The sequence below is a fragment of the Notolepis coatsorum genome, assembly GCF_963971535.1.
Source record: "Notolepis coatsorum genome assembly, chromosome: 7".
NCBI classification, from domain to species: Eukaryota; Metazoa; Chordata; class Actinopteri; order Aulopiformes; family Paralepididae; genus Notolepis; species Notolepis coatsorum.
In genome coordinates, this window is record NC_140171.1 from 107,793,084 (window position 1) to 107,865,172 (window position 72,089).

Consider the following 72,089-nt stretch of genomic DNA (forward strand, 5'->3'; position numbering starts at 1 on the left):
GCACTTTATTTGAAGTTTTCTAGCTCCTGTTGAGCAGTGAACAGTAAGTTCATATACTGTAATTTTTTGATATCTTGAAGCACCTTATTTTACATTCTTTTTTTGTGATCAAAAGGGGGGAGCAGAGCGAGCGAGTGCCATTGTCCACTTGTTTTTTTTCTTGTAATTTTAATGATGTATATTTTCTGGGCCCGCTGTGGGTCTGGTGGCCGTGGGCTCTGACTGGGGGGGGGGGGGGGCGTGTTTCGGGGTCTCTGTGGGTCGAGGCATTAAAGAGGCGTGATGCTTTGGCCCGCGGGGGCGCCGGACACCTGGTCCTCCGGGGTTGGGGTTCGCGGCTGCCGGGCTCAGGAAGCCCTTTTTTTTTATAGTAACCATTTTATTTTCCTTATACTTTGCACTTTATTTGAAGTTTTCTAGCTCCTGTTGAGCAGTGAACAGTAAGTTCATATACTGTAATTTTTTGATATCTTGAAGCACCTTATTTTACATTATTTTTTTGTGATCAAAAGGGGGGAGCAGAGCGAGCGAGTGCCATTGTCCACTGGTTTTTTTTCTTGTAATTTTAATGATGTATATTTTCTGGGCCCGCTGTGGGTCTGGTGGCCGTGGGCTCTGACTGGGGGGGGGGGGGGCGTGGTTCGGGGTGTCTGCGGGTCGAGGCATTAAAGAGGCGTGATGCCTTGGCCCGCGGGGGCGCCGGACACCGGGTCCTCCGGGGCGGCCGGGCTCAGGAAGCCTTTTTTTTTTAGTAACCGTTTTATTTTCCTTATACTTTGCACTTTATTTGAAGTTTTCTAGCCCCTGTTGAGCAGTGAACAGTAAGTTCATATACTGTCAGCTCATTTCTGTTTTTGGTATTTCAGGGTTGTGGCCAGCACTGTTCTTATAGATATTGCAGTGTTGTGGCTTGTTTACACTTGTCTGATATTCAAAAATAAAGATTACTTTGATAAACCATTCCAGTTTCATTTATTTACATTTCTCAGACAAACAAGGAAATAGAATGACATTAATAATAAAGCAGTTATAATAAAGACAAAGAAAATGATTAATTGGGAGACACCATTACTGTTATGCCAGAGCAGAGTATTTCACGTACCAATCAGGGGCTGCGTTCCACTGCAGGACAAACAGCAGTTTTGGCTTTGGGAGAGTAACTCATGTTGAACTTTCCTAGACCATGGAAATAATATAGCACGGAATGGTACTGGTACAAGCAGGATGGTAGCTATAGGCAATATGTAAATAATAAAATAATTGCAGTTTATAGTCTTGAGAAGGCGTCTGCCAAATCTACTGCTGGTAACTTGTATCGGGATTATCAATGACCCGTGTTAGATGTGTTAGATTGATATTTCAATTTTGTAGAACTTCAGATTCAAGGTCCAGCAGTCTTACTTCCATCCAAGAACATCTACAAGTAAGCTAGTGACCACTGTCCCTGTTGTCCATTCCTCCCAGGAATCAGGGTCCTCCTCATTAATTTTAATTAATTGTGGGGACCTAGTCTATTAACATTATATCATATCATCAACCTTTATTTATACTCTGACAATTGAAGTCATTTTCAATGTCATTGAGACTTTACAGACATTTCAATGCACACATTTCTACAATATAACAAAAAATATTAATAACTATATAGTATAAAATAAACAGGCATAAAATCAGCACGCATATGTCTGAAGTATAAACAAACTACTGATGTGCAAATTTCAATAAAACAGACACTTCTGAGTGGAAGGTAGGCTACAGGTTTGTTTCGGCATTTGATGAGTCTTCAGATAATTATGTAGACTGTCTCCTGTATGACAACTGAATGTTGGCAAGTTATACTAAAGTGAAATATCCCTTTAACGTCAAACTAGGCTATACAACTTGGTATTTCACACAGATGGGCATGGTTTTGCAGGAAGTAGCAGTGCTAGCTTCAGTGAGCTCTGTGACCATCTCAGCCCATGCTCTCATGTTTTCCACATGTTACTTTTGACAAGCACTAATATATATCCAAGGATTTGCAACATGCGCCGTCTCTGGTAATTGCACCAACTGAAGAAACAAGTAACATAAGCATCGCAATTGTATCACTACCAATTAAAAATACATCCACAAATTCCAAAAATCTATTGAAAATTTTTTAACGTTTTTAATCTTTTTATGATGTAGGCACCATAGATTATTATGCATCTCCCCCGGGTGAAATACCAAGTTTTTAGGGAGTCATGTACCGCAACTACGCTTTGCTCGCTTCATATCACGATCATTAACTTCAATAATTTCAAAATGCTTCTGAGCGACCAGAAAACTGACGACTCTCCGACATTTTAAGAAGTTGGAGCATTTCAATGCAGGAGATGCGGGAGATCTAAAGTTCATCTCAGTCTGTGTTAATTTGCCCGGCTGTGGTATGAAGCCTGGGCAAATAATCACAGAGACGGCAGTGCGGCTCTGCAGAACCCACCTCACCCCTGCCCACTTTGACTACCTATGGCTTAGAGTAGACGACAGTACAGCAACTTGCAATGGGCCTGGTCTACAAGATACACTACACAGGTACCCATGTACATGTCAAAATGTGAATACCACACCCACAACACCAGAGGGAGTTCCACAAATCATGTGCAACCCAGATTCGGCACAAACAAGGGACTAAACAAATTTCGCAATTATGCCATAACAATGTGGAACGCCCTACCCACAGCCTTAAAAAGATGTGAATCCCTACCCACATTCAAAACCGCTCTTAAAGACCACCTACGGGAGGCTGCAATTCGAACCCCCCCCCCAAAAAGGACATTACAACATGTCTTCCTGCCAATGCACAGAACCTGATGGTGAGACAAAGTATTGTTTCAGTGTGTCGCGCTGCTCCTTTGCAGTTCTGTTGGCATTCCGATCCCTGCTAGCAGGCACTGATGCCAGGGCGGCATCACTGCGCCAGCTTCCAGGGATGATGTGGTGGTCCTCATCCTCCATGTCGACCAGAGCAGGGGGGATGTAGGTGTCTGTGGCCTGGGCTCGTAGGTAGTTGTGCAGGGATAGAGCAGCCAGGGTTACCTGGGACACTGTATCTGGGTCTAGGGGAATGATGGTGAGAAAGACTCGCCATTTGTTGGCAAGTATGCCAAACGCATTCTCTACAACACGACTCGCTCTTGACAGTCTGTAGTTGTAGACACGCTGGTCATGGTCAAGCTGTCTGAAGGGGTATGGCTTCATCAGGTGTGTGTGGAGCGGAAAAGCCTCGTCTGCAATGGACATGAAAGGGGTGACTACATCTGTACCTGGCAGACTTTGGGCTGGCGGGACATTTAACTGGTTGCTGTCCAATGCCTTTTTCAGGTCACAGTGGGCATAAACACCTCCATCATCCACTCTGCCCTGGGTTCCAATATTCGCATAGAGGAAACGATAATTGGCGTCTACAACAGCCATCAGGACCACAGAGAAACGAGACTTGTAGTTCCTGAAGGTGCTCCCACTGTTGCCTGGTGGGTGGATGGTGATGTGTTTTCCATCTATGGCTCCGAGACAGTGAGGGAATTGCCAATTCTCCTGGAAGCCACTGGCCACTGCTCTCCACTCAGCCTCTGTAGTCGGTGTCTACACAAACAGACAGACAGACTGCATCAGAACAGTGACATGAATCTATCAATATTTATCTGATCTAGGTATGATTGTCCCATATGTTACATTCTAGCTGCTACTAAATGGATCTTACCGTCGGGTGATCCTTCTTCAGGACCTGGTGCAACACCTTGCATGTCTCCTTGACAATCACACCAACAGTGCTCTGTCCAATACGGTACTGGAAGCTCAGGGAAGTGAACGACTCTCCTGTCAGCATGGAGAATGATTGTAGAATATCATTTATGTATGCACGTCGACAAATAAATGTGCCAAACTGCAGCATATCAGAACTATTAGACTGACACATTCTATAGTTACATTCTGGTCACCGCAGATACACTGTAGCCTAATAGCCTGCCTGCCTAACCTAGGCTACTTTGTAGGCTAATCCGATTTAGTGTATGAAATAAGTAAAAAGATTCTTTATCACCAATACATCGAAGTAGGCCTAGGCCTATGTGCGTGGTCAAATTGGTGGTTAAAAAATGGGATATGGCGAGAATAACTATCCTGAAGGTAGGTCTATAACAAACTAAACAATAGGCCTATTTATTAAATATTATGGATATTAAATAATTCCACAACATTAGGCCTATATAGATAATTAGGCCTATTTTGAGCACAGCAGCACACTGATGTTTCCCACCGTGTTCCCCTCACTCATTAATACAGTTATTCAGAAAATAGGTGAGTAAACTGAGTTCACTTGGGTTTACCCTCCACTACAACCCCTGATTATTACCTGTTGCTAAGTATCGCAGTGTGATGGACAGTCTCTCTCTGGCAGTGATTGCTCTCCTCATCTGGGTGTCTGCTTTGGAGATATAAGGAGCCACCAGCTGTAGCAGATGATCGAACTGTTCCACATCCATGCGGAGTAGACTTCTGAATCCACTTCGATCATCTATCTAGAAGTACAACAGGCAGACTTTAATGAGTGCATTGGGAACAACACAAGCTAGCAGTGATAATAGCTCAACATTCATTAGGAGGCTACGACACATGTAGCGTTAGCATGCTGACGTTAATAACGTTACTTACCTCAAGTTCCATTTGCAGGACTGGCATTCCCAGTTGGCCTCTTTTCCCTAGCCACGACTTTGTTCTCTTTCTCTTTTTTTTAAATATAGCCGGCCTCTCTAGGCACATAAAAGCCACTATGGCAAGTGTTCGCTTCCTGGACATTGGCATGTTCAGTCTTCTCTTCTTCGTATCACGACCGTCTTGTTTACAACTCGTCAGGTTGACGCACACTGATGACGCACAGGATAACGCTTTATGATGATGCTACGCTTTATTATGACGCTACGTAGTCTGCGTCGTAGCCTATGATTCTCATCGCACAGTGTACATGCATCAGATTGATGGTCGTACCCAAGATTATTCAATTTGTGTCGCACAGTGTGGCTTGCAAGGAACTTATAAGTTGCAAAATATCTCACAGTTAAGAGCGGGCATAAATCCAATCAATATTAAACATTCGAAATAATAATAATAATAATAATAATCAAAACACTCAGATGGCCGTTACACCATCCCCTAATTGGGTCTACGCAATTACAAAACAAGTAACCGGGTCAGTTGAGTGGTGCCAGAGGTCACTAGTACGTGGCACACCGAAGGAGGACAGTCTTTACCACCGCCTCATGCCGCCTCTTGGAGAAGACATACCTTGGTGCTGGGTCTATCTAAAAATGGTCGTCTTCCTCGTAGGCCGCTTGGTTATTAATATGTAGAACCGTAGGATGGGTGAGCTGGCAGACTCTGCAGCGACTCTTCGGGGGCAGTTCTTGCTTAGGTGACCCTGTTGCAGACAGCTGAAACATAGGCCTTTACTCTGGAGAAACTCTATCTTCTCCTTGTGAAGAGCCTTCTTCAGCTTGGTGCATTGCTCCATGGCATGCTGTTCTCCTTGGCAGAAGAGGCAAGGGTTGGAGAAGGCGCGGAGGGTCTCACCCTCGGGGCGCGCATTAGCCTCTGCCGGGTGCTGAACTGCTGCCGCGGCGGTGGTGAAGCTTCCCCGCGCGTCGCCATTTCTGGAGGTCCTTTCGTCCTTGTGAGCCCTAGTTTGGCTCCGGTTTCCCTCTGTGAGGTTGCCAAAGAGCGGGTGTAGGGCTTCCTGGGCTTCTAGGTTGACAAATTCGACGAGGTCGCTGAAATTGGCGCTGCGCCTTTCTTTCCTCCGAAGCGCCTGCTGGACATGGCTTCTCCACCGCTTTCTCTGCTCTAACGGAAGCTTGGCTGTGATGGCCCGCATATTTGATATGCTGTCAAGCTCCTGTACGTGCTCCACGTCTGTCATGGCGTGGAGGCATCCAGTGAGATAGAGGCCGAAGGAGCGGAGCGCCCCTCCGTCCTCGGGCTTGATAATAGGCCAGTCCAGCGCCTTGTCTATATACGCCATGGATATGATGTACCCATTTCCGAAGTGCTCTTGCAAGAGCCGCCTTGCCTCGGGGTAGCCCTGCTCCGAGTCCATTGGTATACAAGTTCGTATCAGCTCTCTTGGCTCCCCAGCCGTGTACTGCTCCAAGAAGTACAGCCGGTCCCTGCTGCTATTTGTCTGGTCCTCCACTCCGTGTTCAAAGGCCCGGATGAAGGGCCTGTACTCCATAGGTTCTCCCCTGAAGGTTGGAATCTGTTGAGGGGGCAGCCTCCCTGGGAATTCCGCCCCGGCCCGTCGGTACTCTAGTGGCGGAGCCTCTTGCTCTTTCTGGGTAGCGCCGCCTGCTGCCCTGGAGTTGTGACGGCCAACCAGTTCCCTTTTTATCAGGGCGGTCAGTGAAGCGGGCCGAGCCTGCTGGCGGGCTTGGGCTTCGTCGGTCTTCCCTTTCTCTATGTAAGAGCTCCTTCCACTAATACGGGACCACCCGTCGTCGGGGGTTCGTTGGCCCCCACGCTCTCCCAGGGCTTGGAGCTTAGCCTCTACCTCAGCTAACGCAGCCTGGCTCTGTAGCTCCTCTCTCCTTTCTTTCATCTTAGCTAGATTCCGAGCATCCTGTGCCGCCCTCTCGGCATCCTGTGCCGCCCTCTCTGCATCCTGTGCCGCCCTCTTAGCTAGATTCCGAGCATCCTGTGCCACCCTCTCTGCATCCTGTGCCGCCCTTAGCTTAGATGAGTCCGCTAAGAGCTGAGCCTCCTCTTCATCGAGTTGTCGGGCTAGCCTTTGCGCGGCAAGCTGGGCCATCAGCTCGACCCTTTCTAATTCCACTTGCCGATGAGCGGTTGCAGATGCTGTTCTGGAAAGCGTAGTGGATGGTGCTTTCGACCCTTTCCCTCTCCCTTTCCCTCCGCGGCCGGATACGCTGTCTTCCGGCTCGCTCTCATCTTGGGGCTCCGCAGCCTCCTCCCTACGCCTACGCGCCTCGTCCTTCCATCTGATAGCCCTTTCGGCGAAGTGAGACAAGGTGTCCGCTTCCGGCTTGAACTCCTCCTGATCTTTCTGCTTCTTATCTTCTGAGGTCAGTGCCGCCTGGACCTTGGTATGCAGCGACTCCAACTCCTCGCACCGACAGTGGAATTCTACCAATCCTTGCTGTACGCCCTCCAAATTACCGTCGTCGTCCGCGTCCATCAATCGAGTCATCATCGCCATGTGCTCAGTTAGCTCACCTAACTTAGTCTTCCTTTCCTTCTTGAGTTTTGACATTTTGTGCTTCTCGGAGCTCTTGGGGTTATCCTTCCTTCCTTCCTTCCTTCCTTCCTTCCTTCCTTCCTTCCTTCCTTCCTTCCTTCCTTCCTTCCTTCCTTCCTTCCTTCCTTCCTTCCTTCCTTCCTTCCTTCCTTCCTTCCTTCCTTCCTTCCTTCCTTCCTTCCTTCCTTCCTTCCTTCCTTCCTTCCTTCCTTTCTTTTTCCTCTTGGAACAAAGTGACGGCCGGGGATCTCTTCCACTGGTCAAAATACTTACTCGTGAGTAGTACGCCCGTTGATAAAGAAAAGCAATGTCCACAGTGTAAAGTAAAGTTATCCAAATGGTTTATTTGCAAAGTCTCTCTTTACAGAAGTGATCCTAATCTACTTTCCTAAATATTCCGGTCAATACCACTACATTAGTAAGAAAACGTTGTTCCAAGAGGAAAAAGGAAGGAAGGTAGGAAGGAAGGAAGGAAGGAAGGAAGGAAGGAAGGAAGGAAGGAAGGAAGGAAGGAAGGAAGGAAGGAAGGAAGGAAGGAAGGAAGGAAGGAAGGAAGGAAGGAAGGAAGGAAGGAAGGAAGGAAGGAAGGAAGGAAGGAAGGAAGGAAGGAAGGAAGGAAGGAAGGAAGGAAGGAAGGAAGGAAGGAAGGAAGGAAGGAAGGAAGGAAGGAAGGAAGGAAGGAAGGAAGGAAGGAAGGAAGGAAGGAAGGAAGGAAGGAAGGAAGGAAGGAAGGAAGGAAGGAAGGAAAGAAGGAAGGAAGGAAGGAAGGAAGGATAACCCCAAGAGCTCCGAGAAGCACAAAATGTCAAAACTCAAGAAGGAAAGGAAGACTAAGCTAACTGAGCACATGGGGATGATGACTCGATTGATGGACGCGGACGACGACGGTAATTTGGAGGGCGTACAGCAAGGATTGGTAGAATTCCACCGTCGGTGCGAGGAGTTGGAGTCGCTGCATACCAAGGTCCAGGCGGCACTGACCTCAGAAGATAAGAAGCAGAAAGATCAGGAGGAGTTCAGGCTGGAAGAGGACACCTTGTCCCACTTCGCCGAAAGGGCTGTCAGATGGAAGGACGAGGCGCGTAGGCGTAGGGAGGAGGCTGCGGAGCCCCAAGATGAGAGCGAGCCGGAAGACAGCGCATCCGGCCGCAGAGGGAAAGGGAGAGGGAAAGGGTCGAAAGCACCATCCACTATGCTTTCCAGAACAGCATCTGCAACCGCTCGTCGGCAAGTGGAATTAGAAAGGGTCGAGCTGATGGCCCAGCTTGCCGCGCAAAGGCTAGCCCGACAACTCGATGAAGAGGAGGCTCAGCTCTTAGCGGACTCATCTAAGCTAAGGGCGGCACAGGATGCAGAGAGGGTGGCACAAGATGCTCGGAATCTAGCTAAGAGGGCGGCACAGGATGCAGAGAGGGCGGCACAGGATGCCGAGAGGGCGGCACAGGATGCTCGGAATCTAGCTAAGATGAAAGAAAGGAGAGAGGAGCTACAGAGCCAGGCTGCGTTAGCTGAGGTAGAGGCTAAGCTCCAAGCCCTGGGAGAGCGTGGGGGCCAACGAACCCCGACGACGGGTGGTCCCGTATTAGTGGAAGGAGCTCTTACATAGAGAAAGGGAAGACTGACGAAGCCCAAGCCTGCCAGCAGGTACGGCCCGCTTCACTGACCGCCCTGATAAAAAGGGAACCGGTTGGCCGTCTCAACTCCAGGGCACCAGGCGGCGCTACCCAGAAAGAGCAAGAGGCTCCGCCACTAGAGTACCGACGGGCCGGGGAGGAATTCCCAGGGAGGCTGCCCCCTCAACAGATTCCAACCTTCAGGGGAGAACCTATGGAGTACAGGCCCTTCATCCGGGCCTTTGAACACGGAGTGGAGGACCAGACAAATAGCAGCAGGGACCGGCTGTACTTCTTGGAGCAGTACACGGCTGGGGAGCCAAGAGAGCTGATACGAACTTGTATTCCAATGGACTCGGAGCAGGGCTACCCCGAGGCAAGGCGGCTCTTGCAAGAGCACTTCGGAAATGGGTACATCATATCCATGGCGTATATAGACAAGGCGCTGGACTGGCCTATTATCAAGCCCGAGGACGGAGGGGCGCTCCGCTCCTTCGGCCTCTATCTCACTGGATGCCTCCACGCCATGACAGACGTGGAGCACGTACAGGAGCTTGACAGCATATCAAATATGCGGGCCATCACAGCCAAGCTTCCGTTAGAGCAGAGAAAGCGGTGGAGAAGCCATGTCCAGCAGGCGCTTCGGAGGAAAGAGAGGCGCAGCGCCAAGTTCCGCGACCTTTTTTTGTTGATTTTGAGATTTTGTTATATTTTGCTTCCTAAAAATGTCTTCTATGAAACTAGTGACAATAAAACGTCAATAACACACATTTAGTTGTTTATTTTACTTCATTTTGCCTTATTGCATCCCTAAATGTGCACATATTTAATGGGGAAGTGCCTCATTTGCATATATAAACATACATTTCAGAAAACTTGCAATATATTTTTTCTTAGTTTATATGTACATAACAAACTGGGAATGTTTCATAGTGATATCTATTTAAATATTTTTTGCCTATTAGGGGGTACTATACTGTACTACACTGTTTGTAGCCTGTGTGTAGTGCTGTTCAGTTCAATAACATCATTATTATTATTATTATTATTATTATTATTATTATTATTATTATTATTATTATTATTATTATTATTATTCAGTTATCAGGCATGTGTTTAGGTTGTCTATTACTAATGGTTTGATTAGATATTGTGTTTGTAAATATCTGTTTAAAAAAAAATATGGCATTTTAGTACAATACAGAACTTTGAAGGCGTTTTCCCAAAAATGAGTTTTAAGAGTTTTTCCTCATACTCTGAGCCAGAAATCTCCACTTCAGTAGCACTCACATACACCAAACCTTCCAGTTCTATTCATATCTATGTTCTGAAGGTATTTACAGAATGGTTTGTTGATATCGCATTCATACCCTGATTTATATCACATTTTATTCCTAAAAACATGGCGAAATATGGAATTTTACCATAAAAATCGACTGAATGGAGTATTTTCTGATTTATGGAGTGATAAAAAGAGATATCCAAAATCCCCTCTGTAATAACCTTTGGCTCTAATATGTCAACAAAATGAAACTATAATTTTGAAAATGGCTTTATCCAATGTTCAGATTTCTGTCCTGGAATTATATGCAAATTAGTGCATATTTAAGTAAATAATGCCTCATTTGCATATTTAAACATACAATTTCAGAAAACTTGTAATACAAAAAAGTCTTGTCTTAATATAAGTAATCAACTGGGGAAGTTTCATTGTGATATCTATTAGTACATTGTTTTACCCTATTCACCTGTAGTGTCTCCCCTTAATAACCAAGCGGCCTACGAGGAAGACAACCATTTTTAGATAGACCCAGCACCAAGGTCTGTCTTCTCCAAGAGGAGGCATGCGGCGGTGGTAAAGACCGTCCTCCTTCGGTGTGCCACGTACTAGTGACCTCTGGCACCACTCAACTGACCCGGTTACTTGTTTTGTAATTGCGTAGACCCAATTAGGGGCCGGTGTAACGTTTTGATTATTATTATTATTATTATTATTATTATTATTATTATTATTATTATTATTATTATTATTATTATTATTATTATTATTATTATTATTATTATTATTATTATTATTATTATTATTATTATTATTATTATTATTATTATTATTATTATTATTATTATTATTATTATTATTATTATTATTATTTCGAATGTTTAATATTGATTGGATTCAGATAAAGTCATTGAATCGTCGTATTTGTCATGATAGAGCCTACTGGCACCTAGAATCTTCTAGAACGTTGGGGGGCGATGTCATGGTAGAATAGAATATGCTAGAGCGTAAAACATTCCGGACTTACCGTATGACATCATGATAGAAGGTTCTGGAACATTCGTGAAGGCTCCGAATGATGTCATAAACCGAACATTCTAGATCCTTTGGTTGACTATATAAATCGAGCACGATGGGGGTGAGAGTAGCCAGGGCAAGGGTAAGGGGTCGGGTGGTGACATGGAGAGTAGGGGGGAGGAGAGTGGGGAAGAAGGGGGGAAGAGGAAGAAAGCAAGGGACGATAGCTCAAGTGGGCCGGGAGGAGACTCATTGCAGAGCAATTAGGTGAGGTAAAGTATGCGAGAGTTTTGTGGGATGGGAATCTGGCCGTAGGGTGTGGTAGTGAGGGGCAGGTGGAGAGGGCTAGGAAGATGGGGAGCATTGGTGGGGTGGGTATAAGTAGGGTGGCGAGAGTAGGGGAGGGGGGATGTAAGGGGGTGATAGCTGGGGTACCGGTCGAGGTTAGCGTAGAGCAGCTGGTGGAAAAGCTAAAGGAGGACGGGCGTAATGGCATAGTTAAGAGTGCAGAAAGGATGAGGAGGGGAGCAGAGAGGGCAGTGACGGAGACGGTAGTGATTAAGTTTGAGGGTGGGGTTGTTCCTAGTGAGGTGTTTGTAGGGCGTAGGATGTATAGGGTTAGGGAATTTGTTCAGAATCCTCTTAGGTGCTATAGGTGCCAGGAGTTTGGCCATATAGCTACCACATGTAGGAAGGGGCGGAGGTGCGCTAGGTGTGGCGGGGAACATGAATATGGGAAGTGTGGAGAGGGAGTGAAGCCGATGTGCTGTAGTTGTGGTGGGGAGCATAGTGTAGTGTTTAGGGGGTGTGAGGTGATGAAGAAGGAGGTCGCGGATCGGAGAGTGAGAAGGGAGGGTAAGTTGTCGTATGCTGAGGCGGTGAGCAGGGTAGGACAGGGCAACCAAGAAAGGGTGCAGGGGGTTGAAGGAGGGCAGTTGGCAGAGAGGGTAGAGCAGGTGGAAAGAGAGAGGGGAAGGGAGGAGAAATTAGGTATAGCCGAGGCTAAGGGTAAAACAGCGATGGTGAAGATGATTGTTAGGATAGCGGTTCAACATCTGGGATTGGAAGGTCTGGACTGGGGGGTGGTGTGTAGCGAATTGGCTGAGGGGGCTGAGAGGGACAAAGCAGCCCAGAATAAGATCGCAGGGGGCAAGGAGGGTCCCGCGGAGGGGGGCTCAGACAGGAAGTAGCAGCATTAGCTGCACTCCAATGGACAATGTAGTTGATGACGGGGTCCAGTTGAAGAAGAAGAAAAAGGTGAAGAAGAAGAAGAAGAAGAAGAAGAAGAAGAAGAAGAAGAAGAAGAAGAAGAAGAAGAAGAAGAAGAAGAAGAAGAAGAAGAAGAAGAAGAAGAAGAAGAAGAAGAGCCCATAAAAAGAATTGCGGAGGGCAGTAATACGCCACGATGCGTCTACACTGCCGGAAATTCAAATAAGAAGAAGAAGAAGAAAGGGTCTTTTGAATCTTCGACCAGACTGGAGAGGACCGAACAGAGGATTGAAGCCAGGAGCCCACCAGTGGATTTGCGGTTCCCACATTGCGAAGGAGTCTTCATGTGTCGAGTCGGCGGTGAATTTGGAGACTGGGAAAATACAGTTTTCTTACCTTGTAGTAGTATTGACCGGAATACTCACTTCTGTAAAAGAGACTTATCAAATAAACCATTTGGATAACTTTACTTTACACTGTGGACCTTGCTTTTCTTTACCCAAGGGCGTACTACTCACGAGTAAGTCATTTGACCAGTGGAAGGGAGCCCCGGCTCAACGTAAGCACGACGCAGTCGTATTTTTTTAAATGTGTATGTAATTTCGCTGCAGTAATTTACGTATACAAGCTAAGGTAACGGCAACAGTGGCGTTGGCTATTAATGTAAATCGTGTGGTCACTCGCTCCAGTTTGTCTCTATTAATTTCGAATTAGCCACGTAGACAGCCATGCCGCCTGGGCCTGTTCAAATTGTTCAGCCGGAGTCCAACAACAAACCCTGATGAACCAAAAAAGGAGGAAGCGCCAGCAACCAAACCTATTGTTGGTATCATCTATCCACCTCCTGAGGTCCGAAATATTGTTGACAAGACAGCCAGCTTCGTTGCCAGGAACGGGCCTGAGTTTGAGGCAAGGATCCGTCAGAATGAGATCAACAATCCCAAGTTTAATTTCCTCAACCCCAACGATCCTTACCATGCCTACTACCGTCACAAGGTCACTGAATTCAAGGGGGGCAAGGCACAGGAGCCCTCTTCAGCTGTGCCTAAGGTTATGCAGCAGCAAGCCTTGCAACAGTCCCAGCAACAACCAAAGTCCCAGGTGATCCACGAGGCCGTGGTTCCCAAGGAGCCGCCACCTGAGTTTGAGTTCATCGTTGATCCTCCATCAATCTCTGCGTTTGATCTCGACGTCGTCAAGCTCACTGCCCAGTTTGTTGCCCGTAACGGCCGTCAGTTTCTCACTCAGCTCATGCAGAAGGAACAGAGGAACTACCAGTTTGATTTCCTGCGGCCACAGCACAGCCTCTTCAACTACTTCACTAAGCTGGTGGATCAGTACACTAAGATTCTCATCCCTCCCAAAGGCCTGCTGTTGAAGCTTAAGCTAGAATCTGAAAATCCCAGAGAGGTGATGGACCAGGTGAAACACAGCGTAGAGTGGGCAAAGTTCCAGGAGCGCGAGAGGAAGAAGGAGGAAGAGGAGCGGGAGAAAGAACGCGTGGCCTACGCCCAGATCGACTGGCACGACTTTGTGGTGGTGGAGACGGTGGACTTCCAGCCCAATGAGCAAGGTCACTTCCCCCCGCCCACCACACCAGAGGAGCTCGGCGCTCGCATCCTGATCCAGGAGCGCTACGAGAAGTTTGGAGAGAGTGAAGAGGTGGAGATGGAGGTGGAAAGTGAGGATGAGGAGGATGATCGGGAGGACCGTGACGATGGACAACCCACGCAGCCCGATCAGGACACACAAGTCCAGGACATGGATGAGGGCTCTGATGACGAGGATGAGGGAGGAAAGGCACCATTGCCGCCAGACAACCCCATGCCACCCCCACTGCCGCCTACCCCAGACCAGGTTATCATTCGCAAGGACTACGACCCCAAAGCCTCCAAGCCCCAGGTTTCAGCCGTGACTCCGGATGAGTACCTCATCTCACCCATCACCGGGGAGAAGATCCAAGCCAGTAAAATGCAGGAGCACATGCGAATTGGTCTGCTGGACCCTCGCTGGCTGGAGCAGAGGGACCGGAGAGGCAGATCGAGGATGAAGTTTACGCTCCTGGGCCCTCATTCATCAACGTGTTCTACGCACAGATCTGTGCTTACCCTGTGCGTACGATCATTTCTAAGCAAAGAGTGGGATTCATCAATTTCGATTTGAACTTGACTCCGTGCTTACATCTACGCACAGGTCAGACCACACTTACCTGACGCCCAGTGGTAGAATATATTATTACAACAAGGAAATGAGCTTCTGTGCATAATAACACTGGCATGTTCTGTACGAACCGTAGTTCATTATAGTTCATTGTAAAATAGCAACAGTAGTGTAATTATGGTCAAAACCCTATAAATAGCATTTGGAATAATAGATCTTTCTCTCAGAATGAATGCAGCATGGTTTATATAGCGTTATCGGAATATACAGGGTGTAGGCTACTGACTGACTGCGCTCCGCGTAGCTTGATTGATTGATTGATTGAAAAGTTTATTAACAGATTGCAGAATGGGTACAGTACAGTACAGCTCAGTACATACAATTGTTAATTGGGGATGCAGACCAACTTTTGTCTTGTTTACATCAGGGTGCCCCATTTTCAATTCATCATAAATCATAAAGCTCAACTCGTTATTATTTTGCGCACAGACCGCCGAAACACGGGAACGTTTTGATTATATTTAAAAGGCTTTACGTTAAACGAAACAAGTGGAATTTCGAAGCTGTAAGCAGAATAAGTCATATGAATATAGTGTTCTTCCCCCTTTTTACTGTATAAGAAAGAATAGAAAACGCATTGCAATGACACCATGCAGATAGTGGACAGACTATGTATATGATGGGATTCAAGTTCGCGTTTTTGTTGCTCATAGGCATGCTGTCAGAGTATGATATCATAATCAAACATTCTAGAACATTTGTCGTCACAGATCATGTCCTAATAGAACATAGGCTATGGCATGGATCGTGATATTGTGTGGACTGTAATTATTACTGTACCGGTACCACCCATTGTGACAACAGCCTTGTGAGTCCCGCACACAAACATGATGGAATTCAAGTTCATGTATTGAAAGGCATGCCTACATCATACATGCAGTGAGATTCATTGTTCTTGTATATGCTCTCTATTATTGTTTATATAGGCTACCCAATACTGACATCAAAATAGATTGTAGTATGCCTCTAGAAATCATATGCAGCAGGTAGAAAATTGACGGGAGATCCATCGCGATTTGGAATAGAATTGAGGAGAACTTTAATCCCTGGGTATCAATCAAACAACACGGGAAAAGGCAGTCATATTCCAGCGCTGTCTTTATTAGCCGACAACAAAATAGATGTCTCTAAAAATCATATAGCCAATCGAACACAACTTGTAACTGAGGGGTACAATTCCCTGACTGTATTGTTAGATATGATACTTACTACCACTACCTCTTGTACTTTAGACTCTGGCCACCCAGTACTAGGTATAAATAATTATGATAAACACTCCCACCTGATGAAACGGATCCAACACAAATGTACCAAGTCGAAAGTCTGCGTTTAATAATAATACATAGCAAAAGGTATGTACAACGATCACTTAATTACATTTATGATTTGAAATAGTATGCACTTTTATGGCAAATTAGTATTCGTAGGTAGATCAATATCGAATGTCCAATCTCTGATTGCGCAGGAAGCAAATATACAACCTGGAATATTTAGGGAACAATAGCAATGATACTTGAATGATTATATAGCTGGATACACTAGGGGAAGGTTCCGACTGCTTGTAGGACAGCTGGAGGGGGGGGGGGGTAGAGTCTGGCTGTATCCCGTCTGGCCGAGGGTATCCTGGGAGAGCCCACAGTCGTGCGACCCGGTGCCCAGCGATCCTCGATCCACAGATGAAAGCAGTTGGACTCTCTGTGGCCGGCGTCCTCCGGTCCACGATGGAGAGACGTGAGGCGACCTCGTCGTGTAGAGCGTCTTCTCACCTGTCGTCCTCTCCGGGGGGGGTATTTCCAACACACCGCAGTGTTGGGCTTTATCCATAGAATAATCAAAGTACTCAAAGCATAATCCAAGCCGGGGAAGGCTAGCCGTCGTCGGTAGAATAATCCAATATACAGGTCCACTCGCTATTTGGCCTGGAGCTCCTCGGGTGCAGCTTCACGTGGGGTCAACCACCCTGGATAAGCGTCCAGCTGATGCCCGAAACGATGGGGGTGCTGATTACTATAGAACTCTTACCGCACGAGGCACTACATATGAATAGACTATTATTAGCTTAATAGAATACGTCCAACTCGACGATATAGTGCCAAATATGACTATTCAAATATTAATATACACGATGTCTCAATGCCGATACTGGGCCGAATTGGCCTTACTGCCCACACGTGGTTCGCGGGGAGGCTTTTGCGTCTGTCACTCTGTTGGAGGGTAAGGAACTGGACTAAAAGAAAGCTCTACTTTAATAGCGCAGAATATATACGCACTATGAACAAATAGTACCATTAGTGGTGCGGTAGACATATTCCTACGCGGAACTAGGACTTGTCCATACATGTTGAGCGGTACGATTGAACCTGGTCTGAGGGGTATGGCGACCTGGCACCAAGGTCTCGTCCAATGGTAGAATGGAGACTATTATGGGATGTTCAGTAGACTAGAAGGGATATTCAATGCATATTGTACAAGGAATATACAAGGGATATCAGGGGATATACAAATACAATTAAATATATATATATAAATAAATATATATATTCGGTTTAATCTGATCCTTCAGAACAGCCGCCCCCTAATTGGTCCCAACCCAATTAGTTAAGCAGAGACAGATTAACCGCACTGTCCACCACTCAAGGGTTCGCTGTAAGGGTCAGTCAACTCACAAAGTCATAGGGTCATGGTCATCATCGATTGTGTCTGGGAGTCGGGGCAGTTCTATGAGCCTCGCCACAGGACGGGTGTAAATGCGCCCCTGGACGAGTACTTCAGCTGCTCGGACCTTGCCATCGGCACCGGTGATCACTTTGCTTACGCGGCCAGCCGGCCACATAGCTCTGGGTAGTGACTGGTCAATAATCATGACGACTGTTCCTTCCGTCAAATTGTCTCTCTTTTTTACCCACTTCTGGCGGGTCTGTAGAGACGGTAGGTAGTGCAGTAGGAAACTGCTCCAAAACTTGTCGGCTAATACTTGGCTGTACCTCCACATTCGTCGGCCGTTCGCTTCTTCAGGCCGGTACATTGTCTGGGGTAACGCGGGATCTAGCCGCCCCATCAGGAGGGTGTTGGGGGTGACTGGGTCGACATCTGCTACATCACTGGAGACGTAACCGAGGGGCTTGGAGTTCAATACTCCCTCAATCTCCGTGAGGACTGTCATTAGGACTTCTTCCGCCACAGTCTGGGCCCCAAGTACTGCGTACAGGGCTGTCTTTATAGAACGTACTTCTCGTTCCCAAGTTCCACCGAAGTGGGGTGCGTTTGGGGGGTTGAATTGGAAGTCAATCTGGGCTGGAGCGAGGTGGGTCTTAAGTTCTGGGCCCATAGCTTGGAAGCTCTCCCTCAGCTCTCTTTCTCCGCCTTTGAAGTTTGTCCCGTGATCGGACAATAATGTAGACGGTTTTCCTTTCCGTGATGTGAATCTTCGGAAGGCCATAAGGAATGAGTCTGCGCTCATGGTCGGGAGGAGCTCGATATGTATCGCTCTAGTGGTCATGCATTTGAATACAATACCCCACCGCTTCTCGGTGCCTCTTCCTTTCTTTATGTGCAGCGGGCCAAAACAGTCCATGCCTGTTGAGTGGAATGGCTTGTCGCCGAGTCGGAGGCGACATGGAGGTAGGTCAGCCATCCGTGGTATGCTGGGCTGCGCGCGCCACTTTCGGCAGTCTAGACAGGTTCGCTGGAAGCGTCGCACCGCCTCTCTTCCTTGTAGTATCCAGTAACGGCGTCTGATTTCCGCGAAGACTCTCTCTGCTCCTGCGTGGTGTACATCCTCGTCGTATTTCTTTATCATCAGCTCTGTGACCTTGTGTCGGCTGTTCAATACGATCGGGTACTTAATGTCATCCGGTAAATTGGGGGCTCTCCGCAGGCGACCACCCACTCTGATGAGGGTATGTGTGTCACTCTCGGGGGCCAGATGAATCAATCTGCTGTCTGATGGGACGGGCTTTCCTCCCTGTAGACAGTCTAGTTCATCGGGGAACGAGTCTCTCTGGGCTCGTTGCAGTAGAAGCAGTTCTGCTTCCTCGTAGTCAGCTGCTGACATATCAGCGGGGGACTTAATTTCTGGGTGGTGCCGCAAGAATGTCCGTTGCTGCGCACTCTCTATGGTAATGCAATCGTCTATGTTGGGGTCTGCGGAGACAACAGTGCTCAATCCACAGAACATGGGTTTCTTATTCTCAGCCTCCTCGTCACTTGCTTCCCTCGGGGTGGGCGTGGGCCAATCTCCATCCGGGAGCTTGAGGAATGCTGGTCCGTCACTGTAGATGTTATGACGGGTTAAGTCATCTAGGGACATTCCCCGGGTGATGACGTCAGCTGGGTTGTGTTTTGTATCAACATAGCGCCAGTTTGCTTCTCCGGTTAACTCTCCGGTTAACTCTTGAATCTCAGTGACTCTGACTCCCATGAAGACTTTGTATTTGCATGAATCCGATTTGATCCAGGCGAGTACTGTCGTGGAATCTGACCACAGGATTGTTCTATGCACCGGAATGGTGAGCTCACGTTGGATGAGCGTGGCTAGATGCGCTCCTGCGAGGGCTGCGCAGAGCTCTAGACGTGGGATAGACTGTTGCTTGCGTGGGGCTATTCTCGAGCGGGCGAGGATGAATGCTGTGTAGATCTCTCCCCCCTCTTCTTGGGCCCGCAAGTAGGCTACTGATCCGTAGGCGACCTCGGAGGCGTCACTGAAGACGTGTAAATCCATTTTACATGTCTCTGGCCTCACCGTGGGTGGGAAGTAGCTTCGGCGTATATTAACGCCTGGGAGTGAGTGGAGTTCCATCTCCCACTCTCTCCAGGTGGATGCAAGGTGTGCGGGAATGGGGTCGTCCCAGCCCTGGTCCTTGTCCCACAATGCTCGTACAATCATCTTTGCCCTGGTGGTGTACGGTAGTATACATCCTAACGGGTCATATTGTCGGGCGAGTGTTCTGTACACACTCCGTCTGGTGGTCGGTATTGCCGTCGACCTTCCCTGCTCCGTGGTCAGGGGTTTGTGTCTATAGTGGAGCGAATCTGTTTTGAAGCGCCACACTAGTCCTAGTGTCATCTCTTGGGCTTCTCCTGGGATTGTGGCCATCCAGGTCTCGCTGCTCGCTGCCTTGTCCGCGGAGGAGAGGCTGCGCAGTACGTGCGGATCGCTGCTGGCCCACTGCCTGAGATCAAAGCCGCCTTTGATCAGAGAGGCGCGGAGTTTATGTAGGAGAGCCTCGGCTTCTTCCTGGGTCGAAACACTTTGTAGACAGTTATCTACGTAGAAGCTGTTCTTCACACTGTGTCGGACCTCTTCGTCCGCTGCTGGGTCCTCTGCGACATGTCTCTGTAGTGCAAATGTAGCACAGCATGGGCTGCATGTAGTTCCGAAAGGGAGGACTTCCCATTGGTAGATGGCTGGGTGCTCATCTCCTGGCCTCTCTCTCCATAGGAACCGCAACAGGGGCTTGTCCTCCTCTACTAATCTCACCTGCAGGAACATCCCTTTGATATCCCCGCTGATAGCCACCTTGTCCTGGCAGAAGCGGAGTAGTACGCCTAGTAGGGAGGGGCCGAGTGTAGGACCGGGCAATAGCTCTTTATTCAGATTTTGGGATCCGATCTGGTAGCTGCAGTTAAACACGATGCGGTCTTTGCCGTTGTGATGAACCTTGTGGTGGGGCACGTACCACGATTCAGTCGTCTGGTCGGCCTCTTTAATGTCAATCTTTGTGACGTGTCCCGCTGTGATGAGCTTCTCAATCTCAGCGCGGTATACACTTTCTTGGGCGGGGTCCTTGGCTAAGCGCCGCTCTGTGTTTAGTAGGTACCGCTCTGTGGCGTCTTTCTTTGCGTGAAAGGTAGGCATCCCTTCCCGCCGCAGGAGTGGCGTGGCGTATCTCAACACGCCGCTGACTGGGACTCTCTTTGTTCCCGTCTCGAGGAGGTTAATGGCGTAGATGTCGTCTTTAGAGCGAATGTCTTTCTTTTCGTTCTTAAAGGGCATTTGTTCTAAGGTCCATAGCCTCTCTACATGCTGCAGGAGTGCGGTGTCTCCCTCTGTGACTCGGGAGTGGAGACAGCTAGTGGCTGTGGTTCGGTTGAGAGATTTGGCGAGTGGGCCTTGGAGAGTCCATCCTAGGCGGGTCTCGACTGCTGCAGGACAGCCTCTGGGTCCGGTATGAACCCGGTCTATCGGGACAATGAGGTCTGCATGGTCGGAGCCTATCAACAGTGTCGGGGTAGCACCGTCTATGAGTGGGATCGGTAGCTTGCGTAGATGTACATATTTCTCCATCAGCTTGGCTACGGGGTATGTGTACCGCGAGAGTCCTATTTCTTGGCTGGTGAAAGCGTCTGTAATCCTGTACCGTCGCTCGGGCTGGCCGCTTGCTGCGATAGAGAATGAGACATTCTCGCCCTTTATCGTTTTCAAATCTCTTCTTATTGTCCGAATTGTCATTTGGTTTTCGCTCCCCCGCAGCCCTAGCTGGGCCGCAGCGGACGCGAGCAGAAGGGTCTTCTCTGACCCGTCATCAAGGACGGCGTAAGTGTCCATGACTTTATTCTGGTAGCTCAATGTCACACGGACTACCTTTAAGAGCACTCTGGCTCCGCTGCTGCTGGCGGGGTCGATGTACATGACGCTTGCTTTGCTGCTTGATGGTGCGGGTGGAGGCCGCCGTCTGTTACTGTCGTGGAGTATGTCCAGATGGGCTCCATCGCACCGACTGCACTTTTTCTTTAAGCGGCATTCGGCTGCCATGTGTGATCGCGCACAGCGAAAACAGCGTCTGTTGGACTTTATCCATTGACTCGCTTCCTCCGCATTCATCTTGGGGAATGAGTCACATTGTGACAGCCAGTGTTCTTTCTCACAGTAGGGGCACACTATCTTCCACTTCTCCTTTCTTGAGGGGGTACTGTGGCTCCTACTGCTTGGCACTGACTCCGATTAGTGCATGACAGTCACCGATCTTCTTCCATCATTTAGTCTCCTGGTTCCTTCTCTGGAGCCAGGGGTGCTCCGTCCGAATGTATCTAGCCGTAAGCTGCTGACTTCTCTCGCCAGGAAGTCGGCTAGATCGAGGAGGTTCGGTTCGGGGCCATTAGGGTCTCGGTGGTCTCTCTGCCGCCTAAAGCGCTCCTGTCGGGCGGGCGGTAGCTTCTCCAAGATCCTCTCTACATTTGAGTTGGCGTATAGTTCATGCCTACCCTTTTCCCTCTGCGCTCCCAGCATCCCTACTAGGGACTGCACTCTGATGGACAGGTCGTCCAGTGCTCGATTGTCTGTTGCTGGGGGTAGGCGGTCGATGTGCCTGATCTCCTGGATCACGTAATCCCATATACGTCCATATCTCTGGTCCAACGCTACCAGCGCTGCGGTGTATGGGGTCGTGGAAGTGGCGTAGGCGAGCGCTATGTTGTGCGCGCGGGGTACCTTTAAATGCTTCAGTAGTATCGCGTATTTATGGCGTTCATCAATGACATCCACCAACATTGTCTCCAGACACATGCGGAGCTCCGTATACTGGGCCCGGTTCTCCTGGGTGAAGTCTGGTACCATAGGTGTGCCAATGTATGACGCGGATTGTTGATACATCGGCGAGCGTTGGGGGAGAGGCCTCCTAGGCGAGTCTCCTCCTGCTCCTTGGCGTGGGCTGGTACCGGCTGTGTACCATGGCCCGCTGGTCCAGGTGCTGTTCCTCGGTGCGGGTCGTGCGTCGTGCTCACCCGTGAATAGCGTCGGGGGTCTGTAGCGCAGCTCCGCGGGGGTATAGCCTGGGCTGTACTGGACCTCCTGGTCCGGTAGAGTACTGTGCTGTCGTCGGGCGTGGTTCTCCTCCTCTTCCTCTTCGTCTTCCGTTAGGTCATCCAGGGCTTGTAGTCTCTGATTTAGCCTCTCCGCAGTGTATGCTGCTCCTTCCCGGTGGCTGGGTCTCGCTTGGACCGGTTGGGGAAGGGGGTCTGCGGGGGGTATAAACCTTGTCTGTTGGTCAAGTTCAGGGTCGCTTACTCGGCTAGGGGATGCCGCCCTGGAGTGATGTCTAGACGAGTTCCTGGAGCCTCTGGTGGAGGGAGGGGGTGTTGTCCTTCTGATCAGCTGTTCTATTAGTTGCGCTTGTGCTCTGTCGCGCTCGGCTTCGCGCTTGGTGAGATCCGATTCTCTCTGGGCACCGGTGGCGGCGCGCTGGGCGTCGGCCCGGTCTCTTGCCATATTCTCTTCCATCTGAATGCGTCTTATTTCCAGGCGTATGTGCTCTTCTTCGCTCCGTTGCTGTATCTGCAATCGATCGCGTTCACCCTGGAGTCTATCGCGTTCAGTAGAGGCTTTCAGGCTGACGAGGAATGCCTGCTGTAGTGTCCTCTCTGCCTCGCTGGGAGAAGACGGTTGTATAGGGGAGCCGTCCCTTGGGGTACTCCGTGCGGAGTCTTGGAGCTCTATCTCCACGGTGCTCTCCTCATCTTCTTCCGTGCCGAGTTCTCTCTCTGTAGTGTTGTCTTCCTCCCGGGACTCGTCGGGGACTACTTCTTCGGTATTGGCGGGGTGTAAAGTCATGTCTGGTTCCCCCTGGTCCCCACCGTGAGCTGGGTCAGTTACGTTAGAACCCATAGGGGCCTCTATGGTCGGGGTAGCCTGGTCGTTAGGGTTAGACATAATTTTACTTTCTAGTTTTACCGCGTTTACTGTTGGTAGAAGACTAGGTTGTTGACTGACAGCGTAAGCCTCTAGGTACTGAGGGAGCTGTCGTTTGCGCCGCGGGCGTTGTTGGTTAGGAGGATCGTTTCGTGGAGTGTTCATCATAGGCCATTTTAATATTAATAACACTATATTAATATTACACTGATTACCCTCCGGCTCGAAGGACCAATTGTAACTGAGGGGTACAATTCCCTGACTGTATTGTTAGATATGATACTTACTACCACTACCTCTTGTACTTTAGACTCTGGCCACCCAGTACTAGGTATAAATAATTATGATAAACACTCCCACCTGATGAAACGGATCCAACACAAATGTACCAAGTCGAAAGTCTGCGTTTAATAATAATACATAGCAAAAGGTATGTACAACGATCACTTAATTACATTTATGATTTGAAATAGTATGCACTTTTATGGCAAATGAGTATTCGTAGGTAGATCAATATCGAATGTCCAATCTCTGATTGCGCAGGAAGCAAATATACAACCTGGAATATTTAGGGAACAATAGCAATGACACACACTTGATCTCGTTCTGTCATTTGGGCTATCTGTCAATATAATTGACATATGTGCTGCTGCTTTTTCTGACCACTCACCTATTGTTTTCTCCATTAAAATCCCCTGCTCTGCTATTTCCCCTCATGTACCTACAAAACAATCCCACACGTTTACCTCTGACACTACTGCCCACTTTTCTGAAGCCTTCTCCAGCTCCCCAATTTGTGTCCTAAATGCAAACAGTGTCCCAAATATCGATGACTATCTCTCCATGTTCAATGAGTCATGCACCAATATTTTAAATACTGTAGCACCTTTTAAAACTAAACGCATAAAACCCCTCCCCACACCCTGGCTAAACGAATCCACGCGTACTCTCAGATGTGCATGTAGACGTGCCGAGAGGAAGTGGAGGAAGGACAGGTTGCATGTATCCCTCCAAATCCTACATAGCGCTCTGTCCATCTACCAAACGGCTGTCAAAACTGCAAAAACAGCTTACATTTCCAATTTAGTCATAGCAAATTCAAACAAACCCCAGGCCCTGTTCAAAGTCCTAAACTCCCTCACCAACCCCTGTGCCACCCCCTCTATTGTACCTTCATTAGCCCTATGCGAAGGCTTCCAACACTTCTTCATCAGCAAAGTCTCTGCCCTTAGATCTCTCTCCCCCGTGCCCCCCTTGTCCCCCCTACCCCCCCTCCTCCCCCCCCACCCACTGCCTGCTGTTTTTGACCAGTTTGCCCCGGTCTCCCTCTCCTCCCTCTCTGATGCCATTAAACACCTGCGACCAACAAATTGCCCCTCAGACGCACTCCCCTCACGCATTTTAAAGGAATTACCTGACCCTGTCCTCCTCACATTACTACCACTACTAAACGCTTGCCTCAGCACTGGATGTGTCCCGGCTGCCTTTAAGCACGCTGTGGTCCAGCCCCGGATAAAGAAGCCCAACCTCGATCCCTCTGTCCTCGCCAATTTTAGACCCATCTCACAACTACCATTTTTATCAAAAATCCTGGAGCGCATAGTCTACATACAGTTACAATCATTCCTTGAACACAACAACATCCATGACAAATTCCAATCTGGCTTTAAACCACGACACAGCACTGAAACTGCTCTCCTCCGTGTCTTAAATGACCTGATTACAGCTGCTGATGCAGGAAACTCATCCCTACTATTACTCCTTGACCTCTCAGCCGCCTTTGACACGGTAGACCACCACATCCTTATAGCTCGCCTCGAGCATTACGTAAGCCTTAGGGGCCCCGTCTTAGACTGGTTCCGGTCCTACCTGAGTAATAGGACCTTCTCTGTCCAACTCGGTGATCTCACCTCCTCTGTGGCCCCCCTCACCTGCGGGGTGCCCCAAGGCTCGATATTGGGTCCCACTCTCTTCCTCCTATACATACTCCCCCTAGGCCAGATCTTGGCAAAACACAAGATCTCATTCCACTGCTTTGCCGATGACGTGCAGGTTTACCTCCCCTTAAAGCCCACCCAAGGGAAGACATCAATAGAACCACTGCTTGACTGCCTGGCAGAAATCAAGTGCTGGATGTCCGAAAACTCCCTGACATTGAACGAAGGGAAAACCGAGGTCATTGTTTTTAATAGTGCCCCCCCGCCCCCCCTTATTGACGCACTTGGTCCCCTGGGCCCAAACCTCTCCACCTCTGTCAGGAACCTCGGGGTCATCTTCGACAGTAATTTTAAATTCGATAGACAGGTCAGCGCCGTAGTGAAAAATAGCTTTTATCACCTTAGACTCCTGGCGAAGACAAAGGCATACCTCTCCCAAAGTAACCTAGAGACGGTGATACATGCCTTTGTCACCACCCGCCTCGACTACTGCAATGCTCTGTACACTGGCATTGACAAGTCCCTCCTCCGCCGCTTACAACTGGTGCAGAACGCAGCCGCGCGCCTCCTCACCAAAACAAGAAAATACGAACACATCAGCCCAGTTTTGGCCTCGCTCCACTGGCTGCCTATTAGCTTCAGGATCGATTTTAAATTAGCACTAAATGTTTTTAAATCATTAAATGGCACGGCTCCCTCCTATCTGTCCGAGCTCCTGCACCGCCACACCCCCCACCGATCCCTCAGATCAGCTGACCAGATGCTATTGGTAGTACCCAGAACCAGGCTCAAAACTAGGGGAGACAGAGCTTTCTCCACCGCAGCGCCTAGACTGTGGAACAGCCTCCCCCTCAGCGTACGGACTGCCCAGACCGTACAGGCTTTTAAATCACTCTTGAAAACCTACCTGTTCTCCTTGGCCTTCCCCCCTACCTAACTACCACTAGACCCCTGACCCTTCTATCCTCTTTGTTTTACTGTGTCCTACCAGTTTTTATTACTTTCATTGCTTTATTATGTTTTTAATCTTATATCTTGCACCATATTGTTTGTTTAGTTGCTTTCATTGCTTTACCATGTTTTTTTTTTATTTCTTTCTTTTAATCTTATACCTTGCCTCACACTAATTTGTTTTTATCAACCTGCCTGTGAAGCACTTTGGTGTCAGCTACCGCTGCCTGGAAATGTGCTATACAAATAAAAACTGACTTGACTTGACTTGACTTGAATGATTATATAGCTGGATACACTAGGGGAAGGTCCCGACTGCTTGTAGGACAGCTGGAGGGGGGGGGGTAGAGTCTGGCTGTATCCCGTCTGGCCGAGGGTATCCTGGGAGAGCCCACAGTCGTGCGACCCGGTGCCCAGCGATCCTCCATCCACAGATGAAAGCAGTTGGACTCTCTGTGGCCGGCGTCCTCCGGTCCACGATGGAGAGACGTGAGGCGACCTCGTCGTGTAGAGCGTCTTCTCACCTGTCGTCCTCTCCGGGGGGGGTATTTCCAACACACCGCAGTGTTGGCCTTTATCCATAGAATAATCAAAGTACTCAAAGCATAATCCAAGCCGGGGAAGGCTAGCCGTCGTCGGTAGAATAATCCAATATACAGGTCCACTCGCTATTTGGCCTGGAGCTCCTCGGGTGCAGCTTCACGTGGGGTCAACCACCCTGGATAAGCGTCCAGCTGATGCCCGAAACGATGGGGGTGCTGATTACTATAGAACTCTTAACGCACGAGGCACTACATATGAATAGACTATTATTAGCTTAATAGAATACGTCCAACTCGACGATATAGTGCCAAATATGACTATTCAAATATTAATATACACGATGTCTCAATGCCGATACTGGGCCGAATTGGCCTTACTGCCCACACGTGGTTCGCGGGGAGGCTTTTGCGTCTGTCACTCTGTTGGAGGGTAAGGAACTGGACTAAAAGAAAGCTCTACTTTAATAGCGCAGTATATATACGCACTATGAACAAATAGTACCATTAGTGGTGCGGTAGACATATTCCTACGCGGAACTAGGACTTGTCCATACATGTTGAGCGGTACGATTGAACCTGGTCTGAGGGGTATGGCGACCTGGCACCAAGGTCTCGTCCAATGGTAGAATGGAGACTATTATGGGATGTTCAGTAGACTAGAAGGGATATTCAATGCATATTGTACAAGGAATATACAAGGGATATCAGGGGATATACAAATACAATTAAATATATATATATAAATAAATATATATATTCGGTTTAATCTGATCCTTCAGAACACAACTAATAAAGGCATTCATATTACAGCACGGTTATAATGACACACAACCAACGCCAAACAGTGGTCAACGAACGGTCTTTATTAGTATTCTGAGCTGTCCAGGCAGAATTGCAGCAATGGTCTTAGGGAGCCGTTGATATCTGACATCACCGTTTACAAGTCCGCCTTTTATTATTTATCCCATAATACGCGATAGTGTCTTCTTGGTTCGACAGCAGTGAACAATCTTCGTCGAGTTTCTCAGGGTTCCGCTCGGGTCAGTCCATTATTTCACATCCCATTGGGGGTGTTTCCTCATTTTCATGACCATATATGGATAATCATGCACGAGCATTGACGGTAGAATAAAGTGGTATTCATCAACACGGAGGGGCATAGAGCCTGCGTACGCACCGTGTGATGAATCCCGACTTCCCTGTGCATACACTAGTTCTACATTCCGTGCTTACGTGTGGAAATAGAAATGTTCTACGCACACTATTGATGAATGAGGGCCCTGGTCTGGACATTGAAAGCAGCCTGAAACAACTGACTGAGAGGCGTACTGATATCTTTGGTGTGGAGGAGACGGCTATCGGTAAGAAGATCGGAGAAGAAGAAATCCAAAAGCCTGAGGAGAAGGTGACCTGGGACGGCCACTCAGGGAGCATGGCCCGCACCCAGCAAGCAGCGCAGGCCAACATTACCTTGCAGGAGCAGATAGAGGCCATCCACAAGGCAAAGGGCCTAGTCGGTGAGGATGATGCTAGAGAGAAGATCGGACCAAGCAAGCCCAGTGACATCCATCACCACCATCCTATGCATTCAGTGTCCCTTCTGCCTAAACCCATGACGTTGCCACGTCCACCACCTTCTATTTCACCTCCAGTGCACACCACCCTCCTGTCTGCTGTCCCAGTGCTTCCTAGGCCTATGGCTCCTGTGGTGCGTCTTGGCCCCGGGCAGATTCTGACACCCATGCCCCCCATGCTCCATGCTCCTCGCATCAACGTGGTGCCCATGCCCCCGTCGCCACACCTCATGGCCCCCGAGACCACCCCCTATGGTAGTCCCAACCGCTTTTGTCCCCGCTCCTCCAGTCCCACTGCCCCCCTCTGCCCCTGCACCACCCTCCCACCCACCCCCACCTCGTGACGACGAGCCGGTCAACAAGAAGATGAAGACTGAGGACAACCTAATTCCGGAGTTTGAGTTCCTGTGTAGAAACAAGGGCAACGTGGCGGTCAAAGTGCAGGTCCCCAACATGCTGGACAAGACCGAATGGAAGTTGAGTGGACAAGTGCTCAATTTCACTGTTCCACTCACAGATCAGGTGTCTGTTATTAAAGTCAAGATTCACGAAGCCACCGGCATGCCGGCAGGGAAACAGAAGCTACAGTATGAGGGCATTTTCATCAAAGATTCCAACTCGCTGGCTTACTACAATATGACCAACGGCTCAGTCATTCACCTGGCATTGAAGGAGAGAGGCGGGAGAAAGAAGTGAAGTGTGTCCAGGAGGCCGTTTTCCTTGTGGGAATTTTATTACCCTAACCTGTTTTTAAGACTTGTTGAATTTACATTTCAATATTATATATCAGTCTTTGCTTAGTTGTATGTGTACCACCGTCTACATTTGCAGTCGCATTCATCTTGCCATAGTACAATATGATTAGAGTTTTTAATGTGAATTCTGTTTGGGATACTATATAATTTGTAGCCTAGGATCTCTTCCTGAGCCTGGTAGAATAGAATATGCTAGAGCGTAAAACATTCCGGACTTACCGTATGACGTCATGATAGAAGGTTCTGGAACATTCGTGAAGGCTCCGAATGATGTCATAAACCGAACATTCTAGATCCTTTGGTTGCCTATATAAATCGAGGACGCCTGCAGAAAAGTCTGACGCCTGCCAAACGGTGGCTGATGCAGCTGGGAGGTTTTTGGGGGTAGGGATAAGTGTAGTAGAAATCCATACTGTACTAAAGGAGAGGGGGGTGCAAAGTGAGGGTGAACAGCAGCCAGGCAAGAGTGCTGCACTAGGGGCAAAGGAGAATGAGAAGAAAAATGGGGTTGAACGGCAGATACGCAGGAGTGGTGCACTAGGAGTGAAGGAGAAGAAGGAGAATGAGAAGAAAAGTGGGGGTGAACAGTCGTGTGCACTAGGGGCAAAGGAGAATGAGAAGAAAAGTGGGCAGATAGGCAGGGGGCGGACAACAGACAGGGAGAGTGAGGGGGCCAGCAGCATGGAGGAAGAAGAAAGTGGATTACTTAGTATTGGATAGGCAAGATGAGCAGAGAAGAAGGAGAAAGTGTGTGTTGAAGAGGCCTAAAGATGGCACACCACTAGTGTAGTATAAGAACTGAGGAGGGAAGAAATACGCCAAGAAAGAAGAAGAAGAAGAAGAGACCATCAAAAGAAGTGCGGAGGGCAGTAATACGCCACGATGCATCTACACTGCCGGAAACTCTAAAGAAGAAGAAGAAGAAGAAGAAAGGGCTTTTGAATCATCGACCAGACTGGAGAGGACCGAACAGAGGACTGAAGCCAGGAGCCCACCAGTGGATTTGCGGTTCCCACATTGCGAAGGAGTCTTCATGTGTCGAGTCGGAGGTGAATTTGGAGACTGGGAAAATACAGTTTTCTTACCTTGTAGTAGTATTGACCGGAATACTTAGGAAAGTATATCTTAGCATCACTTCTGTAAAAGAGACTTATCAAATAAACCATTTGGATAACTTTACTTTACACTGTGGACCTTGCTTTTCTTTACCCAAGGGCGTACTACTCACGAGTAAGTCATTTGACCAGTGGAAGGGAGCCCCGGCCATCACATTAGTAAGAAAACTTTGTTCCAAGAGGAAAAAGGAAGGAAGGAAGGAAGGAAGGAAGGAAGGAAGGAAGGAAGGAAGGAAGGAAGGAAGGAAGGAAGGAAGGAAGGAAGGAAGGAAGGAAGGAAGGAAGGAAGGATAACCCCAAGAGCTCCGAGAAGCACAAAATGTCAAAACTCAAGAAGGAAAGGAAGACTAAGTTAGGTGAGCTAACTGAGCACATGGCAACTCGATTGATGGACGCGGACGACGACGGTAATTTGGAGGGCGTACAGCAAGGATTGGTAGAATTCCACCGTCGGTGCGAGGAGTTGGAGTCGCTGCATACCAAGGTCCAGGCGGCACTGACCTCAGAAGATAAGAAGCAGAAAGATCAGGAGGAGTTCAAGCCGGAAGCGGCCACCTTGTCCCACTTCGCCGAAAGGGCTGTCAGATGGAAGGACGAGGCGCGTAGGCGTAGGGAGGAGGCTGCGGAGCCCCAAGATGAGAGCGAGCCGGAAGACAGCGCATCCGGCCGCGGAGGGAAAGGGAGAGGGAAAGGGTCGAAAGCACCATCCACTACGCTTTCCAGAACAGCATCTGCAACCGCTCGTCGGCAAGTGGAATTAGAAAGGGTCGAGCTGATGGCCCAGCTTGCCGCGCAAAGGCTAGCCCGACAACTCGATGAAGAGGAGGCTCAGCTCTTAGCGGACTCATCTAAGCTAAGGGCGGCACAGGATGCAGAGAGGGTGGCACAGGATGCTCGGAATCTAGCTAAGAGGGCGGCACAGGATGCAGAGAGGGCGGCACAGGATGCCGAGAGAGCGGCACAGGATGCTCAGAATCTAGCTAAGATGAAAGAAAGGAGAGAGGAGCTACAGAGCCAGGCTGCGTTAGCTGAGGTAGAGGCTAAGCTCCAAGCCCTGGGAGAGCGTGGGGGCCAAAGAACCCCCGACGACGGGTGGTCCCGTATTAGTGGAAGGAGCTCTTACATAGAGAAAGGGAAGACCGACGAAGCCCAAGCCCGCCAGCAGGCTCGGCCCGCTTCACTGACCGCCCTGATAAAAAGGGAACCGATTGGCCGTCTCAACTCCAGGGCACCAGGCGGCGCTACCCAGAAAGAGCAAGAGGCTCCGCCACTAGAGTACCGACGAGCCGGGGCGGAATTCCCAGGGAGGCTGCCCCCTCAACAGATTCCAACCTTCAGGGGAGAACCTATGGAGTACAGGCCCTTCATCCGGGCCTTTGAACACGGAGTGGAGGACCAGACAAATAGCAGCAGGGACCGGCTGTACTTCTTGGAGCAGTACACGGCTGGGGAGCCAAGAGAGCTGATACGAACTTGTATTCCAATGGACTCGGAGCAGGGCTACCCCGAGGCAAGGCGGCTCTTGCAAGAGCACTTCGGAAATGGGTACATCATATCCATGGCGTATATAGACAAAGCGCTGGACTGGCCTATTATCAAGCCCGAGGACGGAGGGGCGCTCCGCTCCTTCGGCCTCTATCTCACTGGATGCCTCCACGCCATGACAGACGTGGAGCACGTACAGGAGCTTGACAGCATATCAAATATGCGGGCCATCACAGCCAAGCTTCCGTTAGAGCAGAGAAAGCGGTGGAGAAGCCATGTCCAGCAGGCGCTTCAGAGGAAAGAGAGGCGCAGCGCCAAGTTCAGCGACCTCGTCGAATTTGTCAACCTAGAAAGCCCTACACCCGCTCTTTGGCAACCTCACAGAGGGAAACCGGAGCCAAACTAGGGCTCACAAGGACGAAAGGACCTCCAGAAATGGCGACGCGCGGGGAAGCTTCACCACCGCCGCAGTTCAGCACCCGGCAGAGGCTAATGCGTGCCCCGAGGGTGATACCCTCCGCGCCTTCTCCAACCCTTGCCTCTTCTGCCAAGGAGAACAGCATGCCATGGAGCAATGCACCAAGCTGAAGAAGGCTCTTCACAAGGAGAAGATAGAGTTTCTCCAGAGTAAAGGCCTATGTTTCAGCTGTCTGCAACAGGGTCACCTAAGCAAGAACTGCCCCGCAAAGAGTCGCTGCAGAGTCTGCCAGCTCACCCATCCTACGGTTCTACATATTAATAACCAAGCGGCCTACGAGGAAGACGACCATTTTTAGATAGACCCAGTACCAAGGTCTGTCTTCTCCAAGAGGCGGCATGAGGCGGTGGTAAAGACCGTCCTCCTTCGGTGTGCCGCGTACTCGTACTAGTGACCTCTGGCACCACTCAACTGACCCGGTTACTTGTTTTGTAATTGCGTAGACCCAATGAGGGGCCGGTGTAACGGCCATCTGAGTGTTTTGATTATTATTATTATTATTATCATTATTATTATTATTATTATTATTATTATTATTATTATTATTATTATTATTATTATTATTATTATTATTATTATTATTATTATTATTATTATTATTATTATTATTATTATTATTATTATTATTATTATTATTATTATTATTATTATTATTATTATTATTATTATTATTATTATTATTATTATTATTATTATTATTATTATTATTATTATTTCGAATGTTTAATATTGATTGGAGGACCGAACAGAGGACTGAAGCCAGGAGCCCACCAGTGGATTTGCGGTTCCCACATTGCGAAGGAGTCTTCATGTGTCGAGTCGGCGGTGAATTTGGAGACTGGGAAAATACAGTTTTCTTACCTTGTAGTAGTATTGACCGGAATACTTAGGAAAGTATATCTTAGGATCACTTCTGTAAAAGAGACTTATCAAATAAACCATTTGGATAACTTTACTTTACACTGTGGACCTTGCTTTTCTTTACCCAAGGGCGTACTACTCACAAGTAAGTCATTTGACCAGTGGAAGGGAGCCCCGGCCGTCACATATTTTATCACACTTTTTACTTCTTACTGATGCACTGCTCTGTTGTATGTTAAATACCCTGTTGTATGTCCGTTCTATTTTATAATTTTATGCCTATTTTTAAACTGAATCCAACCGCACTTTGTTTTTACTCTGTCTATTCTATTTTTATTATTTGTATTACTGAATGAAACTGTAAACAGAAAGGCCTATTGGGATGCTATATGCTAATGTGAAACACTGTGATTTACCTTACCTTGCTACCTCTCGATCTTTTTTTATGCTCGCTTATGCCTGTATTTTTTACTGTTGTGAAGCACTTTGAACTGCAACTTCTGTATTAAAAGTGCTATACAAATAAAGTTTATTATATTATTAACTAAATACTTAACTAAATAAAGAACAATTTATGTGCAATTTACTATTACATTTGCACTCTGGTTGGATGTTGTATAGTACTTGTGCTGTATGATGATGACAATACATTTGAATCTAATCTAATCTTATTTTGGGGGATTATATAAAATATTATTATTGTACTTGTGCTGTATGGTGACAATACATTTGAATCTAATCTAACCTCCTTTTGAGATCAGTCGCAAATGCTTCTGTTGAATAGCATGGTGGATGGCAATGCCAAACCTCGCCTTATAAGGAGATGGCGGGGTGTGTCTGTATGCAATGAATCCAGAGGAGGATTTCCCTAAAATCTTTTGGTACGAAATTTTTACCAGGATATTTACTTAGGCACTTATGAACACGTTCGAGAATGAGGACCATTGTCTTTTTCTCATGAGCACCCCCCTGTAGAGATGAATGTAACCATGCCCTTTTTTCTATTTTGGCTCATTGTTTCATTTAATGAATAATTTACCTGGATTTTAATTGTTTGTCTTTTAAATTAAACAAGTGAGCAAACAAACATCTCTTTTCCAAACACAATGATCAAGTTTGCTGACGACACAGTCGTGGTGGGCCTGATCTCTGTAAACGACGAGAGGGCCTACCTGGAACTTATGAGGTAGAGGACCTGACGCGGTGGTGTCGGGAGAACAGCCTCTCCCTGAACGTCAGCCAAACGAAAGATGATTGTGGACTTTATGAGGTTGAGGGCCAGGGACTACAGCCCCCTCAGCATCGACGGGGCACCGGTCGAGAGAGTGAACAGTTTTAAGTACCTGGAGTCCTTGGAGTCCACATATCCAAGGACTTGACATGGACCACACACATTGACAGTGTAGTGAAGAAGGCACGGCAACACCTCTACTTCCTTAGGCGCCTACGAAAGTTCAAAGTGAGTCAGAAGATCTAACTTCTACTTGTGCACAATAGAGAGCATCCTGACTGGTAACATCACCTCTTGGTTTGGGAATAGCACCGCACACGACTGCAGCAGACTACAGAGAGTGGCCCGATCGGCCGAACGCACAATTGGAGGTGGGCTTCCCCACTCTCCAGGGCCCTCATTTATCAACAATTCTTAGAAAGTGTTCTATGTTCATACGTAAGCACAGAATTTAGAATGTGTGTACGCACAGAAATATTGGGATTTATCAACCGTGCGTACACGGGTCCTACGCTCCTCCGTGTTGATAAATACCTCTTTGTTCTACCGTCAATGCTCGTGCATGATTATCCATATATGGTCATGAAACACCCCCCATGGGATGTGAAATAATGGACTGACCCGAGCGAACTATGAGAAACTCCACGAGCGAGATTGTTCACAGAGGCGCTGTCGAACCAAGAAGAGACAACGCGTGTGTCGTATATTTCTAAATGAAAACATGAATAAAGCAACTAAAAATGTACCAAATGATAAAACAGAGAAGTTGATTTGAAAGACAGGGTGATTTGAACACCATGTGAAGTTATCTCTGTGGCCCCAGGCTAAAGAGGTTGAGAGACAGTGGCCCCTCACCCGGCCAGCTGGCAGGAAGCGAGGTTTGTTTAAAGTAAGTGGTAAGAGATAAAGGAGGAGATCATTATCGTTGAAACAGGAACCAAACTCAGAATAACCGTTGAGATCAAAAAGGTCATATTTACCCTAAGGAAGGAATTTCAGGTTACAACACGGCAGCTGCTGACGAAGACCCAGAGGTCAGAAAGGTGACACAGACTATTTGGAAATCTCCCCTTACACAGTAGAATGCCACCAGTTACACATTAACTCTAATAGTTAGACTAGACACGGTTTTTAGACCTTAAGGATATAGAGAAAACTAATAAAGTAAAATGTGGACAGAACTACTAGAATACCTTAGTCACAATAAAGAATAAAAACTCTTAAATACTAGAAGGTAAAACTATACAAATATTGGTCACATTATTTAATCAGGAAATAAGGTGTTCTATTAAAGGACGGATATATAGGGTTTGTTGTCTGGGCACTGTCTGAAAGTAGTCTGTTTCTTATCTACACTATGTAAACATTTTGTCACAAGCATAAGGATGTATTACTCAGTGAAACGGAATCCTCTCATCAAGTAATGATTAAACGGCCCGGCAAGATTCTATGGTGAAACGGTTGTGTCAGCAGAATAAGTGTAACATGTTGAGACAAGCCGGCTACAAGGGGTGGCCAAATAAGGAAGGCAGGCAGGGACGCTCTCTCTCTCCCCCTCTCTCTCTCTCTCTCTCTCTCTCTCTCTCTCTCTCTCTCTCTCTCTCTCTCTCTCTCTCTCTCTCTCTCTCTCTCTCTCTCTCTCTCTCTCTCTCTGATAAAAAGGGCTGATGGCGACACACAAGAAGAGACACGCCACACACACAGGGGACAGGCCCTGGGAGGCAGAGCCACACAGAACTCGAGAGCCGAGCAAGACACACACACCCGGTGACGGGAGCGAGGAGACAAGAGAGGATCCCTGGAGAGCCGAGCCTGAGACACAGCGAGAAGGGACCTGGAGCATGGAGACACAGAGCCATGGAGACAGACGATGACAGAGATCGCCTCGCAGCTGGACCGTGCTGCATTCGACCGGAACCGGTTGGAGACGACTGAAAGCTACTTCTGGAAGATGGACCTCGTCGACGCCTCTACGACGGAAATAATCGTCACCGCTTCGGCAGGCCAGCAGGACTAGGTAAGTAGTGATGGCGTTTAAGATTGGTAATGGTCGAAGCAGTCTCGCATTTTGGGGTTGCTATTGCATTAGGTAGAAATGAGATGGACCAGGATAAAGTTGGTGTTGGAGGGGATCGGGGTTCAGGGTTCACAACCTGACTCTGGTCTCAGCCACACGCCGGCGCTGCACTTAGGAAACGTAGGGGATAGGGGATGTTCGGTTAGGATGAGGATATAGATGTCTATATTTAGTTAGCTTAGGAGGATAGGCTAGGGATAGGAAAAATATTTGAGGGGACCGGCGTAGAAGCGGTAGAACGGGGAATTAGTCACAGATAGCGGGACGTGAGACTGTGAGTGACGGAGTGGTTCATTAGAGGGTAAGGTAAAGAGTTTAATGAGAGAACCGTGGTGTAGTACAGGGGTAGCCTGGTTCCACGAAGAGAACAGAGGACGGAGTGTAGAGTACTGAGAACAGAGTACAGGGTACGGATAGCATAGAAACAGAGAACAGAGTGATGAGAAGAGGATGGGGTTCGGGCTAGGATGCTATAGAGGCCACACTTAGAATCGGTACGACGGAGTAATGGACTTTGGAAGACGTTCCATAAGCGAATGACCAATTCTAATCCGACGTCATTTAGGCTCAGATTGGCTAAGGTCGATATCTGAAGAACATCAGCCGCGTGGAGGAATGAGGGAATGTAGAAGAAATCAAGCCGACAAGGGGCTCTACGGGTAGCGGGGAGTACGGTCGAACACACGATTTGGCCATATAACACTCCGATACAAGCCGACAATGGGCGCTACTAAAACTCTTCACGGGCTACTATACATGAGTGGAGTGGGTTTCTCAGGGGTATAGCAACGCGGACTCAGTAGATATATGAAGCACTTTGTAAATAGATACTGCACATGTGATTAGAACATAGGAGAATATTGTGTGAAAAAAGCGAGGAAATGCGTTTAGGATGAATGTGTACAAATGATTAGTATGCTTATGAATGGGACATTGTTTTGCTAAGTATATGTGTTTGAATGGATGAATGTTAGGAGCTCTGAGTGAATGCCAAGGTATTTTTTTGTATTATTATAAACACTGGTGGCCAAGGCGGCAGCAGGAGAAACCGCACCCCTGTCCGGAAGAAGAGAGACGTTTGTTTAGCTGCCGGCGTTAGCCGAGGGCGACGCGACTGACGTATGGACGCTGTGTTGCGTTGTCGAGTGAATTGAATGAATGGCAAGTGTGATGGAACCTGGATGATGTGTAATGTTCGTTAAAATTTTTCGGAACGGTGGTATTGAGGTCTATAAGTAATGTAGTAACGATCAAAAGAAACAGAGATTTTGGAGCTGATGACGTCACTGGGAGCGTCGGGGCTGGGGGTGCGTTTGATATACTGTGTATTTCGGTCAGGCGGGGCCAATCGGGCGAGCGTGCTAGAATAAGGATAATGATATATGTTCTGTGAACGGGGGCTAAATAGGATTAAAGTTGTGTTACGGGGAAAGCAGGGGTTGTGTAAACGTTGCGATGTGTTGTGCCGCTCGGATCAACAGGAGACTGGGCCGTTTAGGGGGAGTGATGTTGGATGCTAGGCTAAGCTAGTAGGAGCTAGCGGTACTGAGCTAACGAAGCTAAGATGCTAAGCTACCTGTGCTAACAATATAGCATGATTGAACTCTCGGAGAATCTCGCGTGTTGCTACTCTTTGGTGGCTGGGCGGGATCTTAGAGGGGCGGAGGACAGGGACTTCCGGTGTAAGGGGATTCTGGGAATTGTAGTTTTGTGGTTGAGGTGGAACGTCAAGTTGTCGTCTTGGTATGGTACGGCGTGATGACGCACTTGCGGGGGAGGCGTGGGCGCCTCCTGCAGGACGTGGTGAGAACTGTGGTGCAATAGGGGTGATGAGCGTACGTTCCAGTGGAGGGCAGTGCTGCCTCTTTGATAGTTACACCTCTCATTTACAGGTAGAACGAGGTGCAGTAAGCAATAGAGAACAGTTGTGATTATTATAGGTTTTGAGTAGCGACCATCTGTGGAGATTTGTGAATTCTTTATGTTCGGTTTTTTCAGTTGTTGATGATGAATGTGTATACTTGTTTGATTATAAATCTGTATTTGTTATGGGCCAAGTATGATGGCGTTGGGTGATGGGATTTGGCGTGAACCCCCCCCCCCCCCCCCCTTTTTCCTCTGTCTCTTCCTTCCTCGTTCACACTCTCTCCCTCCCTCCCTCCCTCCCTCTCTCCCTCCTTCCCTCCCTCCCTCTCTCCCTCCCCCCCCCCTCCCCCCGCCCCCCTCCGCTCCATCCCTATCTCCCAGCTTGACTTTGTGAGATGACGGGTGCGCAAGGGGAGTTTTGTATAGGATGGATTGTCTTTATGGTGGGCTTGGAGTGTTGGTTATATTAATATAGTGTTACTTGCTAAAATAGGATTACATAAGGATAAATAGAATATTCATGGTCGTTCTTTTGGTCTGATTGAAGTTAAGGTTGATTTAAGTTAAAGTTGGCAGCAGATGATGGTGATGTGTTTGGAGTCCTGTGGGTAAACGGGACCAGGCGATACGGGGTATTCTGCTGATTGAGTGTAGACGGTTTTGGTAATAGTTAATGTTGCATTGTGTGCCCCCCCCCCCCCCCCTTCCTCCCCTTAGTCCCTGTATCCCTGTATCCCTCCCTCTTTTTTCTCTTCCCTCCGCCCCCCCCCTCGGTCTCTCCTTGTATTTCGCCCTGTGGTTCTCCATCCCTAGATTGCGGCGTGTGTTGTGGGCATTTGGTTGTGGGTTTATTTGAACTGCGTTGTTATTGTGTATGTGAAGTAGGTACCGGATGGGCGTTGGCCTGTCTGGGTGCAGGTGGTGGTAGGATGAGTTGTGATATTTCTTGGTGTGATAAGGCTTGGGGTGTTTCCGTTCAGGTTCGAAACTGAAGGGAGGACGCTTTGGGCTGTAGGTTGACGGTTCTTTGTGTATTCAAGGGTCTGAGGAATATTGCGGTGGCATAGTGCGAGTGTCCATGAATTTATTAACGTGGCCAGCTGTACTATGTGTCGGTCAGGGTTTTAGTGATCTATGTTGCTAAAAGTTTATTGTTTTCCCTGATTGGTGGTTGGTAGCAGTAACAACGCTAATTGATTTTTATTATGTGTTGTGGGGGGTAATGGTTGTGTGTAAGGATGAATGAAATTGATGTTGTATGAGGAGTGTGAAGCAAAAGCGAATAATACATTTAGTCGATACGCTAATCGGGCATTTAAAGTAAGAAATAAGATTAGGATGAACAGATTCATCAAGCAAAGAGAGATTGGAACGGATGAAAGGCCAGGTTTACAAAAGATTATTAGACAATTGATAGGCATGGGACTAATGATTATATTTCCCAGAAAATCAGGTGGAGAGAACACACAGGGGATTGGAAACCTCCAGTGTTCCTGTTGAAGGAACGGACAATCAAGATAAGCTGTATCGTTATTATTCAAACAGATCACACTGTGTCTCTCTAAATATTTTAGTATAGTGTTGCCCGACATTTCCAATGCATAACGAATAGTGGAAATAATAGGGAAATGCCACTGTATTAAGTCTGGATGTTTTTGCTTTCTTTCTGTACAGGTGCTCGGCCGGACAGGAACTCTAACGATTTCCATAAGCCAACTAGGGAAACGGCTGTAATGAGCCTTGGTATAAGTATGAATGATAAGCCAGTTATCAATCCTTGTCTGCACAGTAAAATTTTGACAGTGTGAGTGTTTTAACTCAAGTAAGTGGAAATAGTGAAAGACAGAGAAACTTGTTTTTTCAAACGGTGATTACAAGAGTGTTTGAAAGGGGAATGAATGACAGTAACATAGGAAGTTCACCTTAGTGGAACATTGATAGGAACAACTGAAGCGTTAAATGCAATAACAATAGAATAACAACAACAATATGGAAAAGGGCCTTAGTGATCAGGCCATTGGGGGGAGAAGGCCGAGAGCCTCTGCAGACATTTCCCAGATAGACTTTACCAGTGATTATGATCTGGTTGATTGGAATATGGACTTCTCTCATGTGACCAGTACGACAGAAGGACTTGAAATGTTGACTTTGGTTCCAATACAGGGGAGTGAACCAGTGACAACGGTGTTACTCCAACCAGAACCGATTCAAGCTGGAGTGTCCATTGCAGGCGACTGCGGTTTAACCAAGGGGCAGAAAAAGAGACTGAGGTTACAGCAGTCCCACGAAGTCCACTCTGGCCGGAGGGCTGGAACGGAGACCGACAGCAGGTATGGAATACTACACGAACAGTTTCTACAGCCCACCCGTTTCCCATGTCCACCCTGCCCTCAGCACCAAAGCCAAGATGAGAGGCGGAGCCCAGCGATGGGAAGTCAAACCGCCAGTGCTGAGATGGGGGAAGAGGCAGCATACTATAGACAACAGAGAGCGTTTGTGACAGCGTTCGAACAACACGAGGCAGTTCATCGAGATCTGATGGAGACACAGCTGGAGATCGGTCAAGCCGCACACGAGACTCAGAGATTGGAACAAGAACTGGCAAGAAAGGCTGCGCTACTAGAAGCGACAGCTGTTGAGATCATGCTTCGGGCGTCTGACCTAGGCCGCTGTGATCAAAGAGTGCCCTGTGCTCTGTTGCCCGGACAGGGAACTGGGCCGCGACAGGGTGAACGGAACCGCAGGAGGGGTGAGTTTCCAGGCCCCTCCCAACAAGAGAAGGCCCGAGGAGAGGCAGCAGAAAAGGACAGGTATGCCCCTCTCTCCTCCAGGCAACAGGACATGCGACCAGAGGACAGGAGAGGGGTGGACCTGGCGAGGACTGTGGGATGCCAGCCGAGAGACTGCGGGAGTCGTGGTAAACTGGAACCCCTGGGATGGCCGGCGTCGGCTGTGTGCTGGGATTGTGGGGAGGTTGGCCATTTCGCTCGGTCATGTGACAAAGGGTGGAGGGCTCAGCAAAAGTCCAGTAGAAGGCGAGAGTCCATCAGAAAACAGAGTTGCTGGAAATGTGGGGAGTTGGGACATTTTCAGAGGGGGTGTAATTAGGGGGTGTCTGCATAGGTCATAGGTTGATTAAGAGCGAAGCGGAAATGCACAAACAAAGCCTATTGGGTGCTCGAGTAAATAGAGTTATTGATAAATTAAAATGGATAATGAGACTGATTAGAATAAAGATAGAGACGCAGATACATAGATAAGGTTTGATTAAGTGTGCAAGTTACTAAAATGGTTTGGAAGACTAACCAGGGTAAGTTGGGGCTATAGAGGGATGACGTAACTGAATTGCATGGGCTAATCAAACTAACAAGATTGATGGTTTTAGACAGGAACAATGGAACATTTAATATTGGACAGAGTTAAAAACAAAGGAATATTTATAGTGGTGATTGCATCCTTGATCAAAGGGTGGTCCAGTAGACTTAAAAAAAAAAAAAAAAAAAAAAAAAAAAAAAAATTATTATTTCATTACTTATTTTATTTCTTTTTGGATTTTTAATTTTGCTGTCTTAGTTTTTGCGGGGGTATTTATGCCTCTAGATGATAGTTAAGTTCTGTTGGATGGGTGTGTAGCATGTAGGCACTCACAACTTTTTTGTTTATTTACAATTTTCTTTGTTTTTGTTTGACTATATTTTTTTTTAGGAACTGGCTGGCTAGGGGGGATCTCTCGCCGGTCAGGGATAGCAGGTGGTGGTGACACAGCGAGACTGGTAGGAGGTCTGATATAATGAGCTGGATACTGAGAATGGACGGGAGCTGGTTCATGGTTTGTTTTCCGCTCATTAAGAGTCCAGATGTAGAATATGGGCGGTTGTGTCACTTTTTGGGTTATGGTAAGGGTTGGGGAAACATATTTCTCTGTCTATAGAAAGCTCTGTAGGTTTTTGGTCGAAATTGGCCGAAATAGTGTTCATGTAGGGTGCAGACATGTGAATTTGATGATTGACTTATGGAAGACTCTGCACCGGCTTGTTGAAAGCTGGCGGAGTGTGTGTGATGTGTGTTTAAAGGGACTGTGGTTTGTTGGCCATGCACATAGGTTCTGTTGGTGATTGGCCTCGTCTAGAGCTGACTGTCCGGACCGAGGAGCTGTCGGGAAACAAGGTATTTGATAGTGAAATAATGGATATTCCACTTTCAGGGGTGGAGGTAGTTGTGTTGATCTTGAGATATTGAATCTAGTAAAACAGTACAGCACAAAAAGAAATGAGACAAAGGTGATTTGATTGAATGCTAACGTAAGAAGCTGTGAAATACATAGATAAAGGATTTGGAGAAAAATGTATTGTCAGAATGCAGAACAGTAGAGAATGTATCTGCGAAAGTAAAAGTTTCCAATCTATTGTGTGTTTGTAAATAATAATCCAAAATGCAAAAAGGACAGAGGGAAAATCGTTTCCTTCTGTGGAAAAATCGGAGCAGTACCAGAGACCTGCATACAACGAAGAAGAGGCGGTGATTAGCACAAAATACAACAAGAAGAAAACGGTCAAAAACAAGTTAGCAGTAAAGGCCTCAGGAGGTTGAAATAGGGATAACTGACAGGGAGGTAATTGAGGCCTCAGTGGTCTTTTTAAGGAGAAAAAATGATTTATGTTGCTTGTTTGAATTTCCCTCAAATGTTTAGAACTGTTAGTCTTATATTGGTGTGAGGTAAATCTTTTCTTGCAGAGTCCATTACACAAAACAGACATTTAAGCTAATTACACGGATAATGGATAGTCATAATTGAAATAAGCTGAGAATGGTACAATGATTCTTTTTGTATAAAGACACGGACCTAGACTGGATGTCATAATAATAACTGATAATGTGTATAAACTGTGAAAGGAGTAAAAGGTAGGTGAAATGATGATTTTGTAACTGTACAGATGGAAAGGGGTTTTGTAGTTCGATTTGGGTAAATTTTGGATTTTTTTGAAATTTTGGAAAATATTAGCAAATATTATGATTATGATAAACATGTTTAATTTAGAATATTGATGCTGTATAGGAGGTTATTAAACCCCCTAAGGGTGGATTGTCGTATATTTCTAAATGAAAACATGAATAAAGCAACTAAAAATGTACCAAATGATAAAACAGAGAAGTTGATTTGAAAGACAGGGTGATTTGAACACCATGTGAAGTTATCTCTGTGGCCCCAGGCTAAAGAGGTTGAGAGACAGTGGCCCCTCACCCGGCCAGCTGGCAGGAAGCGAGGTTTGTTTAAAGTAAGTGGTAAGAGATAAAGGAGGAGATCATTATCGTTGAAACAGGAACCAAACTCAGAATAACCGTTGAGATCAAAAAGGTCATATTTACCCTAAGGAAGGAATTTCAGGTTACAACACGGCAGCTGCTGACTAAGACCCAGAGGTCAGAAAGGTGACACAGACTATTTGGAAATCTCCCCTTACACAGTAGAATGCCACCAGTTACACATTAACTCTAATAGTTAGACTAGACGGTTTTTAGACCTTAAGGATATAGAGAAAACTAATAAAGTAAAATGTGGACAGAACTACTAGAATACCTTAGTCACAATAAAGAATAAAAACTCTTAAATACTAGAAGGTAAAACTATACAAATATTGGTCACATTATTTAATCAGGAAATAAGGTGTTCTATTAAAGGACGGATATATAGGGTTTGTTGTCTGGGCACTGTCTGAAAGTAGTCTGTTTCTTATCTACACTATGTAAACATTTTGTCACAAGCATAAGGATGTATTACTCAGTGAAACGGAATCCTCTCATCAAGTAATGATTAAACGGCCCGGCAAGATTCTATGGTGAAACGGTTGTGTCAGCAGAATACGTGTAACATGTTGAGACAAGCCGGCTACAAGGGGTGGCCAAATAAGGAAGGCAGGCAGGGACGCTCTCTCTCTCCCCCTCTCTCTCTCTCTCTCTCTCTCTCTCTCTCTCTCTCTCTCTCTCTCTCTCTCTCTCTCTCTCTCTCTCTGATAAAAAGGGCTGATGGCGACACACAAGAAGAGACACGCCACACACACAGGGGACAGGCCCTGGGAGGCAGAGCCACACAGAACTCGAGAGCCGAGCAAGACACACACACCCGGTGACGGGAGCGAGGAGACAAGAGAGGATCCCTGGAGAGCCGAGCCTGAGACACAGCGAGAAGGGACCTGGAGCATGGAGACACAGAGCCATGGAGACAGACGATGACAGAGATCGCCTCGCAGCTGGAGCGCTGAAAACCTCCACCGACAGAGGGAGACTCGCCAAGCCAGGCTACTGAGACCCGATGACAGACAAATCGCCTCGCAGCAGGAGAAGCCTACCACCAAAGGAGAGACGAAAAACGAGCGCTCTCTGCTGAGCACCGATACTCACGGAGACCAGGTTGCCTTGACAACCAGACCAGCAAACCACTAAGAGAGGACTCGTTGTTGCCATGGACAACCTGAGACAACGAACAGTATCGAGAAGAAAACTCTGATCACCCTAGCTGATCCAAGCATGGACAACAGCCACATGAAAGAGACAATTAGATTGAACCAAAGAGACGATGTACTTGTTGATTCCTAAGCTGTGGTATTAATAAACACCGCAGTTATTTTGACCACTTTGTCAGCAGTCTCTCCTTACTTGAACCGAACATCTGAGAACTACCTAACCAATGCAGGAGAAGGGTGATATAGAAAACTATACGATCAATGAACTTAGATAGAGATAAATGAAGAACAGAGAGATACTTCACGTGTTATGGATTAAATAAAAGGCTGGCGGACTTGTACACGGTGGTGTCAGATATCAACGACTCCCTAAGACCATTGCTGCAATTCTGCCTGGACAGCTCAAAATACTAATAAAGACCATTAACCACTGTTTGGCGTTGGTGTGTCATTCTAACCATGCTGGAATATGAATGCCTTTATTAGTTTTGTTCGATTCGCTACCGGGTATAATATGATTTGTAGAGGCATACAATCTGTATACAATGTGTATGTCATAAATGTCGATATGAATTGAAAATGGGGGACCCTGATGTAAACAAGACAAACGACTTTCTCTGGTCTGCATCCCCTTAAGAATTGTGTGTATTGAGCCGTACTGTATTGTACCCATTCTGCAATCTGTTAAATAATTGGTATTAGGTAGCCTATAAGAATTACATATAATAGCAGCCATAGCCTACATTATGCAACAGTAACTTGCGCATATATAATATATCATATCATATTCCTATATGTCTCCCAGGAATTGTGTAGCTCTGGGGAATAAATTGCAGAAATACAGGAACGTTTTGATTTATATTTAAAAGGCTTTGACATTGTAAAACGAAATAAGTGGAATTTCGAAGTTATGTAAGCAGAATACAAGGGTCATATCACCCACACGATATATGCTACCTGTATATCCAGAGCATGTATGCTTTTCATTCATTTAAGACACATTTATTGCAAGGGTTTTGTAATACACATAAACTCAACAAATAACCTCTGTTCTCGTTGCAATGCGTTTTTTATTCTTTCTTATAGAGTAGGAAGGGGGAAGAACACTTTATTGTGCGTGTTCATATGACTTGTATTCTGCTTACAGCTTCGAAATTCCACTTATTTCATTTAACAATGGCAAAGCCTTTTAAATATAATCAAAACATTCCCGTATTTCTGCAATCTATGCGCAAAATAATAACGAGTTGAGTTACGCGGAGCGCAGTCAGTGCACCCTGTATATATTCCGATAACGCTATATATAAACCATGCTGCATTCATTCAGAAGGAAAGACCTATTATTCCAAATGCTATTTATAGGGTTTTGACCATAATTACACTACTGTTGCTATTTTACAATGAACTATAATGAATTACGGGTGTTACAAAGGGTCAGATTAAACCGAATATATATATTTATTACTTGAGATACCTTGTATAATATTTGTATATCGTTTGATATCCCTTGTATATTCTTTGTATATATACACGGAATATCCCTTTACCTAGGTACAAACCAGACCATAATATTCGTTCTCCTATTGGACAGCGACCCCTAGGCGCCAACGGCCATACCCCCAATGGCGAGTTCAAAGCCACCGCCAAGGCTTGTCTCAACATGTCCAGGTTCGCGCAGTAATACGAGACAGAACTGAGGTTGGCACTAGATAATTCACCTTACGTATAAATACGGTGCAGGTGGAAACAGCAGCAGGTCAGTCAGTTCAGTCAGTTCAGTTCATTCAGTTCATCATTCGTTCAAAGTAACGTATCGTTGAGTACCAAAACGTTAAAGCCTTCACCACGAGTCAACGACCAAGTGAAGTGAGCAACTTTGCGTCTAAATAGAGCACTTATAACATGTGCGAATAGGATAGTAAAAGTGTCAGAGTTTAGTGAAATAACGTCAAGTTCGACCTAGTTAAGTGTGAAGTATAGTGCACAGGAGAATCTACACCGGCGAATGCAGAGCCTTTTCCGGCTGGATTATATTGCTTTGGTACTGTGGCTGCTGGAGCAGAGAACCGTCTACCCCACTGCTGTGTGGGATCTACCCGTGAGGAGCATCACTCGAGCCCGTCTCTAGGAAGAGGCTGGCTAGCTTTCATCCATGCTGTTGAGCATACTGGATTATAGCTGTTGCTTTTGTCTGCCGATCAAGGGAGTAATGTACCGCCTCCCGTAGCTGGAGCTTCTTTATTCCTCGTTGACCCAGACTTTGCATCCGAACATTCCTCTGCCCTGCCGGCTTACAACCGGAGGGAACCCCCCTAGTGTCTCCAGCTGACTACGAGTGTGCCTTATGTAATTCTTATGCTACAGGTGGCGTTAGTTAGACCCATCTTATTATGCTCATGGACTTACGCTCTTGACCTACTTAAGTGTTCTTCGCCTTATAAGCGCATTCATAATTCCCAATCTGTAACCTACCGTTGCTTGCTATAATAATAAATCCCTCCAAATAGAACTTTAGCTGTCATTGTTGTATTCTTGTGTGGGTGTTCACCAGATATACCGTGTACTGTATGGCCAGTAATTAAAGTACATAACTAAGTAGTGGTTTAATAATACCATACTCTCAATACAGTCAGGGAATTGTACCTGTAACTGAGGGGTACAATTCCCTGACTGTATTGATAAGTATGGTATCATTAAACCACTACCGCTTTATGTACTTTAATTACTGGCCATACAGTACATGATATATAAATATGATGAACACTTCCCACAATGAATCGGTTCCACACAAATGGTAATTAAGTATTTATTGCAGCAAAAGGTACATAATATACTTCTCTGTATTTTACTTTGGATGCGCTTATAAGGCAAAGGAATGTGCGTAGGCAAATCAATAATGAATGTCCATTCTCTGGTTACGCAGGAGGTAATTATACAACCTGAATCTTAGGGAATTATATCTATGGTACACTAGTAATATATAGCGGGAGATACTGGAAGGGTCCCCCCGGTTGTAAGCCAGCAGGGGTAGAGGATCTGTCGGTAGTAGAGAGTCTGGTCAACGATGACTAAGGAGACTCCAAGTACAGGAGACGGTGCAATAGTCTCTTGATCCACAGACGAATACAGCTGTTCTCCGTAGACTGTAGCTCCACAGTGAAGAAAGCTAGCCGGCCTCAGGCTCTCTGAGGCGCAGACTCGACCTGGCTCCTCACAGGGTAAATCCCACACGTGTAGGCGTCGGCGATTTTCCGCTCCATAAATCACAGGACCAAAACAAATATAATCCAGCCGCAAAGGGCTATGTAGTCGTCGGGTAGATTAATCCAGTGTACATGTCCACACGGTTCTCGTCTAGGTCTCCTCGGGTGAAAGCGCCATGAAAGCAGCCCAGCCTGGATAAGCACTCTAGCTGGTACGAGGAAGCGTTGGTGATGCTGGTCACTGTAGAACTTTAGCCGCACGATACACTATACACAAATAGACTATTACTGACTTAATAGAAATATGTCGCACTCGACGGTATAGCGCCAAACTCTGACAATTCAGTTATTAATTCGCACGCGGTCTCAATGCTCTATTTGGGGCCAAACAGGCCATACTTCACCGCACGGAGTATCGTGGGTGAGGCTTCAACTTATTGGGTAACTCTACTTCTGTATTCACCTGCGCCATATTTATATGCACGGCGAACAATCTAGTGCCAACCTCATTTCTGTCTCGTATCCCTGGGCAAGGCCGGGCATGTACAGACATGTCTTGACGGTGGCCTTGAACCTGACTCTGGAGGCATGGCTCTGGCGCCTGTGGACCGCTGTCCAATAGGAGAATGAAATATTATGGTCTGGTCTAGGCTAAAGGGATATTCCGTGTATGTACAAGGAATATACAAGGGATATCAAACGATATACAAATACTATGCAATATATATCAATCAATAAATATATATATTCGGTTTAATCTGATCCTTTGTAACAGCCGCCTCCTAATTAGTCCCACCTAATTAGCTAAGCAGAGACAGATTAACCGCACTGTCCACTACTCAATGTCTGTTGTGAGGGGTCGGGCAGTTCACAAAGTCATGGGGTCATGGTCGTCATCGATAGTATCGGGGAGCCTTGGCAGTTCTATTAGCCTCGCCACGGGTCGGGTGTAGATCCGTCCTTGGACGAGCACTTCGGCTGCTCGGACCTTTCCGTCGGCACCGGTGATCACTTTGCTTACGCGGCCAGCCGGCCACATAGCTCGGGGTAGTGACTGGTCGATAATCATGACGACTGTTCCTTCTGTCAAATTGTCTCTCTCTTTCACCCATTTCTGGCGGGTCTGTAGAGACGGTAGATAGTGGAGTAGGAAGCTGTTCCAAAACTTGTCAGCCAATACTTGACTGTACCTCCACATTCTTCGGCCGTTCGCTTCTTCAGGCCTGTACATTGTCTGTGGTAGCGCGGGGTCCAGCCGCCCCATCAAGAGTGTGTTGGGGGTGACTGGGTCGACATCTGCTACATCACTTGAGACGTAACCGAGGGGCTTTGAGTTCAATACTCCCTCGATCTCCGTGAGGACTGTCATTAGGACTTCTTCCGCCACGGTCTGGGCCCCAAGCACGGCGTACAGGGCTGTCTTTATTGAACGTACTTCTCGTTCCCAAGTTCCACCGAAGTGAGGTGCTTTCGGGGGATTAAACTGGAAGTCAATCTGGGATGGAGCGAGGTGGGTCTTAAGTTCTGGGCCCATAGCTTGGAAGCTCTCTCTCAGCTCTCTTTCTCCGCCTTTGAAGTTTGTCCCGTGATCAGACAATAATATAGACGGTTTGCCTTTCCGCGATGTGAATCTTCGGAAGGCCATAAGGAATGAGTCTGTGCTCATGGTTGGAAGGAGTTCTATATGCATCGCTCGGGTGGTCATGCATTTGAATACAATACCCCACCGCTTCTCGGTTCCTCTTCCTTTCTTTATATACAGCGGGCCGAAACAGTCCATACCGGTGGAGTGAAAAGGCTTGTCGCCGAGTCGGAGGCGACAGGGAGGTAGGTCAGCCATCCCGGGTATACTGGGCTGCGCTCGCCACTTACGACAGTCTAGACAGGTTCGCTGGAAGCGCCGCACTGCTTCTCTCCCTTGCAGTATCCAATAACGACGTCTGATCTCCGCGAAGACTCTCTCTGCCACGGCGTGATGCACATCCTCGTCGTATTTCTTTATGATCAGCTCTGTGACCTTGTGTCGGCTGTTTAAGACTATCGGGTACTTGACGTCATCCGGTAAGTCTGGAGCTCTCCGCAGACGACCACCCACTCTGATGAGACCATGGGCGTCGCTCTCGGGGGCTAGGTGGAGCAGTCTGCTGTCTGATGGGACGGGCTTTGCTCCCTGTAGACAGTCTAGCTCATCGGGGAACGAGTCTCTCTGGGCTCGTTGTAGTAGAAGAAGTTCTGCTTCTTCGTAGTCAGCTGCTGTAATGTCAGTAGTGAGCTGAACCTCTGGGTGGTGCCACAGGAATGTCTTTAGCTGCGCACTCTCTAGGGTGAGGCAATCGTCTATGTCGGGGTCTGTGGAGACGAGTGTGTTCAATCCACAGAACATAGATTTCTTGTTTTCGGCCTCCTCTTTACTCGCTTCCCGTGGGGTGGGTGTAGGCCACTCTTCTTCCGGGAGCTTGAGGAACTCTGGCCCGTCACTGTATAGGTTGTGACGGGTGAGGTCATCCAGGGACATTCCCCGGGTGATGACGTCAGCTGGGTTGTGTTTTGTGTCCACATACCTCCAGCTTACTACTTCTGTTAAATCTTGAATCTCTGTGACTCTGACTCCCACGAAGACCTTGTATCTGCACGAATCAGACCGGATCCATGTGAGTACTGTCGTGGAGTCTGACCACAAGATTGTTCTTTGCACCGGAATGGTGAGTTCACGTTGGATTAACGTGGCGAGTTGCGCTCCTGCTAGGGCTGCGCAGAGCTCTAGACGCGGGATAGATTGTTGCTTTCGTGGGGCTATTCTTGAGCGAGCCAGGATGAAAGCAGTATGTATTTCTCCTCCCTCCTCTCGGGCACGCAAGTAGGCCACCGAACCGTAGGCTACTTCGGAGGCGTCGCTGAAGACATGCAGGTCCATCTGGCACGTCTCCGGCCTCACTGTGGGTGGGAAGTAGCTGCGGCATATGTTGACACCTGGGAGTGAGCTGAGTTCCGTCTCCCACTCTCTCCATGTGGATGCAAGGTGTTCGGGTATGGGGTCGTCCCAGCCCTGGTCCTTGTCCCATAACGCTCTTACAATCATCTTTGCCCTGGTGGTGTAAGGTAGAATACATCCCAACGGGTCATATTGTCTGGCGAGTGTTCTGTATACACTCCGTCTGGTGGTCGGTAGTGCAGTCGACCTTCCCTGCTCCTTGGTCAGGGGTGTGTGTTTATAATGGAGCGAGTCTGTTTTGAAGCGCCAGACTAGTCCTAATGTCATTTCTTGGGCTTCTCCTGGGATGGTCGCCATCCAGGTCTCGCTGCTTGCTGCCTTGTCCTCGGGGGAGAGGCTGCGCAATACTTGCGGGTCGCTGCTGGCCCACTGCCTGAGATCAAAGCCGCCTTTGATCAGGGAGGCGCGGAGCTTGAGTAGAAGGGCCTTGGCTTCTTCTGGCGTCGAGACGCTTTGCAGACAGTTGTCCACGTAGAAACTATTTCCTACACTTTGTCGGACCTCTTCATCAGCTGCTGGGTCCTCTGCGACGTGTTTTTGCAGTGCAAACGTAGCACAGCATGGGCTGCATGTGGTTCCGAAAGGGAGGACTTCCCATTGATAGATGGCTGGTTGCTCATCCCCGATCCTCTCTCTCCATAGGAACCGCAGCAGGGGCTTGTCCTCCTCCACTAGTCTCACCTGCAGGAACATCCCTTTGATGTCGCCGCTGATGGCCACCTTGTCTTGGCGGAAACGTAGTAACACGCCTAGTAGAGAGGGGCCGAGTGTTGGGCCGGGCAAGAGCTCTTTATTCAGATTTTGTGATCCGATCTGGTAGCTGCAGTTGAACACAATACGATCCTTGCCGTTGTGGTGGACTTTGTGGTGCGGCACGTACCATGATTCGGTCGTCTGATCGGCCTCTTTAATGTCAATTTTCTTTATGTGTCCCGCTGTGATTAGCTTGTTAATCTCAGCGCGGTACACCGTCTCTTGAGCGGGGTCTCTGGCTAGGCGCCGCTCTGTGTTCAATAGATACCGCTCCGTCGCTTCTTTTGGGGCGTGGAAGGTAGGCATACCCTCTCGCCTCAGGAGTGGAGTTGCGTATCTCATCACTCCGTTGACTTTGACTCTCTTTGTCCCCTGCTCGAGGAGGGCTATAGCGTAAATGTCTTCCTTGGAATGACTGTCTTTCTTTTCGTTCTTAAAGGGCATTGTCTCTAGTGTCCATAGCCTCTCGACATGCTGTAGGAGGGTGGTGTCTTCTTCTGTCACTCTGGAGTGGAGGCAGTTAGTGGCTGCTGTTCGGTTAAGAGACTTAGCGAGGGGGCCTTGTAATGTCCATCCTAGGCGGGTCTCGACTGCTGCAGGACAGCCTCTGGGCCCTGTGTGGACCCGGTCAATCGGGACGATGAGGTCTGCATGGTCGGAGCCTATCAGCAGGGTCGGGGTGGCACCGTCTATGAGCGGTATAGGTAGTTGGCGCAGGTGCACATATTTATCCATCAGCTTGGCGATGGGGTAGGTGTACTGCGACAGGCCTATTTCTTGGCTGGTGAAAGCGTTAGTAATCCTATACCGTCTCTCTGGCTGCCCGCTTGCTGCGATAGTGAAGGAGACATTCTCGCCCTTTATCGTCTTTAGATCTCTTCTTATTGTCCGAATCGTCATCTGGTTTTCGCTCCCCCGCAGCCCCAGCCCCTCGTCGGCGGTCATCTTCTTGAACGTGTCACATTGTGACAACCAGTGTTCCTTTTCGCAGTACGGGCACACCATCTTCCACTTCTCTTTCATCGAGGGGGTACTGTGGTTCTTGCTGCTCGGTACTGATTCTGATTGGTGCATGACGGTCACCAATCTTCGGCCATCGTTTGCTCTCCTAGGTCCCTCTCTGGAGCTTGGGGTGCTCCGCATGAACGTATCCAACCGTAGGCTGTTGACTTCTCTCGCCAGGAAGTCGGCTAGGTCTAGGAGGGATGGCTCGGGACCGTTAGGATCACGGTGGTCTCTTTGCCGCCTGAAGCGCTATTGTCGGGCGGGCGGAAGCTTCTCTAAAATCCTCTCGACATTAGAGTTTGCGTACAGTTCGTGCATACCCTTTTCTCTTTGCGCCCCCAGCATCCCTACCAGGGATTGTACCTTGATAGACAGGTCATCTAGTGAGCGATTGTCTGTGGCTGGGGGTAGGCGGTCAATATGCCTTATCTCTTGTATTACGTAGTCCCATATGCGTCCATATCTTTGGTCGAGTGCTGCTAGAGCCGCTGTGTATGGGGTAGTAGAGGTGGCATAGGCCAGCGCTATATTGTGCGCTCGGGGCACCTTGAGGTGCTTCAGTAGGATAGCATACTTGTACGGTTCATCAGCTACATCGGACATCATTGTCTCTAAGCACATTCGTAGCTCCGTGTACTGTGCTCTGTTCTCGTGGGTGAAGTCCGGAAACGTCGGTGTGCCAATGTATGATGCCATGGATGGCTGGCACATCGGTGAGCGTTGGAAGAGAGGCCTCCTAGGCGAGTCTCCTCTTACGCCTCTTGGTGGGCTGGTACCTGCTGGGTACCATGGCCCGCGTATCCAGGTGCTGTTCCTCGGGGCTGGTCGTGCGTCAAGCTCACCCGTGAATTGAGTCGGGGGTCTGTAGCGCAGAGCCGCGGGGGTAGAGCCTGGGCTGTACTGGACCTCCTGGTCCTGTGGAGTACTGTGCTGCTGTCGGGCTTGACTCTCCTCCTCTCCCTCTTCTTCTTCCTCTGGCAGGTCTTCTAGATCCTGTAGTCGTCTATTTAGCCTCTCCGCGGTGTAGACCGTTTCTTCCTTGTAGCTGGGTCTCACTTGGACCGGTCGGGGAAGGGGTTCGGAGGGGGGTATAGGCTCTCTCTGGTGGTCGGGCTCAGGGTCGCTTGATCGGGTAGGGGAGGGTGCCCTTGACCCTTGTCTTGACGAGGCCCTGGAACCCCGTGCAGAGGGAGGGGGTGTTGCCCTGCTGATCAGCTGCTCCATTATCTGCGCTTGTAATCGGTCGCGCTCGGCTTCGCGCTTGGTGAGAGCGAGGTCGCGCTCTGCTTCTCTTTGGGCACCGGCAGCGGCACGCTGGGCTTCGGCGGCGGCGCGCTGGGCTTCGGCCCGGTCCCTTACCATATTCTCTTCCGTCTGAAGGCGTCTAATCTCTAGACGTATACGATCTTCGTCGCTCCGTTGCTGCGCCTGAAGGCGTTCTCTTTCCATGGAAGAATGTTCGCGCTCACTAAGCGTCTGTGCTTGGAGTCGATCGCGCTCTGTTGAGGCTGCTAGGCTGGCGAGGAATGCCTGTGCCAGCATCTTGTCCGCCTCGCTGGGGGAAGACGCTGGTTGAGGTGATCCGCTCCTGGCAGTACTCGTTGGAGATCTGTTCTCCTGTGGCGAGTCCTGGAGATCCATCTCCGGGGTGCTCTCCTCTTCTTGTAGCGGGTAGAGTTCCATCCCTGGAGAGCTGTCTTTATCCTGGAGCTCTCCGGGGACTACTTCTTCGGTCTTGGCGGGGGGTAAAGTCATGTCGGGTCCCTCCTGGTCCCTACCGTGAGCTTGGTCAGTTACGTTAGAACCCACTAGGGCCTCTATTGGCGGGGTAGCCTGGTCGATAGGGTCGGACATAATTTTACTATCTACTTTTTCCGCGTTTACCGTCTGTAGAAAGCTAGGTAGTATATTGGCAACGTAATCCTCTAAGTACTGAGGTGTCTGCCGTCTACGCTGCGGGCGATCTACTTTAGGAGAACCGTTTTGTGGAGTGTTCATCATAGGCCATGTCAATATTAATACCACTATATTAATATTACACTAGTTACCCTCCGGCTCGAAGGACCAATTGTAACTGAGGGGTACAATTCCCTGACTGTATTGATAAGTATGGTATCATTAAACCACTACCGCTTTATGTACTTTAATTACTGGCCATACAGTACATGATATATAAATATGATGAACACTTCCCACAATGAATCGGTTCCACACAAATGGTAATTAAGTATTTATTGCAGCAAAAGGTACATAATATACTTCTCTGTATTTTACTTTGGATGCGCTTATAAGGCAAAGGAATGTGCGTAGGCAAATCAATAATGAATGTCCATTCTCTGGTTACGCAGGAGGTAATTATACAACCTGAATCTTAGGGAATTATATCTATGGTACACTAGTAATATATAGCGGGAGATACTGGAAGGGTCCCCCCGGTTGTAAGCCAGCAGGGGTAGAGGATCTGTCGGTAGTAGAGAGTCTGGTCAACGATGACTAAGGAGACTCCAAGTACAGGAGACGGTGCAATAGTCTCTTGATCCACAGACGAATACAGCTGTTCTCCGTAGACTGTAGCTCCACAGTGAAGAAAGCTAGCCGGCCTCAGGCTCTCTGAGGCGCAGACTCGACCTGGCTCCTCACAGGGTAAATCCCACACGTGTAGGCGTCGGCGATTCTCCGCTCCATAAATCACAGGACCAAAACAAATATAATCCAGCCGCAAAGGGCTATGTAGTCGTCGGGTAGATTAATCCAGTGTACATGTCCACACGGTTCTCGTCTAGGTCTCCTCGGGTGAAAGCGCCATGAAAGCAGCCCAGCCTGGATAAGCACTCTAGCTGGTACGAGGAAGCGTTGGTGATGCTGGTCACTGTAGAACTTTAGCCGCACGATACACTATACACAAATAGACTATTACTGACTTAATAGAAATATGTCGCACTCGACGGTATAGCGCCAAACTCTGACAATTCAGTTATTAATTTGCACGCGGTCTCAATGCTCTATTTGGGGCCAAACAGGCCATACTTCACCGCACGGAGTATCGTGGGTGAGGCTTCAACTTATTGGGTAACTCTACTTCTGTATTCACCTGCGCCATATTTATATGCACGGCGAACAATCTAGTGCCAACCTCATTTCTGTCTCGTATCCCTGGGCAAGGCCGGGCATGTACAGACATGTCTTGACGGTGGCCTTGAACCTGACTCTGGAGGCATGGCTCTGGCGCCTGTGGACCGCTGTCCAATAGGAGAATGAAATATTATGGTCTGGTCTAGGCTAAAGGGATATTCCGTGTATATGTACAAGGAATATACAAGGGATATCAAACGATATACAAATACTATGCAATATATATCAATCAATAAATATATATATTCGGTTTAATCTGATCCTTTGTAACAGTACCCCTCAGTTACAATTGGTCCTTCGAGCCGGAGGGTATCAGTGTAATATCTAATATAATATTGATATTAACCATGGCCAGCGGTGAACACTCCCCAAGCAGCTCCCCCGAGCTAGAACGCCCGCAGCGCAGACGTCAGCCACCTCCCTATCTAGAGGCATACGCTGTCAGTCTAATACCTAGCTTTATAAAGACGTTAAATGCGGATAAAATAAATAAAGCGGATAGTCAAAGCATGTCAAATCCTACCGACCAGACGACCCTGCTAGTAGAGACCCCAGTGGGTTCTAACGAAACTGACCAAGCCCACGGGGGGGGGACCAGGGGGGACATGACATGACTATACCCCCAGACAACGTCAACGGGACGGTCCCCGGAGAGCTCCAGGATAAAGAAAGCGCTCCAGGGACAGAACCCGACCCACTACCAGAAGAGAAGCGCGCCCAGGAGACGGACCTCGAGGCGCGCCCAGAGAACAGATCTCCAACGAGCACTGCCAGAAGCCGATCACCTCCGTCAGTGTCTTCCCCCAGCGAAGCGGACAAGATGCTGGCGCAGGCATTCATCGCCACCCTGGCAGCCTCCACCGAACGCGATCGACTTCAGGGTGAACGCGATCGACTTCAAGCGCAACAACTAAGTGAGCGCGAACATTCTACCATGGAAAGAGAACGCCTCCAGGCTCAACAGACGAGCGAGCGCGAACACGCTGCAACCGAGCGAGAGCGCCTCCCGGCGCAACAAAGGAGTGAAGACGACTGCATAAGACTGGAGACCAGACGCCTTCAGACGGAAGAGAACATTGAAAGAAGCCGCGCCAATGCACAGCGCGACGCCGCCCATGCCCAGCGCGAAGCAGAGCGCGACCGGCTGCAGGCGCAGATGGTAGAACAATTGATTGCCATGGCGACACCCCCTCTCTCTGCACGGAGCTCCCGGAGATCATCACGACAAGGGTCTAGGGCACATTCCCCTACCCGACCAAGCGACCCGGGACCCCGCCAACAGGAGGATCCTGTCCACGTCTCCGAACCCCCTCCCCGACCGGTCCATACGAGACCCAGCAACCGGGAAGAACCGGCCTACGTCGCCGAGAGACTGACTAGAAGACTCCAGGACCTAGCAGAGGAAGAAGAAGAGGAGGCCCAGTACAGCCCCGACCAGCAGCAACGTACTCTGGACCAGGAGGCCCAGTACAGCCCCGACGTCAGCCCCGAGCCACTGCACTACAAACCCCCGACCCAACTCAAGGGTGAGTTTGACGTACAGTCAGCACCGAGGAACAGCACCTGGGTACCCGGCCGCTGGTACCCACCAAGTACCAACCCACAACAACACGTACGGGGAGACTCGCCCAGGAGGCCTCTTCCCCAACGCTCACCGATGTGCCAGCCATCCATGGCATCGTACCTTGGCACAACGACGTTCCCAGACTTTACGCGCGAGGACAGAGCACAGTACACGGAATTACGGATGTGCTTGGAGACTATGATGTCCGACGTCCCTGATGAGTCGTACAAATATGCCATCCTCCTCAAGCATCTCAAGGTGCCCAGAGCGCATAATATAGCGCTGGCATATTCCAACTCAAGCACCCCATACTCCGCGGCTCTAGTGGCCCTCGACCAGCGTTATGGACGCATATGGGACTACGTGATACAAGAAATAAGAGACTTTGACCGTCTCCCCCCAGCCAAAGACAATAGAGCATTGGATGACCTCTCTATCAAGGTACAATCCCTGGTAGGGATGGTGGGGTCCCAAAGGGAAAAAGGGAGACATGAACTATATGCTAACTCTAATGTAGAACGAATACTAGAGAAGCTCCCTCCAGCCCGCCAAGAGCGCTTTCGGTGGCAGAGAGACCACCGTGATCCCGACGGTCCCGAGCCATCCCTCCTAGACCTATCTGATTTCCTTGCCAGGGAGGTCAGCAGCCTACGACTGGACATGTTCGTGTGGAGTGGACCAAGCCCAAGAGATGGACCTCGGAGATCTAACGATAACCGCCGGTCTGTGACCGTTATGCACCAAGCCGAATCAGTATCGCAGCACAAGAACCACAACACCCCCTCGACGAAAGAGGAGTGGAAGATTGAATGCCAGTACTGTGAAGGGGAACATCGGCTGTATCAATGTGACAATTTCAAGAAGCTGACCACGGACGAGGTGAGTCAGTGGATCAAGGCCAACCGCCGCTGCTTCCGCTGCGCGCGCAGCCATATGGCAGCTGAGTGCCGCTTAAAGAAGAGATGCAGCAAGTGTGACGGCGCCCACTTGGAGGTCCTGCATGACATCAACAAGCGTCCGCCAGGACAACAAAGTGGGCCCGTCACGGTGATGTATCAGGCCGAGGCGGTGGCACCAGTACCGAAGATCCACCAGACCGCCCCCTGGTGTACCGACTGCTACAGCAGACACTGGGAGTCACGGTGCTACTCGGACGACCGCGAGTCGGCACCACTCCAGAAGATCCAAGGCAACCCACCAACAGGAGTGCTCCATATAGACCAGCATAGCGGGACCCCCCGAGTGCTCATCAAAGTGGTCAGAGTGCTCCTGAGCTACGAGGACAAGGTCCTGGACACTTACGCCGTCCTAGACGATGGGTCTGAAAAGACTCTCCTCCTCGCTTCCGCCGAAGCCCAGCTGGGTCTGCGGGGTGCCAAAGGAACAATGACAATACGTACCATCAGAAGAGACCAGAAGACCATAAAGGGTGAAAATGTCTCCTTCAAGATAGCAGCGGTGGACCAGCCCGAGAAGCAGTATAGTATCACTAACGTCTTCACCAGCCACGACATAGGCCTGTCACAGTACACCTACCCCATCCCACAGCTGATGGCGAAGTACGTGCACCTACGTCAACTACCTATACCGCTTATCGACGGCGCCACACCGACCCTGCTCATAGACTCCGACCACGCGGACCTCATTCTCCCAATTGAGGCGGCCCACATCGGACCCAAAGGATGCCCAGTCGCAGTTCAGACCCGGCTGGGGTGGACGCTCCAGGGCCCCCTCTACGGACTTGACAGTAAACCCACGTCTACACGCTGCCTGCACACAAAGGTGAGCGACACCGGCCACTCTCTCGTACAGCCCGTTGAGAGGCTATTGACATTAGGCGAGAGGCCTGTGAGAGAACCGTGGGCACAAGAGGGAGTTCCGAACTCCACCCCCCTCAGCTGCGCTCCAGACGTAGCTGACATCGAACCCAGCACCCCAAGCGACTCCTTGATGGTGCGGCCGGAACCGGCCCCTCCTCAGACGGGGTACAGACCAAACAAGAGGAACAGACGGAGGATGTGGAGGCACAGCCAAGCACAGATCAACCAGTCTCAGGCCCGCTTCCTCCTAAGCCCCCCTCCATCCCGTCCAGCCCGTCAGAAGCGGGTAAGGACAGGGACAACTTAAAAGTGGACACAATCGTCATGATCATAGACCAGTCACTACCCCGAGCTGCGTGGCCGGCCGGCCGCGTAAGCAAAGTGATCACTGGTGCCGACGGAAAGGTCAGAGCGGCAGAAGTTCTTGTCCAGGGACGGACATACACCCGACCCGTGGCGAGGCTGATAGAGTTGCCAAGGCTCCCTGACTCCCTTGCTGACGATCATGACCCACTGACTTCGTGAATTGCCCTACTCCTCACAACGGACATTGAGTAGTGGACAAGACGGTTAATCTGTCTCTGCTTATCTAATTAGGTGCGGACTAATTAGGAGGCGGCTGTTACAAAGGGTCAGATTAAACCGAATATATATATTTATTACTTGAGATACCTTGTATAATATTTGTATATCGTTTGATATCCCTTGTATATTCTTTGTATATATACACGGAATATCCCTTTACCTAGGTACAAACCAGACCATAATATTCGTTCTCCTATTGGACAGCGACCCCTAGGCGCCAACGGCCATACCCCCAATGGCGAGTTCAAAGCCACCGCCAAGGCTTGTCTCAACATGTCCAGGTTCGCGCAGTAATACGAGACAGAACTGAGGTTGGCACTAGATAATTCACCTTACGTATAAATACGGCACAGGTGGAAACAGCAGCAGTTCAGTCAGTTCAGTCAGTTCAGTTCATTCAGTTCATCATTCGTTCAAAGTAACGTATCGTTGAGTACCAAAACGTTAAAGCCTTCACCACGAGTCAACGACCAAGTGAAGTGAGCAACTTTGCGTCTAAATAGAGCACTTATAACATGTGCGAATAGGATAGTAAAAGTGTCAGAGTTTAGTGAAATAACGTCAAGTTCGACCTAGTTAAGTGTGAAGTATAGTGCACAGGAGAATCTACACCGGCGAATGCAGAGCCTTTTCCGGCTGGATTATATTGCTTTGGTACTGTGGCTGCTGGAGCAGAGAACCGTCTACCCCACTGCTGTGTGGGATCTACCCGTGAGGAGCATCACTCGAGCCCGTCTCTAGGAAGAGGCTGGCTAGCTTTCATCCATGCTGTTGAGCATACTGGATTATAGCTGTTGCTTTTGTCTGCCGATCAAGGGAGTAATGTACCGCCTCCCGTAGCTGGAGCTTCTTTATTCCTCGTTGACCCAGACTTTGCATCCGAACATTCCTCTGCCCTGCCGGCTTACAACCGGAGGGAACCCCCCTAGTGTCTCCAGCTGACTACGAGTGTGCCTTATGTAATTCTTATGCTACAGGTGGCGTCAGTTAGACCCATCTTATTATGCTCATGGACTTACGCTCTTGACCTACTTAAGTGTTCTTCGCCTTATAAGCGCATTCATAATTCCCAATCTGTAACCTACCGTTGCTTGCTATAATAATAAATCCCTCCAAATAGAACTTTAGGTGTCATTGTTGTATTCTTGTGTGGGTGTTCACCAGATATACCGTGTACTGTATGGCCAGTAATTAAAGTACATAACTAAGTAGTGGTTTAATAATACCATACTCTCAATACAGTCAGGGAATTGTACCCCTCAGTTACAACGGGGGTCATACAGAACACGTCAGTCAAACTAATGAACGAAAGCTTATTTCCGCGTTGAAACTAATAGATGGGAGGCCGAGTCTGTCTAAAGTGAACTTGATTGATCCATGTTGGCAGACTACACAATTCTTTGTGTGTGATATCTAGTTATTATGTTGAGTCAAAATACGTTTGTTGGCCAGCCGTCTGTTGGTCATCGGTGTTCGTAATCTTACATTTAAATTAAATGTTTGCTCATGCATATCTTTGGACACCTCTAGCTGATAAACCAATCAGGATACAGAAACGGGATTTCGGGACCCCAAAATTGTCAACAATAACAACGGAGAATGGATCTGACTGGAACGCTAGCTGGATTATACACAACATGAGACAGTAAATACTATTGTAATAAAACGTTCAAAACTATGTTCAATTTGTGTATTGTTTTGTTACTATATAAGATTGTATTTCGCACTGTATTAACCATAACAACGTCACAGATGAGCTTTAGATGGTTAACGTGATATTAACGTTAGATCTATCCGACGGTCCGACCTAAATACTATTGTAATAAAACGTTCAAAACTATGTTCAACTTGTGTTTTGTTTCTTACTATAAGATTGTATTTCCCAAGCCATACCGACGTCAGGTGAGCTTGCTATCCATTAGATGGATAACGTGATATTAACGTTAGATCTAACCGACCACAATTTGATTCGAAATGTATTACATACCTCACTTTGTTGGTCTCTCACGAAAGTCTTTCTCTGGTCTGCATCCCCTTAACAATTGTGTGTATTGAGCTGTACTGTATTGTACCCATTCTGCAATCTGTTAACCGTTTTCAATCAATGTCAGACGTCCTCTATAAAAAAAACGATTGAATTGCTCAGAATTTAAAATTATGTCCCCAATAGGACATAATAATATTAATATTATTCCCCAGTATGACACAATAAACACAGAATGAATGCTACCAAAGAGAATGCTATATGCAATGTGTGTATAAAGTGTGTATTAATCCTGTAACATGAGTCAAGGTCAGATCTAGCCTGGCATAGAGAACAGAATGTTGATTTTTTGATGTTCAAGTTTCTTTATTAGTTGTCTTACAGAAGTACATAATACTTTTATATAAAATGCTTCTTTCTGTTTTGCTCCAGAGATTGTGCTAGATAAAAATAGATAAGTATAAAATATAAGTCAAGTACGTAGACAAGTGTTCAATATATACATACAATGTACAATGCAGAGTAGAAAAGTAACTGAGTTACAATACAATATGCTATACAGTACAATGCAGAAATGGGATGAGGTACAATTTACAGTAAGGTGTAATGAGGTATGGGTTGTAGTGCAAATTCTTTGCCAATAAATATAAAGTGTGTTTAGGTGTTCTAAAGTGGGTGCTGCAGTCAGTTGTTTGTTTAAAGTGAGTGTGTGCGTGTGGATGTGTGTGCTGTGAGTGCATTTGATGGTTGTTACATAGTGTTATTGTCATTTGTATGTGTGTAATGTGTAACTAGTACAGTGGAGGTGTTGTGAAGGGCCAGATTAAACCGAATATATATATTTATTTATATATATATATTTAATTGTATTTGTATATTCTCTAATATTCCCTGATATCCCTTGTATATTCCTTGTACAATATGCATTGAATATCCATTCTAGCCTACTGAACATCCCATAATAGTCTCCATTCTACTATTGGTCGAGACCTTGGTGCCAGGCTGCCATACCCCTCAGACCCAGTTCAAACGTACCGCTCCACATGTACGAACAAGTCCTAGTTCCGCGTAGGAATCTGGCTACCGCACCACTAATGGGACTATTTGTTCATAGTGCGTATATATACTGCGCTACTAAAGTAGGACTTTCTTTTCAGTCCAGTTTCTTACCCTCCAATAGAGTCACAGACGTAAAGCCTCCCCGCGACGCCACGTGTGGGAGTAAGGCCAAGTTCGCCTACCATCAGTATTGAGACATCGTGTATATTAATATTTGAATAGTCATATTTAGCACTATATCGTCGAGTTGGACGTAGTCTATTAAGCTAATAATAGTCTGTTAATATATAGTGCTTCGTGCGGTGAGAATACTACCGTAGTCAGTACCCCATCGTTTCGGGCAGAGAACTGGCTGCTTACCCAGGGTGGTTGACCCCATGTGAAGCTGCACCCGAGGAGCCCCAGAGCCGACGAGCGAGTGGACCTGTATACCGGATTATTCTACCGACGACAGCCCGCCTTCCCAGGCACGGATTATGCTTTGTATACTTTGATTATTCCATGGATAAAGACCCCCGACACTGCCGTGTGTTGGAACCCCCCCCCCCTGGAGAGGACGCAAGGTGAGGAGGCGCTCTGCAAGACGAGGTCGCTTCACGTCTCTCCCCCGTGGACCGGAGAGAGCCGGCCCACAAAGAGTCCACCTGCTTTCATATGTGGTCCAAGGATCGCCGGCGCATTGAACGGCACTACAGTGGGTTCACCTGGGATACCCTTGGCCGGACGAGGCAGCCGGATTCTACCCCCCCCCCCCCTCCTACTCCTGTCGGCTTACAAGCGACCGGATTAACCCCCCCTTAGTGTATCTAGTATATAATCATTAAAGTATCATTGCTGTTATTCCTTAACTATTCCAGGTCGTATATTTACCACCTGCGCCATCAGAGATTGGACATTCTCTATTGATATACCGACGAATACTCTTTGCCATAAAAGTGCATACTATTTCAATTCATAAATGTAATTAAGTGATTACGTGCTTGCTCTACACACCATTGCTGTGTAGTAATAAACGCATACTTCGACTTCGTACATTTGTGTTGGATCCGTTTCATCTACGTGAGAGTGTTTATGATAATATATTTATGCCGTGTACTGGGTGGCCGAATATTAAGTACAAAGGTAGTGGTAGTAAGTATCATATCTAGTAATACAGTCAGGGAATTGTACCCCTCAGTTACAATTGGTCCTTCGAGCCGGATGGTAATTAGTGTAATATTAATATAGTGTTATTAATATTGAAATGGCCTATGATGAACACTCCACGAAACGATCCTCCTAACCAACGCCCGCAGGGCGCGAACGACGGCTCCCTCAGTACTTAGAGGCTTACGCTGTCAGTCAACAACCTAGTCTTCTACTAACAGTAAACGCGGTAAAACTAGAAAGTAAAAGTATGTCTAACCCCAACGCCCAGACTACCCCGACCATAGAGGCCCCTACGGGCTCTAATGTAACTGACCAAGTTCACGGTGGGGACCAGTGGGAACCAGACATGACTTCACACCCCGCCAGTACTGAAGAAGTAGTCCCCGATGAGTCCCGGGAGGAATACAACGCTACCGAGAGAGAACTCGGCACGGAAGAAGACGGGGAGAGCACCGTGGAGATAGAGCTCCAAGGCTCCGCAAGGAGTACCCCGAGGGAAGGCTCCCCTACACAACCGCCTTCTCCCAGCGAGGCAGAGAGGACCCTACAGCAGGCCTTCCTCATCAGCCTGAACGCCGCTGCTGAACGCGACCGACTGCAGATCCAGCAGCGAAGCGAACACGAGCAGATACGTCTAGAAATAAGACGCATTCAGATGGAAGAGAATGTGGCCCGAGAACGAGCCGGTGCTCAACGGGACGCAGCGTGCGACAGACAGCAGTCGCAACTAATAGAACAGCTGATCAGACGGACAACACCCTCTCCCTCCGCCAGAGGCTCCAGGAACTCGTCTAGACACACCTCCAGGGCGGCATCCCCTAGCCGAGTAAACAACCCTGAACTTGACCAACAGACGAGGTCTATACCCCCCACAGACCACCTCCCCCCACCGGTCCAAGCGAGACCTAGCAACCGGGAAGGAGCAGCATATCCTGTGGAGAGGCTAAACCAGAGACTACAAGCACTGGATGACCTAACTGAAGACGAAGAGGAAGAGGAGGAGAACCACGCCCGAAGACAGCACAGTACTCTACCGGACCAGGAGGTCCGGTACAGCCCAGGCTATACTCCCGCGGAGCTGCGCTACAGACCCCCGACTCTATACACGGGTGAGCACGACGCACGACCCGCACCGAGGAACAGCACCTGGACAAGCGGGCCATGGTACACTGCCGGTACCAGCCCATACCAAGGAGCGGGAGGAGACTCGCCTAGGAGGCCTCTCCCCCAACGCTCGCCGATGTATCCACAGTCAGCGTCATACATTGGCACGCCTATGGTACCCGACTTCACCCAAGAGAACCGGGCCCAGTATACAGAACTCCGCATGTGTCTGGAGACCATGTTGGTGGATGTATTGGATGAACGCCACAAATACGCCATCCTACTGAAGCACTTAAAGGTGCCCCGCGCACATAATATAGCGCTCGCCTACGCGACTTCCACCACCCCATACACAGCAGCGCTGGTAGCATTGGACCAGAGGTATGGGCGCATATGGGATTACGTGATCCAGGAGATCCGACACATCGACCGCTTACCCCCAGCAATAGACAATCGAGCACTGGACGACCTGTCCATCAGAGTGCAGTCCCTGGTAGGGATGTTGGGAGCGCAAAGAGAGAAGGGGAGGCATGAACTTTACGCCAACTCAAATGTGGAAAGGATTCTGGAGAAGCTGCCGCCCGCTCGTCAGGAGCGCTTTAGGCGGCAGAGGGACCACAGAGACCCGAATGGCCCCGAACCGAACCTCCTCGATCTAGCAGACTTCCTGGCGAGAGAAGTCAGCAGCCTACGGCTAGATACATTCGGACGGAGCACCCCTGGCTCCAGAGAAGGAACCAGACGACTAAATGATGGAAGAAGATCGGTGACTGTGATGCACCAATCGGAGTCAGTACCGAGCAGCAGGAGCCACAGTACCCCCTCCAGAACGGAGAAGTGGAAGATAGTGTGCCCCTACTGTGAGAAAGAACACTGGCTAGCGCAATGTGACTCCTTCCCCAAGCTGAACGCGGAGGAAGCAGGTCAATGGATAAAGTCCAACAAGCGCTGTTTTCGCTGTGCGCGCTCACACATGGCAGCCGAATGCCGCTTAAAGAAAAGGTGCACCAAGTGCGATGGAGCCCATCTGGACATACTTCACGACAGTAACAGACGGCGCCCTTCACCCGCACCATCCAGCCGCAAAGCGAGCGTCATGTACATCGATCCCGCCAGCAGCAGTGGAGCCCGAGTACTCCTAAAAGTAGTGCGTGTGACACTAAGCTACCAGAATAAAGTCCTGGACACTTACGCCGTCCTCGATGACGGGTCAGAGAAGACCCTGCTGCTCGCCTCCGCTGCGGCCCAGCTAGGGCTGCGGGGAAGCGAAACCCAAATGACAATTCGGACAATAAGACGCGATTTGAAGACGATAAAGGGCGAGAATGTCTCATTCTCTATCGCAGCAAGCGGCCAGCCTGAGCGACGGTACCAGATTACAGACGCTTTCACCAGCCAAGAAATAGGACTGTCGCGGTACACATACCCCGTCGCCAAGCTGATGGAGAAATATGTACATCTGCGCAAGTTACCGATCCCGCTCATAGACAATGCTATGCCGACCCTGTTGATAGGCTCCGACCATGCAGACCTCATTGTCCCGATAGACCGGGTTCATACCGGACCCCGAGGCTGTCCTGCAGCAGTCGAGACCCGTTTGGGATGGACTCTCCAAGGCCCGCTCGCCAAATCTCTCAACCGAAGTACAGCCACTAGATGTCTCCACTCCCGAGTCACAGAGGGAGAAACCGCACTCCTGCAACACGTAGAGCGGCTATGGACCTTGGAACAAATGCCCTTTAAGAACGGAAAGAAAGACATTCGCTCTAAAGATGACATTTACGCCATTCACCTCCTCGAGACAGGGACCAAGAGAGTCCCGGTCAACGGCGTGTTGAGATACGCCACGCCACTCCTGCGGCGAGAAGGAATGCCTACTTTCCACGCCAACACAGACGCCACAGAACGGTACCTGCTGAACACGGAGCGGCGCTTAGCCAAGAACCCCGCCCAAGAGAGTGTATACCGCGCTGAGATTGAGAAGCTCATCACAGCGGGACACGTCACAAAGATGGACATTAAAGAGGCTGACCAGACCACTGAATCGTGGTACGTGCCCCACCACAAGGTCCATCACAACGGTAAAGACCGCATAGTATTTAACTGCAGCTACCAGATCGGATCCCAAAATCTGAATAAAGAGTTACTGCCCGGTCCCACACTCGGCCCCTCCCTACTCGGCGTTCTACTCCGATTCCGCCAGGAAAAGGTGGCCATCAGCGGGGACATTAAAGGAATGTTCCTGCAGGTGAGATTAGTAGAGGCGGACAAGCCCCTGTTACGGTTCCTATGGAGAGAGAAGCCAGGAGATGAGCACCCAGCCATCTACCAATGGGAAGTCCTCCCCTTCGGAACGACGTGCAGCCCCTGCTGTGCTACATTTGCACTACAGAAACATGTAGCAGAGGACCCAGCAGCGGACGAAGAGGTCCGACACAGCGTAAAGAACAGCTTCTACGTAGACAACTGTCTACAAAGCCTTTCAACCCAAGAAGAAGCCGAGGCTCTCCTGATTAAACTCCGCGCCTCATTGATCAAAGGCGGCTTTGATCTCAGGCAGTGGGCCAGCAGCGATCCGCAAGTACTGCGCAGCCTCTCCTCCGAGGACAAGGCAGCCAGCAGCGAGACCTGGATGGCTACAATCCCGGGAGAAGCCCAGGAGATGACCCTGGGATTGGTGTGGCGATTCAAAACAGATTCGCTTCACTACAGACACAAGCCCCTGACTACGGAGCAGGGAAGGCCGGCGGCGGCGCCGACCACCAGACGGAGTGTGTACACAACACTCGCCCGACAATATGACCCGCTAGGATGTATTCTACCGTACACCACCAGCGCAAAAATGATTGTACGAGCATTGTGGGACAAGGACCAGGGCTGGGACGACCCCATTCCCGCACATCTTGCATCCACCTGGAGAGAGTGGGAGATGGAGCTCCACTCACTCCCAGGCGTTAATATGCGCCGAAGCTACTTCCCACCCACGGTGAGGTCAGAGACATGTAAAATGGACTTACACGTCTTCAGTGACGCCTCAGAGGTCGCATACGGATCAGTAGCCTACTTGCGGGCCCAAGACCAGGGGGGAGAGATCTACACAGCATTTGTCCTCGCCCGCTCGAGAATAGCCCCACGCAAGCAACAATCTATCCCACGTCTAGAGCTCTGCGCAGCCCTAGCCGGAGCGCACCTAGCCACGCTCATCCAACGTGAGCTCACCATACCGGTGTCTAGAACAATCCTGCAGATTCCACGACAGTACTCGCCTGGATCAAATCGGACTCATGCAAGTACAAAGTCTTCGTGGGAGTCAGAGTCACCGAGATTCAAGACTTAACCGAAGAGTTAACCGGAGAAACAGAGTGGCGCTACGTTGATACAAAACAGAACCCAGCTGACGTCATCACCCGGGGGATGCCCCTGGATGACCTCACCCGTCGCAATGTCTACAGTGACGGCCCCGCATTCCTAAGACTCCCGGAAGGACAGTGGCCCATGCCTATCCCGAGGGAAGCAAGTCCAGAGGAGGTGGAAAATAAGAAGTCTGTGTTCTGTGGATTGAGCACCGTAGCCTCCACCGACCCTAACATAGACGATTGCACGTCCATAGAGAGTGCACAACAAAGAACATTCCTGCGGTACCACCCGGAGTGCAAGTCCCCCGCTGATATGTCAGCAGCTAACTACGAGGAAGCAGAATTGCTTCTACTGCAGCGAGCCCAGAGAGACTCGTTCCCCGATGAATTGGCCTGTCTACAGGGAGGAAAGCCCGTCCCATCCGACAGCAGATTAATTCATCTGGCCCCCGAGAGCGACGCTCATACCCTCATCAGAGTGGGTGGTCGCCTACGCAGAGCCCCCAATCTACCGGATGACATTAAACACTACCTACCGTCTCTACAGACCCGCCAGAAGTGGGTAAAGGAGAGAGACAATTTGACAGAAGGAACAGTCGTCATGATTATTGATCAATCACTGCCCAGAGCTATGTGGCCGGCCGGCCGCGTAAGCAAAGTGATCACCGGTGCCGACGGCAAGGTCCGAGCAGCTGAAGTGCTCGTCCAGGGTCGCACTTACACCCGTCCCGTGGCGAGGCTCATAGAACTGCCTCGACTCCCAGACACAATCGATGATGACCATGACCCTACAACCCTATGACTTTGTGAAGTTGACTGACCCCTACAGCAAACCCTTATGTGTAAATAGACAACGCGATTAATCTGTCTCTGTTTAACTGATTAGGTCTGGGACCAATCAGGGGGTGGCTGTTGTGAAGGGCCAGATTAAACCGAATATATATATTTATTTATATATATATATTTAATTGTATTTGTATATTCTCTAATATTCCCTGATATCCCTTGTATATTCCTTGTACAATATGCATTGAATATCCATTCTAGCCTACTGAACATCCCATAATAGTCTCCATTCTACTATTTGTCGAGACCTTGGTGCCAGGCTGCCATACCCCTCAGACCCAGTTCAAACGTACCGCTCCACATGTACGAACAAGTCCTAGTTCCGCGTAGGAATCTGGCTACCGCACCACTAATGGGACTATTTGTTCATAGTGCGTATATATACTGCGCTACTAAAGTAGGACTTTCTTTTCAGTCCAGTTTCTTACCCTCCAATAGAGTCACAGACGTAAAGCCTCCCCGCGACGCCACGTGTGGGAGTAAGGCCAAGTTCGCCTACCATCGGTATTGAGACATCGTGTATATTAATATTTGAATAGTCATATTTGGCACTATATCGTCGAGTTGGACGTAGTCTATTAAGCTAATAATAGTCTGTTAATATATAGTACTTTGTGCGGTGAGAATACTACCGTAGTCAGTACCCCATCTTTTCGGGCAGAGAACTGGCTGCTTACCCAGGGTGGTTGACCCCATGTGAAGCTGCACCCGAGGAGCCCCAGAGCCGACGAGCGAGTGGACCTGTATACCGGATTATTCTACCGACGACAGCCCGCCTTCCCAGGCACGGATTATGCTTTGTATACTTTGATTATTCCATGGATAAAGACCCCCGACACTGCCGTGTGTTGGAACCCCCCCCCCCTGGAGAGGACGCAAGGTGAGGAGACGCTCTGCAAGACGAGGTCGCTTCACGTCTCTCCCCCGTGGACCGGAGAGAGCCGGCCCACAAAGAGTCCACCTGCTTTCATCTGTGGTCCAAGGATCGCCGGCGCATTGAACGGCACTACAGTGGGTTCACCTGGGATACCCTTGGCCGGACGAGGCAGCCGGATTCTACCCCCCCCCCCTCCTACTCCTGTCGGCTTACAAGCAACCGGATTAACCCCCCCTTAGTGTATCTAGTATATAATCATTAAAGTATCATTGCTGTTATTCCTTAACTATTCCAGGTCGTATATTTACCACCTGCGCCATCAGAGATTGGACATTCTCTATTGATATACCGACGAATACTCTTTGCCATAAAAGTGCATACTATTTCAATTCATAAATGTAATTAAGTGATTACGTGCTTGCTCTACACACCATTGCTGTGTAGTAATAAACGCATACTTCGACTTCGTACATTTGTGTTGGATCCGTTTCATCTACGTGAGAGTGTTTATGATAATATATTTATGCCGTGTACTGGGTGGCCGAATATTAAGTACAAAGGTAGTGGTAGTAAGTATCATATCTAGTAATACAGTCAGGGAATTGTACCCCTCAGTTACAGGAGGGGTGTCCAGTCCAGGGCCCAGAGAGTAGAGAGCTGTGTGAGTCGTCCCCGGACAGCTTATGTGAAATGATGACCATCCTTGTTCAAAAGTTGAGCTCTTGCAGATTAGCCTGGCCCCACTTCTATCCAGAACAATATATAAGGGGACTGCACATTGTTTATTCACTGTGCTGTTTACCATGGCCTCTCATTCAATCATGATATTCATTGTTTTGGGAAATACAGGTCCTGCAGTTGCCACTCTGATAATGGTTCTTGATATAGAGCAGGGCCAGTCACCTCAAGAGCTCAATCTTTGAGCTTGCATGATTGATTACTATAGAACCCTCAGGCTAGGGTTAATTAGGCCTAGAATATATCTGTCGTGTGGTCCAGGGTTGAGCATCTGGAGAAACAGAAAAACAATCAATACATTTTGGAACATTGTTACTACAATAGATAACGTTATTCATCATATTAACAGATTGCAGAATGGGTACAGTACAGTACAGCTCAATACACACAATTGTTAATGGAATGCAGACCAGAGAAAGACTTTCATCTTGTTTACATCAGGGTCCCGCATTTTCAATTCATCATAACATATTACATACATGACATACAGATAGACAATAAACAACAGCACAGGGACCATCCAATATCAAACTATTGTTAAGGGGATGCAGACCAGAGAAAGACGTTTGTCTTGTTTACATCAGGGCCCCCCATTTGTAATTCATAGTGACAACAGCATCTAAAACAATATATTTATATGTATATTTATATATTGGAAGAGTATATTTATGAGACAGTATATTTTGTACATATGTAACGGTTGTGACAACGTCTTGTGACAAACAGTACTGTATTTACAAATCTGGTATGTCATAAATAGATGTAGCAGTACATCGTCACAGGCAACAACACATACCGCTATACCATAGTGTAACACACAGCAAGAATGTGAAACAAGTTACTATTATTAGTATTGGGTTAGAGTTGTTTGATTTACACACATAATGTTAGATTGCTATCTGAGAAAGTTAAAATGCTAACGTAACGTTAGTCTGTGAGCTGGCTACAACATTTTCCAATGTGTAATCGGAAGTCAAAACGGACTGCATATAAACAGCTGATGACTCATAACTTCCTATCACGTTTGAATAATGCTGTAGAGTTAAGTAAAAATGCATTTCAATAGTAATGTATATGAGTATTGAGAGCTTACCGATGCAGAGCTAAATCCAGTGTTGTCAACAGACGAGTCGCAAATGTACTTCCTAGTTTCCGGAGCTTGAGGAATGTCATTGGGAGAAATCAAGTCACCTGACGTTGTAACGCGTTTTGATTGGTTCCGCAGCAACGCCCCTTTTCACAAACGTAGGTAGTTTTTATCTTATCAACACATTCATTTTCATAAAGATATGACCCAAAAACCGTTGCCAACAAACGGAAATGTGTTATTATAGTATATTATGTAGTTCATATTACAA

At 48.3% G+C, this 72,089-nt stretch overlaps 1 protein-coding gene across 1 annotated transcript; it reads left to right on the plus strand.

The window, feature by feature from the left end:
* Positions 1 to 13,113: 13,113 nt before the first annotated feature.
* Positions 13,114 to 29,081, plus strand: LOC311231366 (splicing factor 3A subunit 1-like; the record flags this gene model as incomplete). Its single annotated transcript, XM_084317935.1, is given in 5 exon segments — positions 13,114 to 13,163; positions 13,165 to 14,411; positions 14,414 to 14,442; positions 27,938 to 28,471; positions 28,473 to 29,081. Coding segments are annotated over 5 exon segments (2,319 nt in total). The 3' UTR covers positions 28,932 to 29,081.
* Positions 29,082 to 72,089: the final 43,008 nt, after the last annotated feature.